The sequence below is a fragment of the Suncus etruscus genome, chromosome 7, assembly GCF_024139225.1.
Source record: "Suncus etruscus isolate mSunEtr1 chromosome 7, mSunEtr1.pri.cur, whole genome shotgun sequence".
Lineage (NCBI taxonomy): Eukaryota > Metazoa > Chordata > Mammalia > Eulipotyphla > Soricidae > Suncus > Suncus etruscus.
The window spans coordinates 7750346-7808997 of NC_064854.1; the positions used below are offsets into that span (position 1 = coordinate 7750346).

A 58652-nucleotide genomic window follows, 5' to 3' on the forward strand; every position below is an offset into this window, starting at 1 on the left:
TATATCTCCATATATATATATATATATATATATATATATATGGCTCAATTTGGAATTGGGGTCATAGCCCTTACTCAGTTCAGCACCCTCACGATCCCTCCATCTGCTGGTCCACTCAACCTCAAAGCACCTTGGAACTCCATTGAGTCTCCCCTGAGATTTCTCAAGACTCAACACTTCCCAACATGGGGACCTCACTCTACCCAACATTAGTGACCCTCAGAAATAGTGACCCCATTAAGTCTTGTTCCTTTTCTTCAGTGATTTCTCCAGTGGGTTGATGGAGAGGCATGCAGGCACTATGAGCGGGTGACAGGGATCCCCAACTGGGACTCAAGGTGGCACATCTAGGAGGCAGAGGTGGTTTATGCCAAGCTGACTTAATTTGTGGAGGTAGGATGGCTGGACCAGCTCCCCTGTATGCCCTCCTCAACAGAGATAAAGGGGGTGGACAGATCCAGGGGGTCAAACCCTGAGATTTAGCCTCTGCTATCATGGGGGTACTGGGTAGGGGGATCCTGGCATGGTGAGGGTGGCTTGACACTGTTGTGATACTAGTACAAAGCCATCATGTTGGCAGAATGGTGAAAAGTAAAAAAATAACACAAGCATTAAAGTCTCCTGAGACCTGGTTGCACCCCACCAGAACCCAGACTCAGGACTAGTGGTAACAGGGCACCAGTTCCCCCATGCCCTGATTTCTGCCTAAACAAAGCACTCAAGAATGCCACAGTTGTCCTGATTTGTGAATCAATTCATTTGATTTATTATTATTATTATTATTATTATTATTATTATTATTTTGCCATTCCCAGTGATGGACAAGAGCAACTCAGGAGCAATAGCACAGCGGGGTGTTTGCCCAAGTTTGATCTACAACATCTCACAGGGTCCTCTGAGCCTGAGAGGAGCTGAGAGCACAGAGCCAGGAGTCTTCCCTGAGTTCTACTGGAAGTGGCCAAAAATAAAATAAAATAAAAAGGGAGGATATTGAAATGGTTCTATTCAAAGCTGCTTGATTTGGGACACTGGAGAGTGAAAACACTATTTCCCTTGAGAAGCAGCACAGCAGGGAGAAGAAACTTGGGGGAGAAGAAAAGGGAAACTGAGATGAATTGCATAGTTATGAGACAGCTCCAGATCCAGCTCGCTTTGCAACCCCTCAACTCTATGGCAAGAACATTTTCCTTCCCGGCGCTCCCTGAAAAAGATCCACATTCTGCCACAGCCCGCTGAGGTGGCAGTTGGGAGCCCCAATGTCTCTTGGGATCCCTGCAAAGCTAATTCCTTCGACTCAGGCCATGTAGCTCAGAATTTGACAAGTATGTTGGGTGGGTTAGCTGACTTGACTGACACCAGAGACATCCCCAAGTTCAATGAGCCACATCTGAACACCCATCTTTGTCTCCCAGTGCAGCAGCACAGAGTGCAGAAATCTGTGTGTGTGAATGCCCCCTCAATTTGATAAATAAAAGATGGCAGCTGATGAACCCCTTTTCCTGGAACCCCCAAACCTTCATCTTCCCATAGGCAACCAGAAAGGCAAATGGCCAAGGAGGGCAGAAGATGTTTGGGGAGCAGCTAAAGGAAGGGCAATTTTTGCAGGAAGAAGTGTGTTGAGAGGTCATATGAGCAGCTCCCAGAGCAGGGATCCTTCTGGATTAATCTGGGCATTTCTAGCCATCCAACGCCATGCAGGAGTGTCTGTGTCTCCTAGTGGGTTCCTTGCTTCTCCCTCTGTGCCAAGTTGCATTTGCTTCTGCAGCAGTGCTGCAAAAAAAGCCAGCTGCCTCAAGCTCACTTCCTTCCTTTCTGAGATCTGCTTGCCTGTTTGTGCACAGACAGTGGGCCTGGAGGTCCCTCGGGGTCCCTGCAAAGTCTTGCTCACAGCAGAGCCTATTGGCCTGGTAGTGGAATAGGTAGCCAGGAGGCACTGACTTCTCTGCAGAGGCAGGTCTGTCTCCCCAAACACCACTCACTCACTTGAGCCACTAGGTGGTCAAAACTGGAGGCGGTTGGATATTTTGATCTGTAGATTGAACTCATGTTGGTCCAGGGGGTGGTGGATGGTGGGGTTCTCGACAGCCAGACTCCATTTCATGTGCACTTATTTCATTCATACACACTATCCCTCTGTTCCCCCAAGCTGTATGAGTTGGGGGGGGGTTCCAATGTGTACTTCACAAACTGTAGAGAGCAGACTTGCTGAGTTGTTTAAGACAGTGCCTGTGCCATGGTGCAAAAAGGCACCAAGATGGGAAGGAAAGAAATCAAATTCTTTACTTTGCAGGGGTGGAATTTTTTATTCAGCATCAGGCCCCTAAGGGCTTCTGGGTACAAGAAGGAAAGGGACCCCCATACTTCTAGAGGACTCGATCTACTCTCCTGCCTGCATCCTCCAGCCCTCCAGCCAAGTCTGGTATGTAACAGGTGTTCTGCCAAGGTTGACATATAAACATGCTTGGAAGACTGTTTGCACACACACACACACACACACACACACACACACACTTACAAGCTGGTGCATAGAGATCTGTACACACAGAGTCGCATGCAGGAAAGGCACCTGCACCCCGGTAAATCCCAGAGTGCAACAACTGCATCATCACCTGGGGTTTTAGGTGACTTTCCCTAGCAGCTTCCCACCCTCCTCCTCTTCCCTCTCATCTCCTCAAGTTGGGTCTCTGTGACAAGGTGTGTAAAAGAACCATCTTGTTTTGCACTCCCAATTCAACCATTGCCTCACCCCATCAGCTCCCCCAAGACACAAACATCCTGCCCAAACATCTGCAAGCCGGGGGGGGGGTCCCCCCCATGGGTAATATTTCTCTGCCACCTGCTTTTTAATGCTGCCAGAAGCTCCACTTTGCACACTTGCCTTTCTGAGCAGCACAAGGCAAAGGCACACACAAAGTTTGTGGAATTGGGGTGCTCCAGTCCCAGCCATTTTCAGTATCTCTAGTCCCAAGTTCCAGCCGCGGGGGCTGCACTGAGCATTGCAGAAACTCATTGGGAATGTTGGCCGAGTCAGACCCGACAGCTCTGATGGATGACCAGGGCCCTCCTCCACCTGGCCCCAACTCATTGCATTCACCGGCTGCTGAAAAGAATCTCTTTTTCATTTGCCCTTTGCTAAATGCTGAGGCAAGAACAAAAGTCTACTCCTGTGCCAGGTACCTCATTTTTATTAATAATGCCTCCCTTCTATCAATCATTGTTAACAAACGGGAACATTGGAAGGAATTAATTTGAACGCCGTTCTTGAAGCCTCTACAGGGCTGGCCACGTCCCAAACCCTGACTCAGGCTGGCCGGAAGGGGCCTCCCTGCCAGAGGACACTGTCTCCTTCAAGGTCCTCTCCTGCCCTCAGGCTAAGCCAGCAGAAACAGCCCTAACTGTCCCCCGTATCCTACTTTATCCCCCCCCCCAAATCTTCCACCCAGTTGAGAATGTAGGTGGCTGGGCCAAGGGTCCTGTCCTCCCCCCAGCAAGTGGCACAGATGAAAAGTACTTTGAGGGATAGTACAAGTCCATCTGAGTCCCTCCTGTGTCTGCCCCCAAGTCCTTCTACCTCACCACAACTTGGAGACTGCCAGGAGAAATGTCAGCATCACACCCCTCTCAACGAGGCTCCTGGGATGGTGGGGTTCACAAGGATGGTCTTTTGAGGCCTTGTGTTCATATCTCTTTGGCAAACAACCACTCAAAGAATTGGAAGAACTGCCATGGGATCTGTCTGCTAACACACACAGCAGTAGGGAACATCACAGGCTAGAGAACATCCTCTGGGCCAAATGGTCTCTCACATCTGAGGTCCTGTCAAGGGCCTTCTTGCTGGGGGCCTCCGTCTCTACCCGAGTGTGTGAATTCTCTCAGGGATGTCCTAAATAAAGTTTTGGGGATTTTGTAATTCTGGTTGGTCGGTCTTTGCCCATGGGAGCAGAATGAGCCCCGTCCCCATTGGCAGAGTCCTAAGTGGGCATTTTGCAGGTGACCCTCCCCACCCAGAAAGTGTGTGATTTAGTCACTAGAAATTCTCAGAGGGAAACTTCTGAAACTGACCTGGGAGCCCTTTTTCCCAGTCAAGCCTGAGGCTTGCTGGCTGTCACAGTGCAAGGGACCTTGCTGGCATCTTCACACAAGCCTGGTACACCAGATAAAGCCCTGGAAAGGGGGTGTTTCTGCATACTTTTGGGGTACCTGGCTCTTCAAACAAGGGTGCAAGTGAGCAGCTCTTTGCTTCTGAAGATGGGTGAGGCTCAGCCTCACTTTAAAGAACAGCAGCAAAGTTCTGCATCTTGCTGCCAACTAAGAAATATCTGGCAGATGACAGCTGAAAAGCTCTGGTGTGGGTAATGACAGCTCAGAATATACTTAACAATAGTTTGCTCCTCCCAGCTCTTTACAGATCTAATTGTCCCAGAGAGTATTGAAGAAGAAGAAGAAGAAGAAGAAGAAGAAGAAGAAGAAGAAGAAGAAGAAAGGGGGAGGAGGAAGAGAAGGAGAAGAAGAAGGAGGAGGAGAAGGAGAAGAAGGAGGAGGAGAAGAAGAAGGAGAAGAAGAGGAGGAGGAGGAGAAGGAGGAGGAGGAGAGGAGGAGGAGGAGAAGAAGAAGAAGAAGAAGAAGAAGAAGAAGAAGAAGAAAGAAGAAGAAGGAGGAGGAAGAGGAGGAGGAGAAGGAGAAGAAGAAGAAGAAGAAGAAGAAGAAGAAGAAGAAGAAAGAAGAAGAAGGAGGAGGAGGAAGAGGAGAAGGAGGAGGAGAAAGAGAAGAAGGAGGAGGAGGAGAAGAAGAAGAGGAAGAAGAAGAAGAAGAAGAAGAAGAAGAAGAAAGGGGGAGGAGGAAGAGAAGGAGAAGAAGAAGGAGAAGGAGAAGAAGGAGGAGGAGAAGAAGAAGGAGAAGAAGAGGAGGAGGAGGAGAAGGAGGAGGAGGAGAAGGAGGAGGAGGAGAAGAAGAAGAAGAAGAAGAAGAAGAAGAAGAAGAAGAAGAAGAAGAAAGAAGAAGGAGGAGGAAGAGGAGGAGGAGAAGGAGAAGAAGAAGAAGAAGAAGAAGAAGAAGAAGAAGAAGAAGAAAGAAGAAGAAGGAGGAGGAGGAAGAGGAGGAGGAGGAGGAGAAAGAGAAGAAGGAGGAGGAGGAGAAGAAGAAGAGGAAGAAGAAGAAGAAGAAGAAGAAGAAGAAGAAGAAGAAGAAGAAGAAGAAGAAGAAGAAGAAGAAGAGTTATTACAGGAGATAAATGTTTTTTCACCAAAAACAAAAAAATAAAAGTCAAGTAGAAGGTGAATTCTAAGTCTCTGGGAAAACTTAGGCTAGAATGCATGCAAACATGTGCCCATTATGTGCCTATTCTGTGCCCATGGCCCATCCTTGCTACTCAGCAGCTGGGCACACACTTACCCACAGTGCCCTGCAGCCACTACCGGGGGACTGGTGGGATGGGTGCCTTCCATTGGCTGAGCCCACTCTTAGACCCAGGAGCCCTGATGTGACCCTCATTTCCCTTTGCTCCCACCTCACCTGGCACCTGCCTAGATCTCCATGCTCTGCTCTAACTTTCTTGCTCTGCACCTACTGCAGCCCCCCAAAATCCCTCCAGTCCAGGTCCTCAGATATCGGGTCTTAGGACTTGAGAAGTCAGATCACCACTATCTGGGCAAATCCCTCTGATCCTCCTAGAAGGCAATCTGGGAGTCTTACTTAGCTCCCTAGCTTTGCCACCAACCACCCTTGTAGGCCTGAGTTTCTCCGAGACTCAGTGGTGGTAGTGGGATGTTTGCATAAGGCACTTTCACTCTGGCTCCTCCTGAGATCACCAGATTGTATTGGCATGAGAATTCCACAGAGATGATGAAAACGTAGAGAAGGAAAGTAGAAATGAGAGCACGAAGGACAGATTTAGAAGGAGCAGGAGTGGGATGGGGTGGGTTGGCACTCAGGGTCACCCCTGCAGTTCAGCATTGATTGCAGTGCTTATCCCCATGTGCAACAATGGTGCCCTTTCTCATCTTTCTTCACTTTTGTTTTGTTTGGGGGGGGTCACTCCTGGCAGTGCTCTGAGGACACTGCGGTAGCTAGGATTTGAACCTGGGTCTCTAGCAAGTGAAGCCTGAGTTCCAGTCCTGTGAACCACTGCCCTTGCTGGTGGGGTTCATTTCTGTGTTTGACACATCCATCAATCATTTCTCTCGCATGCTACGTGTTTCCAGAACCATAAAAGCCAACAACAACTCTTAGGGGTTAGCAAGGAGACGTTGGTAGGGGTACAGGGGCTAGAGAGGGGTTTTCGTTTGGTTTTCATCTGGAAGCATTCCTTCAGTTCCCTTCTCCAAATGCCCGCTGAGCTCCCAAACACACACTGCTTTCTCTGGCCATTGCTAATTAATTTATTCATTTATTCATTAAACCTTTCAGGGTCGTCTGCCAACTGAAAAGAGAGCTGATGGCAAAAATTCAGACTTATTGCAGAAAGACTCCCAGATAAGCACGAATGAGCTACTTTAGAAAACATTGAAAAGTTTTGCAATCGTGAGGGAATAAAAATTAAGGTGGGGGAAGGTGGGAAACGGAGCCACCTTCGTGGTGACAAATTATAATATGATAATGCACTAGAAGCATAAGAAACGCGCTGGCATATTCATCATACGCGGTGAAAAGGTTTTCATGATCGAGTGGTATAAAAACAATAGGATCGTTATAAAATAATAGGAAATCTATCTTACCTTTGGTTGCATTGTGATATAAGAGAATTGCACTCAGAAAACAAATTAAGTCCCATATTATCTTCCTGCGGTATTGGCTCAGCCTGAATTGTTTTTTAGAAACTTCTGTGGCTTACTAAATGCTTCTTGTAGGGAAGCTTCTGTTAGGTGGGGTATCTGCTTGGGATCAGGGGTTCCAGAGACCCCGTGGGTGGTGGGATGGGGGGTCTGAGTGCCAACCCTGGAGCTGCTCCTTTATTCTGGGGCCATAGTATGGTGAGAAATAGAAAGAACCTTCTAGAAAGAGCTAGAAAGCCTCACTGACAGGGACTTCTGGGGCTAGAACTCAGGCTTGGTGAGGGAAAAAGTTTCTGAAGACCCCAGGTTGAGCCTCCTGTCCCGATATACTTCTGCAGCTGGGGTCTCCCAGTACCCCCAGACCAGCCAGCTCTGGGAGGGGTGGAGTTTGGTGTTTATTGTGCAATTTGTTCCCAAGATACCAAGCTTGGCAGGGCAGGTGGTGTTTGGTGTTAGGCCTTGCAGGGGTTCTTGCCAACAGATGCCAAAAACAAAATGTTCAGAATTGGCCCTTTAAGGGGACCTTTATGAGGAGGCCTAGACCTCTGGTTTACTGGGGATCCAGTAACCCCCCTGAAGATTCCTCCCTGAGGTTGGACACCCTATGGACCCTCACCCTTTCAAGGGTTCTGGTAGGTTATGGTGTGGATATGCAGATCTCAGCACCCCTTACTTCAACAGAAACTGGAAGTAGCTTCACAAGATGGCTGAGCTGCCTACCTCATGGGATTGGGCTTAACCTCCATTAGCACCCCCAAAGCAACCCTGAAAACTTGGGCACCTGTGATTCCTTTGCCCTGCATAGCTTAAAAGTCTCCAGAACACCACTCACCGCCCCCCCAGACTGTCTGATCATGTTTCCAAAAGAAAGTATACTTATAATTTGTCTGGTTCCTTCACAGCTCCTGAGACAAAGCGCAGCCTCCCCCGGGCGCCCCCTCTGTTGCCTTTCATCCTTCCTGCCTTTGTTTTCGCTCGCGCCCACTCTTGTCTGGGGCTCAGAACGCTCCCCCCACACTCCACCGTCATCTCCCCATTAGCCTGGCTGTCTGCAGGGCAGCCCACAAGCATTCATCTTATTACTTGGCTTTCTCCCGGATGCTGGTGACTCATTCCTAACCTTTTCAGGCGGCAACAGGCCTTGTTTCCTCCCTCCCCAGCCTCCTCCCGGCCCCCAAACTTTTCAGGGGCGCTCTCAGCACCCCCAAGGTCCTTGGGGCAGCCGAGTGTCAGAGGTAGATTCCTGCTGACCAGAAAGATAGATGTGGTCCAAGGCAGGCAGAGTGGGGTGTTTACCAGGCTGAGAGATAAACAGGAGTCAAGAAGGAAAATAAGGTGATAAGTTGGTCCCTGAGCTGAGGTTGGACCCAAGACAAAAGACCAGACACTCCTCCTGTGAACCTGAACTTGGTGGCTTTTCACCCCAACTGCGGGGCGCTCTTGTGCAACCGGCCTGGTTACGTAAAGGCCGGACAAGGGTCGCCTCTGAGACGGTCCACTGGGGACCTGGATCTGCCCGGTATTCTCGGGGACAGGGTCAGGAGGAAAAGATAGTCTGGGGGAAATGGGAACATGACACTGGAGGAAGGAAGGAAGGAAGGAAGGAAGGAAGGAAGGAAGGAAGGAAGGAAGGAAGGAAGGAAGGAAGGAAGGAAGGAAGGAAGGAAGGAAGGAAGGAAGGAAGGAAGGAAGGAAGGAAGGAAGGAAGGAAAGGAGGGAGGGAGGGAGGGAGGGGAAGGAAGTGGAAAGAAGGAAGGAGGGAGATGAAAGGAAAGAAAGAAGGAAGGACAGAGATGGGATGAAGGAGGGAGGGAAGAAAGAAGGAAGGTGATGGAAGGAAGGGGGTGGAAGGAGGAAGGGGAAGGAAGGAAAGAAGGAAGGATAAAAAGGAAGGAAGGAAGAAGGAGATGAAAGGAAAGAGGGAGGGAAGAAAGTAGGAAGGGGAAGGAAGGAGGGAAGGAAGGAAGGAAGGAAGGAAGCCTTATTTTAAGGGTAGAGACAAAGTTCACAGGTCGTGTTTCCCAAGAACATCTGGCCTAGTCCCTTCCTTCTCCTTCTCTCACTTGGTAGCCCCATGGGGCTTGACATTTCTCTCACTTTCTCTCTCCCTCCCAGGATTGCTAGCCTGTAATCCCCACACCTGAGAACCCTTGCGTGAAAAATATCCACATCAAGGACCCAAGAGATAGTACAGTGAGTAATGCACTTGTCTGGCACACAACGACTCGAGTTCGGTCCCCATCACTGAGGATGGCCCCTAATCAGAAGTGAGCACAGTTGAGCATGGGCCAAACACCCCCCACCCCAAAAAACCAGAAGTCATAGTTTTAGCCTTTTTACTCTCCAATCACTTCTAGAGCATTCAACCCTCTGAGACCCTCTTATTTACAAGCTTCCAGAATCAATCTGCAGAACTAAAAGAGAGAGAGAGACAAAGACAGAGAGGCAGAGAGAGACAGAGATAGAGATAGAGTTACAGAGACAGAGAGATACAGAAAGACAGAGACAGAGAAAGACAAAGATACAGAGACAGAGAGACAGAGAGATACAGAGAGACAGAGACAGAAAGCAAAGATGATTTCAACAACTGAAGCTGCATATCAGTGAGACGAGCCTGAATCCAGCCAGGGCCTGAGCACCCCTGGCCTGGCCCGGGGCCTCCCACTGGCCCGATGACAAGGAAGAGCCTTGTGAGTCACAGTGTGTGTGAGAGGCTTAGGCAGGCGACATAGGTCAGTCAGTAGGTGACCCCTCCCTATTTTCCTTCCCAATATGACTTAGTGTCCAGTGAAAGTGTCCCTGAGTAATTCTGGGAGCAAGCCAAAACAGGGGTCCCGGAGACCTCGCATGATGCCTCCATGCAGCTCAGTCGTGATGGGGGCAAGGTGGGCTCGGAGGTGACCCACTCAGGCCCAGGCCCAGCCCAGCCCAGCCAACTCAGCATGGCCTCAGAGGCACCGGGGACTTGGGCTCGCTGTGCCCAGTGGCTGAGTTAAAGTTTACCTCAGAAGATCTCTCAAGAAAGGCTTGGCTAAGCAGATGCAGAGGAGCAACAGGTTCTCTGGTGGCCCCAGAATATTCCTCAAGCACACAAGCTATTTCCAACCATCAGACTCAGCGGGAACCCGGGGTGAGGCAGGCACAGACATCTCAGGACACAGGAAAAGGCGCCACTGGTGTGGGGTTTGCAAAAACCAGTCCCCTCATCCTTCCTTGGCTCAATTTCGATTGCTCCAGAGGGTTTCCTTAAGTCATCGCTTCCGAGCCTGGTTCTTGTTGGCCTGGGTCAGTTGCCCAATCGCTTCTTCTCACTGGAATACAATTTGAACCTTTTCTGTCGCCAAAAATTCTGTAAGGCCCTTAAGTCACCTGTCCCTCCATTGGACAGTTAGCTATGCAGACAGAATGTCTGGTCCCCCAATTTGCACCATGTGAAGAGTGAGTGCAACTGGTGGATGGGAGCCTGACATAGTGGGCTGGCCCATGACACCCTTTCTGGACACCTCCACCCAGAGGGGTCCTGGCCCTACCGGTGGGGGGCTTTTGTGGCATCTGATTTCTCCCACCAGGGGCAGCTTAGACTGGCCACACCCTGCATCAGCCCTGATGTAGGGGCCTTGGGTCCATCTGAGATGGGGAAGCTGAACCCCAGATACCAAAGCAGCCCTCTACACAGGCTATACACACCTCAGGGGTCTTGCTGGGTCGAACCCATGCCTGGTGGTGCTCAGGGATTTTCCCAGGGCCATTCCTGACCCCATCAAAGCCAGGCAGGAGCCTGGCCACTTGACCTGTCTCCTCCCTGACCCTTACCTGCATTTTTTTTATTTGTTTGATTTAAATGCAGAAAATCCTTCTAAACTTTCTCTGACTCAAATCTCAGTGTAGCAAATAGAGTCTCATTCTACAAATGGGGGAACCAACACTTCGAAAGCCCCAGGCTTGTTGCTGGTCTTTGGTGGAGATGGACATTATCAGGGCACTTCTCCACCTGACTTGCCCCAGTGGGGCAAGACTGGGGCACTATGGAGTGAGGGGAAGAAAAAGGTCTCTGTCCCTAAGAAACTTTAATTATAACTTTAAAATTAGGGGGCTTTATATGATCCAGCTATACCATTCCTAGGGATATATCCTAGGCACACAAAAACACAACACAAAAATGCCTTCTGCACACCTCTATTCATTGTAGCACTATTTACAATAGCCAGAATCTGGAAACAAACCAGATGCTCAACAACAGATGTGGTACATATACACAATGGAATATTATGCAGCCATCAGGAGACATAAAGTCCTGAAATTTTCCTATATGTGGGTGTACATAGAATCTATTATGCTGAGTGAAATAAGTCAGAGGGAGAGAGATAGACCCAGAATGGTCTCCCATATCTATGGGATGTAAGGGGAAAAAAAAGACATTGTAATGACACCCAGAGACAAAAGAGATGAGGGCTGAAAGGTCCAGCTCACGATATGAAGCTCACTACAAAGAGTGGTGAGTGCAGTTAGAGAAATAACTACACTGACAACTAGCATGACAATGAGTGAGAGTAGAATGCATCTTTAATGTAGGGAGGGCTTGGGGGAATTCTAGAAACGGCATTGCTAGCTCTGACAGTTGGAAGGGTGACATCAGAAGGCCCCATCATATTAAGAAAACTGGGTCCTGCCCCCACCATAATCTATCAGAACTTGCAGCATGCCTCCCCTCATTCATTCCTGCTGGCCTCCTGAGGTCAGTTATTGGCCCAGCGTGGACCCACATTCATCTCGAAGATGCGACTCCCCTTGGCTGGGCCCATCACACCAAGACCAAAGTCCCGGGGTCTCCTGCCTCTGTTTACATGACAAATACTAGTAATTGAAAAGTCACCTTGAAACTCATCTTCTGCCAACAGCTGACGTCGGGCCTAATAACTGGAGGGGTCAGTGTGTCAATGGGATCCTGGCAGGGTGAGCAGACAGGCGGTGTGTGGGTGCAAACTCAGGGCAGCATATGGCACTCCCTAAGCCCTGGACCCACCACACCTCCCAGCCTCTGAGAACCACAACCTGGGGATGACTGAGGCCCAACCAGGGGTGCCAGGGGCAATATGGGAAAGGCCGGTGTCCCATATCCGGGCCCTGCTGGAGACCTGTCAGCCCTGACTCAGGGTCACCGAGCAGAGGAATGTGGAGCTGGTCAAGGTTCTGCAGCCTCTCAGGGATGGAGAGGGACAGGTCAGGGTGGGAGCAGGACATCCAGGTCCAGTGCAGTTCAGTAGGGAAAGCTTGGCTTCAGCTGGAAGGAGCAGGCCGTGTCTGAGGGAGGAGGCCATGCCTATGTCTGAGGGAAGAAGCCATAACTATGTCTGAGAGAGGAGGCCATGTCTATGTCTGAAGAAGGAGGCCATGCCTATGCCTGAGGGAGGAAGCCTCAGATAGTATGCCTATGGCTGAGATAAGTGGTCATGTTGATGCCTAAAGGAGAGAGGAGGCCATGTCTATGCCTGAGGGAAGAGACCATGTCTGTGTCTGAGGGAAGAGGTGGATATCAGCTTAGCATTTGTGCCAAGACTGAGGAGGAGTGTTCTAGGGACATGGCTCAAAACCCAGTACTGTAGGGATTGGGGTGACAGATGCTGAGATCTAGGGGTACCCTTTTCACCTTAAAAGCCCCACACTCCAGTGCTATAGCTCCAGGTATGGAGACGCCTCCTTCCCTGCTTCCTTCTTCCTTCTTCCATCTCTCTTTTTGGATTGTGGGCCTCGCATGACAATGCTCAGGCCTTACTCCTGGCTCAGAAATCACTTTTGGCAGTGCTCAGGGGACCATATGGAATGCCGAAAATCAAGCCCTCCATGCTGTGCTTCAGCTTCAAGCCCTCCCCCATCTTCCCACCTCCCTCCTTTTCTTTCAGAAACCCTGGTGGGTACCTCACAAGCCCAGTCCAGGACCCCCACTTCCAAAAATGATCACCAGACCACCCAGAAAATCTTGTCAGCAAGCTCTCCAAAAGACCCCAAAAGCAGCCATACAGGAAGGAGCCCCTTGGTCCCCCCCAAAGAACCCTTCCCCTTTCCCGTCGACCCCCTGACCCTCGCTTACAGCATGCAGTGACTCTGCCCTTTCGTGAACCTTGGAACATGACCTTAAGGGTCTTCTGGAGACAGAGACAAATAAAGTGGTTTTCAACAGTAGTTTGGGGCTCCAATTTTCTGTGGGCATCTTAGGGCAGAAACTGCAGAACATCCCCACTGCACCCCCAATGAAGCCGAGGCCCCCATCATTTCTGCCAGATACTCATCTCATGGGTGACAAGAACCAACCAGACATATGCCACAGTTTTGACACATGCCCAGTGCTGCAGAGCTGTGGGCTCTGCCCAGACTCAGAGCGCAGAAACACGGGGCCCAGAACATTCTATGGAAGGTTGGGGGGAGACAAGGTTACCCCCACCTCAGAGTCTCTCTTGCTGAGCCAAGGAATGAAAGGGACCGAAGACAGATGGACCATGTCTTGGAAGGAAGGAAACAGTGAGTTGCAGGGGCAAAGCAGAGCATAGTGTCAGCCGACCCATGCCAGGGGCTCTGAAAACAAGAGTACAACATGGGCTGCCCAGGCGAGCTGCTGTAGGCAAAGGCACGCTGCAAATTTCTCTGATCTGGATTCTGGGCATGAGAACTTTCTTCCCTCCTGGCCCAGGGAAAGTGGCACTAGCTCCTTTGGAGGCCCTTCTCCTGTGTTCACAAAGTCGGGGCCCAGCTTCTGGGGGTCTTTTTTATTTTTAAACTTTATTGATTGATTGGTTTTTAGGCCACACCTGGAGGTGTTCAAGAGTTACTTCTGGTTCTGCACTCAGAAATAGCTCCTGGCAGGCTGGGGGGACCAGATGGGATGCCGGGAATCAAACCAGGTCCCTCCTGGGTCGGTCACATGCAAGGCAAACGCCCTACAGCTGTGCCATCTCTCCAGCCCCTAGTTTCTGTGGGTCTTGAGGCTGTCTGCCCTTTGCCTTCAAGATGGTGTTTGCCGGCACATTTCTTCTTGCTCCATCAGCAGCTCTTCCTGACCTTGGGGACCTTTGAATAAACCCTTCAACATGCTTCTGTTTCATTCCAGGAGTGGATTCAAACCCAGACATAGATCTCAGGGGCAAGAGGGAGACATCTAGGGACCCTGATTCTGCAGACACTGCCCTCTCTGCAGTGAGGAGAGCACACAAGAGAAAATCAAGTTGCCAGAAGCAGCGAGTGTCCTTGGAAAATCAAGTCCAGCTTGAGCAGGGAGCTCGAAGCCATGAGTTTTCAGCTCCACTGACCAGACAGATGCCCCTCCCTGACCTCCAATATCCCTGGTTTTAAGAGGAGAATTACCTGCCTCTAAGTAACATCTAATTAGGTGCTAACCGGCCATACCAGCAAACTTAACTTTATTTTTTATGCTACACCAACTTGAGAAACTTTAAAGTGCAAAATAATCCATTTTATCTGTGCTGTGCCGGATCTCAGGATGTCATTTTTCCAAAGAAGTATTTAATTTTAGAACAGGCTAAAAGCACTCTTAAAAGTGAAGTTTGAACGCCTTGCAGCATTCGGTGACAGGAAGATTTGGGGAGGGGGAGCAGTTGCTCAAAAACAGGTAAGAACAATGCAATCACTCACATCTGTGTGGTTTTTTTTTTCTAGACCCAAGTTCTATGTTCCTTTTAAGTACTTGACAAAGATTAGCTTCTTCTTCTTTTTTTTTTTTACTGTGCAGAAATAAAAGTAAGATGGTCTGATGATGAAGTTTTAGTTATTGAGGAGAAATAGAGACTCAGATGAAACTAGATAAAGGTCACACAAGTGGCCGTGCTGTGTCTGGTAGTATGTTAGGTGGGCCTGGTGAATGCAGTTAAATATTTGGGGTGTCCTAGAGGCCAAAGGAGCACAGTCCAGCAACTCTTGGAATTTATTTTATTTTGTTTTATTTTTTTAGTGGGCAGAGCTATTTATTTTAGAATCTGACAAATAAAGAACAACGATTCCAGTTAAAACAAACAAACAAAGCAGAAAATTCACTTTTGAAAACTAGGGTGATGGTTCATGTTACACTTTGGAATTTATTTTTAGAGTTGTCATTCCTAAGATTTTTTTCCCCAAACAACATAAAACAGATTCATTGTTGGTATTTTCATCCGTGATGATGAAGTAAAGAACTCATGTTGAAGACAGACACAAATCCTTCCCTTTGGTTCTTTCCTTCAGCTTTAGTTACAAACTAATACCAGCCAGCCAGGCATGAAGAGAAAGAGTATTTCCAGCATTTTCCAAGATGCTTATTCCCAGGCTCCCTTTAAATCAGGCAGGAAAGCAAGTGGTCAGTCATTTTTCATTTCAACTTGTCAAAGAAGGCAGAAGTTCAGAGGGACCAATTTCTGGAACTCCAGCTACAATTTCCCGGCTGTTTCCAGGCTTCGTCCCTTCTCCAGAACATTCCATATGGTTGGAAAGGTTCTCTCCTGGGTCTTGTTTGTGCCCAAACTCCTGAGCCCCATGGCCAAGCAGAGCTGCATTGCTCACGAAATCAAGTACATTTTCCCTGTGTCCATAGCAAAGTTCAAAGTAGAATGATCCGTATAAAAACAATTTACCCAACAGGCTCCCTGGCCTGTCAGAACAGACACTCCTTTGTGGCCATTGGCTGGAGTCAGTTTTGGGTGTTTATGTACCTTTTGGGGACAAATGGCCTTTATGACACCTGCAAGGGCAAACACCTCTGTTTGAGAAGGAGAGTTAGGCGCTAGAGGGGAAATAAAGCAAATGAATGCAAATAATAATAATAAAGCAAGGGATATTTCCCCAAATTTTAGACTTGCCTCAGCTGACAAAATATCTGGGTTCCACCCCTCAGCCAAGTCCCAGCCATGCTGCCAGCAGGCAGAACTGTCCCCAGAACACATGGCCCAATCTCTCCATGGCCTCATTGACAGCCAAGAAAGAAATGTGGGGGTCAGAGGGCTGGAGAGATTGCACAGCAGATAGGGTGTTTGCCTCGCTTTTGCCTAACCCAGGTTTGATCCCCGGCATCCCATATGGTCCCTTGAGCCTGCCAGGAATGATTGCTGAGAGCAGAGTCAGGAGTAACCCCTGAGCACTTTAGGGTGTGTCCCAAAAACCAAAAGAAAAGAAATTTGGGAGTCCAAGTTTCCAAGAGACCCTCCTAGGCCAGTCCTGGTACTCTGAGTGCGTTACAAATACCTACAGCATGAATGAACAAGAAATTTCCAGAAAGATTTCCCCGAAGGAAGAAGTTAGTGGAGTGATTTGTTTGCTTCAGTAAAAGGCACAGTTTAGGAATATCATTATGGGTTGAGGCCAGTTGCAAGGATGGGAAATCCGGGTTCGGCTTCGTTCCCCATGGTGGAAGCAGTGAGCAGACATGGGTATTGTTGTTGGGGGGAGAGGAGGGGAGGAAGCACTGAACTCCGTCCCATCCACCTGCTCCCAAGAACAGCTCCAAGTCTGTCTGTCTGTCCCAGACACTCTGCAGCCAAGGTTAGCAAAACTGACCACGATCCCAGCCCTGTACCTTTCCTGCTATAGACCAAGGGGTGGGTGGGCTAGGAGCCCGATTATGAACATATGATGTATCATGGCTCAGAACACAGACAATTGGACAATGAGTTATGGATCGATCATAGATGGATGAGCAGGAAGACCAATCCATAGCTCCAGATAGGCAGTGAGACGTTAATAAATGTTCCACCAAATGGATCAATTGATTAATTAGAATTAGAAACAGAGCATGAGGGAGACCAGGCAGGAGGGCCTGTCAGCACACAGGAAACCATACTTGCGCTGTCCAGAGCCCTCTGATAACTTACTAGCCAGCCCAGCAGGGGGGCTGAGGGCCCCAAGGCCTAAGTGTCTAGTAGACCATGGAAGGTGGTCACAATCTTAGAGAGACCTCCACACCCTGGGGGTGAAGAGACTCTGAGGAGCACCCCTTATTTTCCAGGCATCTCTGGGTGCAGCCTGGGGTGAGTTGCTTGGGCATCTTCAAGGAACTGGGCCTACACGAGGACCACCATTACGTCCATCAAGCCCGACCCCTTCTTCACTGCATCCTGGCAGAGAATGGTTTCTGGGAGCCCTTAGCCTCTATTTCCATTGCCTGAGAGGTACCTCATGTCATGTCTCTCAAGAAGGTCCCCAAGATTGGCCCAAAGCCAAGCAAAGAAAGCCAAAGTGTATGCCTGTGTACCCAAGCACTCTCAGAATCTGGGTCTGAAAACTGGCTGCACCCATCCCCTCATCCTCCCCACCCCGTATCCCCCGGCCCAGCACCTTTTCAGCTCTCCCCCCTCCTTACAGCCACCCTTTTGGGATCAGTTGTTGAAATTTCCAAGCACACATTCATAATATAAATACTGGCAAAACTGTCTGTGGTACAAACACTAAAGCAATAATGCAAAATTGCCTGAGAAGGTATTAAGTACGTGGAGCGTGTTCAACCAGAAAAACTCATTTAAATGATCTAAAAGAACTTATTAGAACTCGCTATTTTCCCAGCGACCTTCAAGTATTTACCTCCCTTCAGCGTGCACAGCCCAAATCGACCCTGTCAGAGTCCTATGGCACTTAACATAACCAACAAGCACACTGGGGCAGGGACACAAGGGAATTAGCTCCTAACCTCAACACTAGTAGAAATGGGAGGACAACTTCAAGTTATTGAGTGTCTCACCAGTCATTGTGGGACAAACGCGTTTGGAGATGAGTCTTGCTCCAGCACCCCCTTCTGGCATTTCTGTTCCCCAACCTTATCCTCACTCCAAGTCCCTGAGTCCTCTTTAGGCCTTTCTGCTCCTCCTCTTTCGTTGACCCCCAAGTCAAGTCCTTGGTTCCCCTTTGGGCCTCTCTGCTCCCCTCTTCATCCACTGCCCAAGTCCCTGACTGCGCCCTCTTCTTTTCCTCTCCATGGCCCTGCATTCTCTGCAGAACCCCTTTTCCTCTATCTGCAATCAATCCATAAATCTCACCCCCAGTGCAGCCCTCCACACCCCCAAGTCTAAGTCTTCCTGAAAGACACATACCACAAACCCGCACACCCAGGCAAATCTGTACAAACACATGCAAACACACACACACACACACACACACACACACACACACACACACACATGTCCTCCCTTCTTCCTTTCCTGGGACACTCTCCTTTCTCTTTGTGCTTGTCCCTGTTTCGCTTCTGTCTTTGGGCTTCGAACCATCCAACCAAACATTTGGGACGGAACCTTCCATTCAACTCTTCCTTTCGAAAAGAAGGTATGGAGCAAACAGTCCTGCTCCAGGTTTGCAGGTCCCTCATATCCCTCAACGTCTCCCCCCCCCAAAACAACACAGAGCCTTTCCTGGTGCTGCAAGCAGACCTTCAAGCTGGCCAGAAGAAGCTGCTATTGGGGACAGAGTGAGACACAAAGCAGCATCTTCTGAAGCAAGGGCAGAAGTCCAGGAATTTAATTTCAAGATAGTTAATGTAGTTATTTCCCTAACTGCACGCATCACTCTTTGTGGTAAGCTTCATATCATAGACAGGTCCTTCCAGCCTTCATCTCTATTGTCTCTGGGTATTATCACAGTAATGTCTTTATTTTTTTTTAAATCCCACAGATGAGTGAGACTATTTATTCTATGTCTATCTCTCTCCCTCTGACTCATTTCCCTCACCATCGTAGTTTCCATGTCTATCCATGTATAGGAAAATTCCATGACTTCATCTTTCCTGATGGCTCCATAGTATTCCAGTGTGTGGATGTACCACAGTTTCTTTAACCATTCGTCTGTTGAAGGGCATCTGGGTTGTTTCCAGATTCTGACTATTGTAAATAGTGCTGCAATGAATATAGATGTGGGGAGGAGGGAGATGGGAGGGGGGGCACTGGTGGTGGGAAGGTTGCACAGGTGAAGGGGAATGTTTTTTTTTTTTTTATCACTGAAACCCAACTACAAACATATTTGTAATCATGGTGCTTAAATAAAGATATTTAAAAAAAAGCCCAGGAACCCCTGACTGAACAGACCTTTGGGGGCGACAAGGGCTCTAAGGTGCATCCCCTCATATCTGTGTCCTGGTCTAGAGCCCCCTGCAGGAACTTCACATATCTGTGTCCTGTTCTCATCATCTCCTGCAAGAACCCCATCTGTGTCCTGGTCTTGTGACCCAAAAAAAAAAAATCTGTGTCCTATTTTCAGTCCCCCTTGCAGGAATTCTGCATTTTTGTCCAACCCCTCTTTGCCCTCATTCCCATCAGGCTTTGCAGGTATCTCTCTTTGACTTCAATCTCAGCATGCTTTGCACCTCCCTCTCTATGCAGAGTCCCAGTTTCAGCCCCCCATCTTCATATAGCCCCATCCTCTTTAGCGCCCCCTCAGGACCCCAAATCTGTTTCCTGACCTCGGCATCCCTGCAGGACGACCCCATCTGTGTTCTGCTCTAGCTCCCCTGCAGAAATCCCTCATCTGTGTCCTACCCTTCTGTGCCCCCATTCCCAGCAAACTTTGCAGGAACCCCTCTTTGATCTCAAATCCCAGCATGCTTTGCAGCCTTCCTCTATGCAAAGTTCCAGCCCCCCCCCATCTTCTTATAGCCCCGTCCTCTTTAGCGCCCCCTGCAGAACCCCTCATATCTGTGTCCTACCCCTCTTTGCGCCATTCCCAGTAGGCTTTGCAGAAACCCTCTCTTTGACCTCAATCCCAGCATGCGTTGCAAGCCCCCCTTATGCCACGTCCCAGCCCCAAGCCCCCATCTCTTTATATCCCCATCCTCTGCAGGACCCCAAATCTGGGTCCTGGCCTCAGCAACCCCTACAAAAGACCCCTCATATCTGTGTCCTGGTCTCAGCACCCTCTGCAGGGACTCCCCCATCTGTGCCAATCCCTCTTTGCACCCCCATTCCCAGCAGGCTTTGCAAGAAAAACCTCTTTGACCTCAATCCCAGCATGCAATTGCAACCCCCCTTATGCCAAGTCCCAGCCCCAACCCCCCATCTCTTTATATCCCCATCCTCTGCAGGACCCCAAATCTGGCTCCTGGCCTCAGCAACCCCTTCAGGAGACCCCACATATCTGTGTCCTGGTCTCAGCACCCTCTGCAGGGACTCCCCCATCTGTGCCCAACCCCTCTTTGCACCCCCATTCCCAGCAGGCTTTGCAAGAAAAACCTCTTTGACCTCAATCCCAGCATGCAATTGCAACCCCCCTTATGCCAAGTCCCAGCCCCAACCCCCCATCTCTTTATATCCCCATCCTCTGCAGGACCCCAAATCTGGCTCCTGGCCTCAGCAACCCCTTCAGGAGACCCCACATATCTGTGTCCTGGTCTCAGCACCCTCTGCAGGGACTCCCCCATCTGTGCCCAACCCCTCTTTGCACCCCCATTCCCAGCAGGCTTTGCAGGAGAAACCTCCTCTTTGACCTCAAAATCCCAGCATGCAATTGCAACCCCCCCTTATGCCAAGTTCCAGCCCCCCAACTCCTTACATCCCCCCATTCCCTCCAGCACCCCCTGTGGACCTCATGTCCCTTCCCCACTCTCACCCCAGACCCCCCACACTCCCTGCAGACCCCTCCCCATCTCCTCCAGGACACCCCCAAAACAAGCCCCGCCCCCAGCTCCTCCCCCTGGCCCCGCCCCTGCACGAGCCAAGCCCGCGCATGCGCCTTGCTCCTCGCACCCTGCCAGCGTCCATCGGCTTGGCGCGAGCAGCAACACGAAGCGCCTGCAGAGCCCTGCCCGGGGGTGCTGGGCAGTGCGGTGGGCAGCGCAAAGTCACGCCTGGAGGTGAGGGGCGCCGGCTGGGTTGCCCGGGTGCAAGCTGGAGAGGGTTGCAAGGGCCTGGTGCAAGAGGGAGGGAGGAGAAGCCTGCCAAGCAACCCACCCACCATGAGGCCCAGCGGTGCCCATTTGCAGCTCAGGTGTGCCAAGGTGGGAATGCCACCCCGGCATTGGCTTGGAACGTGCATGCACGAGGGGGTAGTGTTCTAGAATCTTCTGAGCCAAAAATCTGGGCCCTCTGGGTGGGGAAGCCACCTCTCATGCCCACCCCCACCCCACAAGGCCCAGAGGCCTTTGCAAACCAGAGCCCCATGAGGTTGTCTGCAAGGTGGGTAGCATGCATGCACCATCCTGGGTCAGGGTCCGAGCTGCCTGGCCTGCTTTTCCCTCCCACAGGTCAGCCAGTCTTAATGGCCACCCCCGGGCACTTCACCCAAATCAAGAAGATGGAAATGCAAGGGGCATTTCCAGAGCAACCTGCAGTGAAAGAAGAGGAGGAGGAGGAGAAAACAGCATGCAGCCAGTACCCAGGTTCCTGGGATCTGGGCCTTGAAGGCCCTGAAGGCCTCCAAGTCCCCGAGGTGGCCCAGGAGGTGGTGCTGAGCAGGACCAGCGACCAGGAGCCAGACCTCACGTTGCAGCTTACCAACGAGAGGGCCGAGCTCCTGGCCCTGGGCTGCCTGATGCCCGGCTTTCAGGAGGCCCCAGTGATGCAGCCACAGGCCGCCGGCAATGCTGCGACAGTGATGCAGCAGGAAGGAGGCGCCACTGCAGAGATGATGCAGCAGTGGGCAGGGGGCCCCCTGCTGAGTCTGCAGCCACCCTCAGTCTGCTTCACCATCAACCTGCAGGAGGGGGTCTTCGAGCTGCAGCAGATTCTAGGGTTGCTGGTGGGCAATGCCCAGGGAGAACCAAAGTTTGCCGACGTGCTAGAGGTATAGATGGGTTGGGTTAGCAAACCCCTGAGGGGGGACTCAACGCGATGCGTATGGGTGTGTGCTGAGTGAACCCCAAGCCAGAAAAATCAGGGGAGATTGACTGCAAGTTCCTTTTCAGCAGTTTAGAAAGGGAAGTTAAGGGGCCGGAGAGATAGCATGGAGGTAAGGCGTTTGCCTTCCATGCAGAAGGATGGTGGTTCAAATCCCAGCATCCCATATGGTCCCCCGAACATGCCAGGAGCGATTTCTGAGCCTAGAGCCAGGAGTGACCCCTGAGCACTGCCGGGTGTGACCCAAAAACCAAGAAAAAAAAGGGGGGGAGTTAAGTAGAATCCTGTAAAGTGCATCTTGTGTTAGAAAAAGGGGTGTGGAGGCCGAACTGATAGTGGCCTACACAGGACAGACCTGGGTTGTTCGAGTTCCAGCATCCCATATGGTCCCCCAAGTCTGCCAGGAGCAATTTCCGAGCTTAGAGCCAGGAGTAACCCCTGAGCTCCGCCAAGTGTGGCCCCAAACCCCAAATAAATGAAAAAAAAATAGGTAAAGGGAATGTATCTCTGGTATTCTGGGAGCATCTAACAGCAGAGTTGTGAGCTAGCAGACAAGCTTCTCAAGTACCTGAAATTTGGGGGGGGGTCAAAGCCTGAGATATTCGGGGATCACTCCTGGTGGGCTCAGAGACCATGAGGTGCTGAGGATGGAAACCCAGGTTGGCAGAGTGCAAAGTAAGTGTACTGTGTATTGCTCAGGCTCCCTTCTGTGTCTGTTGATGTTCTTCTGGCCTCCGTGAAAGTTGAATCAAACTGTCATTCCCCCTGATACCCTCATTTTTTTTCCATTTATTTTATATTTTTATTTAAACAGCTTGATTACAAATATGATTGTAGTAGGGTTTCTGTCATGTAAAGAGCACCCCCCTTCACCAGTGCAACATTCCCACCACCAATGCCCCAAATCTTCCTCCATCCCACCCCACCCCACTCCCACCTGTACTCTAGACAGGCTTTCCAGTTCCCTCATTCACTCACATGGTTATGGTAGTTCTCAGTGTAGTTATTTCTCTAACTGCACGTATCACTCTTTGTGGTGAGCTTCATGTCGTGAGCTGGACCTTCCAGCCCTCCTCTCTTTTGTCTCTTAGGATTATTGCAAAAATGTCTTTTATTTTTCTTAAAACCCACAGATGAGTGAGACTATTCTGCGTCTACCTCTCTCCCTCAGACTTATTTCACTCAGCCTGATAGATTCCATGTACATCCATGTATAGGAAAATTTCATGACTTCATCTCTCCTGTTGGCTGCGTAATATTTCGTTGTGTATATGCACCACCGTTTCTTTAGCCATTTGATACCCTCCTTTGGATTCTAGCTGGAAAGGAGTGAGCAGCAGTCGGCTGAGGAATTGACCATCCAACCTCCTGTACCACTCTTTCTTCTGGAAGTCATGCCTAGAGAGGAGAGGAGAGATAAGATTACCTTCACAACTTCTAACCTGACGGTGGAAGAACCAGGAGATAAGCCGGTTGCAGCCGCTGCACTCAACGATCCAACAAAGGCTGCAGGTAGGCGGCTTTGCTGAGAGATGGTGAGAAGAAGCTCCCCGATATTTCAGCTGGCCAACGTTTTAGGGGATCACAGAGTCACTCCTGATTTTGCACGCAGGAATTACTCTCGTCGGGTTCAAGGAACATATGGGATATTGAGGATCAAATTTGGGTCTGCTGCATACAAGGAAAACGCCCTCCTTGCTGTGTTGTCTCTCAGGCCCCTGGATTAATTTTTTTCATCAGAATTTGGGGATGTACCAGGCTGGAGAGACAGCAGAGCAGTAGAGCATTTGCCTTGCATGAGATGGAGCCAGGAAGGACCCAGGTTCCATCCCCAACATCCCATATGGTCTCCCGAGCCTGCCAGAGGCTATTTCTGAGCACAGAGCCAGGAGTAATCCCTGAGCACTGCCACATATGACACCCCCCCCCCCAAAAAAAATTTGAGGATGTACTCAACAGTCCTTTAAGTAATTCTCCTATCCCTTCCTGCCTTCCTGGCATATATGTGTCTGGTGAAGCCCCAGTTTCTTATGATTCCTTACTTGTCTTAGCCATTTTTTTTCTTTCAATAAAACTATCTCCACTGACCTGTCTTCAAGCTCACTAATACTTTCTTCTGGTGCATTTCTCCTTATCACTGTGCTTTGCAATCCAGGATTTCTGTGCAGTAAGGTCCCTGGGTTGGTCTCTACCATTTTTTTAATGGTGAAACATCATTTTCACTGGTTCCTAGAAAAGTTTGTGTATGACTGTTAATTCAAGGTCTTTTTCTACTATTTCCAAGCCTGAGATTTCTTGGAGATAATTTTTTTTTGTTTTTGTTTTTGGGTTACACACGGCAGTGCTCAGGGGTTACTCCTGGCTCTACACTCCGAAATGCTACTGGCAGGCTCGGAGGACAATATGGAATGCCAGTATTCGAACCAATGACCTTCTGCATGCAAGGCAAATGCCTTACCTCCATGCTATCTCTCCGGCCCGAGAAGATTTTATAAATAGTTGCCACTCATGCCTGAAATGAACCATGACCTTTGATTAATCTCTTTTTTTGTTGTTGTTGTTGTTGTTGTTGTTGTTGTTTTGGTTTATGGGCCACACCTAGACTCCTGGCTCTGTGCTCAAAGGCCACTCCTAGCAGGCTAGTGGGAGGACACATGGGATGGGACAGATTGAATCCAGATAGGCTTTGTGCAGAGCAACTCCCCTACATGCCCAACACACCAAGTGGTACTTAGTTTGAAACTCAGATCCTGTGGACATCCTGAGCCCCTAAGTGTCAGGCTATCTCCAGGACCCCCATCCTCATGGTCTTTGTCAGGCTTTCCACTGCATGTACCGAAGCTGGGCTTTTAGACTTTACCATATCATTGCCTCCCACAGCTAAGCTCCAAATCGGGGCACTTGGTGCCAGAAGTGGGTTCAGGTGGAGTTCCACTATCTTGTCTCTCACTGTGGCACCTTATTTGCTTGTCAGGAACTTTTACAGAAGGTCCTCAGTGGCTGTTCCTCAAATCCTTGGTAAAAATGTGTTTATGAAAGCTGAGTTCATTGGTAATATCCACCTATCCACACCTATAACACAGATGCTGCTAGTTTCCCTGGTCATCTGGGATTGTCCAAATTGTCTGAGCCTTGAAGCGTATCAGGACTCACTGCCCTGGATACAGGGAGGGCTGGGGGCCTCCTCGGGCACTTGTTTGCACCTCAGTCCTGGGTAGCAGGATCTGATCTAATGCAGGGATGGGAACAGGCTACCCTGGCAGCTCAGGATGGTGCCCAGGTGCTCCACAGACTGGTGGTGGCTGCAAAACAGATTTTGGGGTATAATATGGTATGGTCTTTCCTGGCCCTTTTCAGCCTAATGGAAGAGCAAGACATAGCTCGAGCTGTGGTTGGGGACAGCAGCCTTGTGGCCGATTTTTGTGGCCCCTCCAGTGGGGATGGAAAAACTGGGGAAGTTGCTTCATTTTCCCGTCAAGAAGGGAGGTTTGGGGGTCCCATTTCCTCTTGGGCCTGCACTTGAAAAGCCCAGGAGACCCCAGTGTGGCACCCTGTTCCTCTCTAGCACGCCTGGTTTTGTTATGGCTTACAACTGAGCAGGCACACACACACACACACACACACACACACACACACACACACACACACACACATCAAGTGGGCAACAGACCTGTGGGTTTCTCATACTTTGGGTTTGTCTGTCCTGAGCAGCAATGGCTGCATCTCCAGAGATGCGTGAGACAAACTGGGCTGGAGCTGTGTTTAAAGGGTCACAGGGGTCCCTGTAGCTCCCCCTTTCCTATCCCACATCTCGCTTAGGAATGAAGCGAACCTTCCAGTGCAAACTCTGTGACTTCACCACATCCCGAGCAAGCAGCCTCACCCGGCACATGAAGACGCACACGGATGAGAAGACGCAAGCCTGTCACCTGTGTCCCAAGACCTTCCGCACCATCTCCCTGCTACGGAACCACATCAATACACACACAGGTGAGACTTGGCCCCACGTCCTGAGACTCTCCCCTGTACTCCGTAGCCCCGAAATTCAGGTATGAGTTTAGTTCACGATGTTTACTCCCCCTCCATGTCAAGGCCGCTGTGACTCACACATTCACCCACTCAGCTACGGTGCCTGCATCAAGCGTGGCACATGGACAGGGGCAGGGATCAAACTCGGAGCCTCGCATCTGTATGGCTGGTGTTTGGCCACCTTGATGTCTCTCTCGATCTTTGATGTTGACGGGAAATACTGCACCAGGCCAAGATTTTTCCTGTGTCTCCTGGAGCTCTGAAAGTTTAAAGCTCACCCCAATCGCTGAAGCCCCACTGGGAGATGGTGGGGGTGGAACCAGCATCAGTTGTTCAGAAACAGGGTCTGCTGCACCTTCCAAGGACACCCGGTGATTTTGCAGGGACCAAGCCGTACAAGTGTGGAGACTGTGACATGGCTTTTGTCACCAGCGGCGAGCTCATTCGGCATCAACGCTACAAGCACACCCATGAGAAACCCTTCAAGTGCTCCCAGTGCGGATACGAGAGTGTAGAGGTGAGTCCCACCAGCTTCCAAGCGCCCGGAAGCTGCCAGCAAACGGGGATAACTGCAAGGGCAAAGGGGCGCGTCCTGGCACCTCTAACCACTGCAGCTCCCGACCAGGTTTGGCCCATGCTGGGGTCGCACAAAACAGCCAAGCCGCTGGTGCTTCCTCTCAGGCTCCTGGTAAGGGGCGGCAGGGTGAGAGCCCTTTCCCCAGCATCTCGGTGACCTGAGCGGACCCACCGCACAGGGTCCCCCAAACACTGCCAGGAGTAGATTACAGAGCCCAGGGTGACCCCTGATGTTGCAGGGTGTATGCTCAGGCACCCCAAATAAAGGCTTCTTACTGCCTGGCCGCTCACAGCTGGGGCTGCCAGCAAGGAATGTCTGGGTACCCATTGTTGCCCAGCTCTGGGATGAAAGGAAAGCGGGACTCCAGAGACAGTGCTCTCCTGCTCCCTGTTGTCCCTGGCTTAGAACAGGGAAACCTTCCAACTCCCCCGGTGCTCCCGGCGGTGCGGGTAGGCATGTTGGCGGAGGAGGCCTGGTCTCCCTGCATGGGCCTGAGTATGCACTGTCCATTGTGCCACTGGGGTCTGTCTGTCTGTCTGTCTGTCCAGGCGAGCAAGCTGAAGCGCCATGTCCGCACCCACACGGATGAGAGGCCCTTCAGCTGCTGCCAGTGCAGCTATGCCAGCAGGGACGCCTACAAGCTCAAGCGTCACATGAGGACACACACGGGTACGAGCTGGGTCCAGGTCCGCTTGGGGCACTGGGTGGGGAGCGTGCGTGAAAGCCCCGGCGTACCCCAGAGGGGTCCGGACTTTCCAACTCAGGCCTGGGGGCTCGTCTGAGACTTCAGCATCTGGGGACACACAGACCCCCGTGGTGTGTCCACTCCGGCCGCCTCGAGTGCTTCCCCAGTCCCACAGGACTGACCACAGGGTTCTTCAGCCCCAACTCTGCCTATAGGTCAGACTCCTGCACCTCCTGTGGGTGACTTGGGACCGGTGGGACAGTCACCGGTGCAGCCAAGCTGACATCTTGCCAGCACCGGGGTCCCTGGGGGTCCATGCGGGAGTCTCTCGGCCATGGGGCAGTCACCTGTGTGTCCCTGCTTTAGGTGAGAAGCCCTACGAGTGCTCCGTCTGCCACTCGCGCTTCACGCAGAGTGGCTCCTTGAAGTCCCACATGCTGCAGAAACACAGTGACAACGCCCCCAAGTATGAGTGTCCCCACTGCGCCACCAAAATCGCCCGGAAGAGCGACTTGAGTGAGTGAAACCAGGATGCCGGTCTGGGCGTGTTCCCCGGTCCTGCGGTGCCATCTGGTGGCCACAGTGTGGGAGTGCGTGTCCTTGTGGCCATCCTTCCGAGGGGCATCCTCACTGTGGGGCTCTGCTTCCTCAGGGTCCCAGGGCCCCCAGAGTCCCATGGTCTGCGGAAGAAGGCTCTGCTTATGAATCCAGGGACACTCAACAAGCTTGGTCACCATGAATACACACACACCTGGGACACCAGGGGACAGATGTCAGAGCCAAGACAGGGGACATGAGTGAGGATGGCCCATGATGGCTGGTTCATCTCCCTGTGAGAACCCCAAAGTCTGCTCCCCTTCCAAGTTCAGGATTTGCCCCACCTGGGGTAACCTCAGAGGTGGAGGTGTGGGAGGGTCTCTCCTCATTTCTGGGTACTTCTCCCAAACACCCCCTTAGCACCCACCACATGGAAGGGAGCCCTCAGGATGCCTTAATCATGCTTGTAAACAACAACAACAACAGCAACAAAGTTATTGGCTTGCCCAGAGCTGAGACACAGGGATTGGAAAGCATTTCTGAAAGGGTGAGGGCATATTACAGCAGTCTTCCTTCTTCTGGTATTATTATCTGGAACATTTTCTATATGTTCCATGCCTGGTACAACTGGGAAGATGAATCGCAGACACACGTCAGCAATAGAGACATCAAACAAGTCAAGCTGAGGGGTTCATAGCTGACTTCAGGGTTTTTCTCTGCACGAGGCCGAAGCCCTTACACCTCACAGCTGCTGCCTGGCCCCATTTTCTTGAGATCATGGTGGGAGTGGCAGAGGGTCTGGGGGGCCTGGACTCTGGCAGGCCGGGCTGGAACCCAGGCGGTGCTGGACCTCTGGCTTTCAGCCTTACAAGGTCCCTCCTGAAAAATACAGGCCCCTCCATGCTGATGCCTCCCACCTGGCAGCTGGTACTGGGGTACTCGAGGCCTGGGAGGGCTGGAGTTCAACTGGGGCCTAGCACCTCCTAGGAATGTGCTGACCATTGGGCCCCATGGCCCAGCCCTCTGGGCCTCTTTCTAGCTTACAAATAAAAGTTTACTTGAGGCTACACGATGTTGCCAGGGGTCCTCCTCCTACAGCAGGCAGTCTGTCCAGGTCCAGGCCTATCCAACGAGGCGCCCACTCTGTCCCTGGCCCTCCCACAGGCGTCCATGTGCGCAACCTGCACAGCCACTTGTCTGTCGCTGTTAAGTGTCGCTTCTGCCCGGCCACATTCCACGAGCGTTACGCCCTCCTGCAGCACCAGAAGACACACCAAAATGAGAAGCGTTTCAAGTGCACGTATTGCAACTACGCTTGTAAACAGGTACAGGGACAAGGGGAAGGGGAGACAGTCATTGCCCTCCCCATTGGTCGGAGGGGGGAAGGGGGACAGGTACCACCGGGAAACACGGGCAAGTGGAGACTCAAAGCACTGTCAGCCACTGACGGTCACCAGCTTGGGTGCCATTCGACTTCGTGACCCAGCTGTGCACCCCAGCACACTGAGGCCTCCTCCCCATGTGTCTGGTCGAAGGGAATCTGAGGAGTCCGGGCCTTTTGGGGTTCTCTGCTCCTGGTACTTGCACCACAAGAAGGGATTCTGTCTGTCCCCGAACCTTCATCTGGTCTCTGTTCTGGGTCAGGAACTGGGGGAGGGGGTGACCAGGTTCTGCCTATTCCTTTGCACCCCAAATTGAGTCATCTCTTCTCCCGCCTCCAGCACCTTAATTTGAGCTGGCCATACTGGGTGGGTCCTGGACTGAGGCTTTGCACCCAAGTCAGTCCTGGCCTGGCTCTTCTGGGAAAAAGAGGATCAGGGGGGTCCGAGTTGGGGGACATTCATGCTGTAGCCCAGCCCGAGTGAGTCTGTCTTGGGAGGATGGAGGGGGCCAGCATGTGTGGTGCCCTGGACCCCGGGACAGGGCAGACAAACTCCTGCCCCCCGGAGATTAGGCGCTGATGTGGGGTAGACATGACCTTTGACACCATCTCGGATTCCAGATGTGCTTTTGGGGTACACCAGCAGAGTTGGTGTTTGCCGTGTCTGCTCAAGGGCCCCAGAGGCTCCCCAAAGAGGGAGGAAGCAGGAAGATGTGTCTGGCTGTGTGAATCCGGGTGTCACATACACCATAGGACATTTGGACAATTAATGTCCCAAATAGCAAGTCTTTTTTTGTTGGTTTTGCTTTTTGTTTTGTTTTTCTTTAAGTGGGGCCACACTAGATGATGCTCAGGGGTTACACCTGGCTTTGCACTCAGAAATCGCTCCTGGCACAGGGGGCCATATGGGATGCCGGGGATCGAACCCAAGTTCATCCTGGGTCAGCCTCGTGCAAGGCAAACACCCTACTGCTGTGTTATCGCTCTGGCCCCTAAATAGTGAGTCTTGATTTTCCACCGTCGTTTGTTGAATCGGAGCTTAATTCGTTTGAAAATCAAGTGCTTACTTGAAGGGCCAGATTGCTGGCTCAGGAGCGATCCCTAAGTGCAAAGCCACATGCAGCCTCAGGTGGGGCCCCAAAATATAAAACAGTACATAGAAATGGGAGCACTGGGTGTCTTTATGTTACTTGCTTGGGTGAGGTTTGGGTTACTCTTGGCTCTGAGCTCAGAAATCGCTCCTGGCTGGCCTGGGGACCATAAAAGATGCTGGGAATCGAACCCGGGTCCATCCTTGTCAGCCGTATGCAAGGCAAACGCCCTAATACTGTGCTATCTCTCCGGCCCCGATTTTCATATTTTTTAAAAAAATAATTCATGGGCCCAGAGAGATAGCACAGCGGCGTTTGCCTTGCAAGCAGCCGATCCAGGACCAAAGGTGGTTGGTTGGAATCCCGGTGTCCCATATGGTCCCCCGTGCCTGCCAGGAGCTATTTCTGAGCAGGAGTAACCCCTGAGCACTGCCGGGTGTGGCCCAAAAAACAAAAAACAAACAAAAAAAAAATTTTCATTTCACTGATCTCAGCTGAATCCACCAAAGTCCTTCCCCACCCTCAGGAATTGATGTTTTAGGCTATTGCTGTTTTGGTTGAGGTTGGGGGGGGGGGGGCACACCCAGTAGTGCTCAGGGGTTATACCCGCCTCTGAGCCTCCCTGCTGGAGGGAGGGGTACTATGAGGTGCTGGTGATTGAACCTGGGTCAGTTATGTGTAAGGTAAGTGCCTTCCGCGCTGTGCTCTGGCTCAGACCATCAAGAATTGTTTTGGGGGTGACAGGCTTTGAAATCCTTCACTCTGGGGCTCTGTTGTTCTCAGCATCGCCACCTGCTGTTGCTAAAACCCCATACAGTTGGTGAAAACTTTTTTTCTGCTGCCTTAACAGTCCCGTGCCAAGGAAAGGCTGTGAATAGCTGTGTGGGACTTACAAACAATGGTATGGGGGTGCCGGAGTGATAGCACAGTGATAGGGGTTTGCCTTGCACGTGGCCAATCCAGGATAGATGCATGTTCGATCCCTGGCATCCCGTATGGTCCCCCAAGCCTGCCAGGAGTGATTTCTGAGCGCAGAGCCAGAAGGAACCCTGATGTGGCCCCCAAACAAAAATAAAACCAAAAGTACACCACCCTTTACCAGTGCATATTTCCCACCACCAATGCCCCAGTTTGCCCCCTCCCACCTTGTCTCTGGGACAAGCATTTTCTCTCTCTCTCTCTCTCTCTCTCTCTCTCTCTCTCTCTCTCTCTCTCTCTCTCTCTCTCTCTCTCTCTCCCAGCCTCCCTTCCCCCCAGAACTGTACTTTGCAATATTATTACTTTATATTACTTTATCTCCTTTCAGCACCCAGTTCTTGCCCAGTGTGATCATTTCCATCTGTCATTGTCATAGTGGTCCCTCCTCTGCCCTAACACGCCCCCACTATTTGTGGCCAGCTTCCTGCCATGGACGGGTCCTCCTGACCCTGGATCTTCTGACTATACTCTCTTTTATCTTATATCCCACAGATGAGTGACATTATTCTAGTAGTCTATGCTTTCCCTCTCCCTCTACTGGCAGACTTTTAAGTATGGGAGACACCGGCCTGGGCGCTTTTGGGGAGGGGGGAGCAGGCATGACCCCCGTGTCCCTCACACACTGTGTCCAAGTTTCAGAGAGGGGGTGCCGCTGTCTCTCCTGCCCCAGGAATACCACCTCATCGTGCATATACGCACCCACACCGGGGAGAAGCCCTTCTCCTGCACGATCTGCAGCAAGAACTTCCTGAAGAAGCAGCTGCTCACGCACCACAACCAGAAATACCACGACCCCAGCTTCGTGCCCACCGTGTTCCAGTGCCCACACTGTGCCAAAGGATTCTCCCGCTGGGTGAGCGCCCCCCACACAGCCCTACAACCGGCAGTCCCTGACCCAGACAGTACCCAAGACTTATTAGGGTGGACATAAATGACCCCCCACCCCGGGCCAGTTCCTGGAAAAGTGTCAAAATGTCCACCCCTTTCGTGAGCAGAGGAACCCACTGTCTCGGGTGCAGACGGGGACTTGTGTTCCTGTGTGCGCGTTTTGACCTGGTCCTGTGCCCTACACTTGTTTTCCTCCTGTGCTTTTGGTGGTTGTGGTGGCAGGGGGGCCACACTTTTGTGCAGACGTTCCCCACCTCCACTTCTCCCCACCCCTGTGCCACTGGGGGTCAGCGAGGCTCAAACTCAGATCCTGGGAGCACTTGGGGCTCAGCCCCTGGGCTGCGTCCAGGCCTCACCATGGAGCTGAGTGAGGCGGGAGTTGGCAGGAACAGTAGGCAAACCTTGCCTAGTTCTTACAAGCATGGTGCGTGCGAGCATGCGTTCCATGTTGGTGCATACAGGCTCTATATGTGTGTTCCATGTCAGTGTGTGTATGTTCTAGGTGTGTTCTGTGTCTGTATGTACATATCCGCAGCCTGTGCCACATGTGTGTTCTTGTTCTCTGCATGTTCCATGTATGCATGCAATGTATTGTTCTGTGTGTTGGTGCATGCAGGTTCTTCTGCGTTCCATGTATGTCTGCTTGTTCTGTGTCTGCCCCATTTGTGTCCATGTTCTCTGCATGTTCCATGTACGCATGTGGCATGTATGTGTGTATGTGTTCCATGGTAATGCCTGAAGGTTCTGTGTGAGTTCCTTGTCGGTGTGTGTATGTCCTAGGTGTGTTCCATGCCTATGTGTACATGTTCTGTGTCTTTTCCACGTGTGTTAATGTTCTTTGGTCCATGTATTCACGTAATAGGCATGTGCATGTCTGTGTCCCCTGTCTCTGTGTGTATGTGATGAGGCTTTTTCATAGTAACTTTTTCCAAGTGGCCCATAGTTCTCAGAACAGTAATGTGTTTGTGTGTTTTCTATGTGTGTGTTTGTGAGTTGGCTGTGCGTGCTCTGCTGTATATGTGTCTATACGGGAGCATATCTGTGAGGTGGTATGTGTGTTTTCTTTTTGTTTGTTTATTTGTTTGTTTTTGTTTTGAGGCCACACCCCGCATTGCTCAGGGGTTACTCCTGGCTGTCTGCTCAGAAATAGCTCCTGGCAGGCACAGGGGACCATATGGGACACCGGGATTCGAACCAACCACCTTTGGTCCTGGATCGGCTGCTTGCAAGGCAAATGCCGCTGTGCTATCTCTCCGGGCCCTCTGCGTGTGTTTTCTATGTTGGTGCTCTGTGTGTGCTTTTGTAGTCTGTGTGCGTGTGTGTATGTTCTCTTCCTGTGTGGATGTACAGCTCTTTTCTCAGAACATTCTAGATTCTAGAAGAACAGATATCCTTAGCTGACTTCTGGGAGTGAGAAATTGGCCAGTCAGCCCATTTTGGGGTGGCCGCTCCCATCCCTGCAGAAAAGAACCCTCCTTCAGAGGGTCCCTGAGTACCAAACCAAGAATGCCAGAGGACCCCTGGCTGCAGGTGTGTCTCCAAAACCAAACCAAAAAGCCGCAGAGTGATTGTGCTTCCAGGATCGTCGAATGTCCCCCACCTGCGTTGTTGTTTAGGGGGCAAGGCTGTTGCTGAGAATCGAGGCTCAGCTGACCTGTGGGTCTGCTTGGGCCCAACCTGGGGGCTACCAAGGTCACCCCAGCAGTGCCTGGGGCATTCAGGGCTCCATGCCAAGGCCGAGCTGTGGCCGTGTGTGGTGCTGACCGCCTTTTGCCGTGTTTCCACAGGACAACATGCAGAAGCACTCAAAGAAGTGCTCTCTGTTGGAGAAGGGGAGAGAGGCGAAGGCGGCCCAGCCGAGCAGTGCAGACAGTGCCTCCGGTATGTACCAGAGGACTTGGGGACAACCCCCCCAATAGTGGTTCTGTTGTCCCCACTTTACTGGGGCTCTGAGAGGTGCAGGTGTTGTTTGTAAAGGGAGGCCATGCCCACCTTGACCCCCAACATTCAGTGGATGTGGGGAAGTGGAATGGAGGGGTGGGAGTTAGACCCTCCAGGTGACCCCCATTACTCATGGATGAGGGTCCCCTCCATGATCCCTCTTGCACCCTGGGACTCCTTCTGCCTCTCCCAGCTCTGGGAATCCCCAACATTGTGACCCCTTTGAGCTGCCCCGGGACAGTCACTGGCCACCACAGCTGGGCCAGACTTTTCGTAAAGAGCTCGGGGTTCTTTAACTAACTCGCTGCCTTTCCCCACTCCAAGTCTCCACTGCCCCAGAGGCTGAGAGCACACAGGAAGAGCCAATGCCAGGAGGCTCAAGTGACAGCCCTGCCGAGGCTCAAGGAGGTCTGACCCCCAAGGAGGCTGTGAGCTGTGAAATGATGCTGCGTATGATGGAGCACTGAGGAACCAGAGCCCTGCAGGGCCCCAGAGTTTGGTTGTTTGGCCCATTTCTGCCTTAGATGTTCCCCCATGCTCCCCAATTTCCTTTGAGGGGCTCCAATCTCAAAGGCTCTGGTCTCAGACCGGCAAGCAAAGTCCCAACTTATGAATTCACACACTTGGCCTTGGGTCCCAGAAGTAGCCCTCACTGGGAATAAATATTGTCTACACTGTGTAGGTAGATCAGAGCTCAGCATTTGCCAAACATGGCTGGTAAACTTGGTCTTGTGTCACTCACAGCCAGCAGAGTCCTGATTTTCCAGCACCCAAGACTCGTTTTAGATTGACATTTTATTTTAAATTTTATTTTCATTTGGGGCCGGAGAGATAGCATGGAGGTAAGGCATTTGCCTTTCATGCAGAAGGTCAGTGGTTCAAATCCCGGCATCCCATATGGTTCCCAGAGCCTGCCAGGGGTGATTTCTGAGCATAGAGCCAGGAGGAACCCTGAGCGCTGCTAGGTGTGACCCAAAAACCAAAAAAAAATTTTTTATTTTAATTTAATTCGACTTTATTTCTTTTATTAAGCTGCAATTTTAGATGCCAATGAACTTCCCATAACTTTTAAAACGACCCTAACACTTTGAATTAATTCTGAGGAGGGGGAAGAGTTGTATTTATAAACATGACCATGAAAACGATGATCTCTAAGTACTAATACTTAGTGCTCTCTCTCTGCCTCTTCTAAGGTTCCAAGCCTTCCTCCCTGTCCACAAGGGTTGTGTGTGGGGGGACCCTCTCCCAGTGCACCCCTTGTGCCTCAGTGCCTAATGTTTGCAATCATTGGCAGAGTTGAGCAGCGACGTAAAAAAAAAACATACTCAAGAAAACATGCTTAGAAGGAATTGGCCTTTAAAAATAAGAACACACACACAAAAAATTAAATACATAAAAATAAAAACACAAACCTCCTTCCCCATAATTAGTGATGAGTTCTCACTGGCCAATCAGAGTGTCTGGAATGAATTCCTCCTGGATCTTTCCAATGAACTAATCTCACCTGAGTTTTTTAGACCTCCTTTATTTTTGTTCTTCCCTTTTTTATGCACAGTTACTTTTAATGAGTTTTTTTTTCCTCCCAGTGTTTTGAAAGCATTAGAAATCCTAAAATCAGATTCTTCTCATTTTCTGAAAAACATAATTGACCGAGAAACTGAGAAGCTTTTTAAGGCTATCTTTTAATGATCTGACACCCATTTTACATGAGAAACAAACTCCCCAGTTCAGAGTTTTAAATGCTTGTCTCTGTTTAAAGGATCCCCAAAGCCCGAAGGAGGAGATAAATAAATTAAGCCCCCCAACTTGAGACATATTACCTTATCTTCATGTCCACAGGTTAATTGAATCCCTAGACTAAAAAGTCTGTGGTCAGTGGTGTGCTATCCTTGGGCCCATTTTGAGTTGACATCTTGTCAACTCAACTAGTTTCTTATTCTGACTGTGTTTACAGATGTTTTGTAGAGAAGAGTTATTTAAAAGATGTTTTTTCAAGACTCAATAAAAGCAAATGAGTTTTATCTCTGTGTGTGGCATAAGAGGGTGTGGAGAAATGGGGAGGGGGGGGCAGTGGCCTGCACTGGAAAACTCTGCTCCAAATTCAAGTGAATTTTTTGAGCCAGGACAATGGGTCACCCCTACGTGTCCACCATTTCTGCCAGTGTTCCTTGCCTCAATGCCCAAGTGTCTGTCCTTCACAGGAGCAGCTGGACAGCCCAGAGTTCACCTTAAAAGGCAAAATTCTGGGACCAGAGTGATAGCATGGCGGAGAAGTTACTTGCCTTGAGCAAAGTTGTCCCAGGTTCAGTCCTTGGTACCCCACAAGGTCCCCTGAGCGTAGCCAGGAATGATCCCTGAGCACAGAGCCAGGAGTTAGCCCTGAACTCCGGGTGTGGCCAAAAACAACAAAAGCAGCAAACCCTAAGCACAACCAGGATGCCCCCCCCCAAAAAAAAGAACAACCCATAATTAAAAAAAATTAAGGAAAAGTTTCTGATGCCTCAAAGGGCAAGGGGACCCATGGCAGCTCAGGCCAGCAGCAGTAGCATCCAGGAGGACTTTCTTTGGTTCCCAAGATGCACCACACCCACACTGACCACATGGGTGAGTCCCAGGGGGTTGAAGGGGACCAGAGCTGTCCTTTCTGGGGCACAGCTGATGTATTTGAAGAAGAGGAGCTGGCCAGAGAGAGAGCACAACGCTAGGATGTTTGTCTTGCACACAGCCAACCCAGGACAGGTTTGGAGTCAATCCCCGGCATCCCATATAGTCCCCCAAGCCTGCTAGGAGCGATTTCTGAGCGCAGAGCCAGGAGTAACTCCTGAGCACTGTGGGTGTGCCCCCCAAAAAAAATAAAAACAAAAAATAAAATCAATGAAGAGAAGTCTGAATTCCACTGACCCACAAAGTAGACCAGCTGAATCCCAGGAGTAACCTTGGTGCCCGTGAGAAATTTATAAGATTTTTTGGTACAATGAAAAATTGGGGACTTGGGGCCAGAGAGGTAGCATGGAGGTAGGGTGTTTGCCTTGCATGCAGAAGGTCAGTGGTTCAAATCCCAGCATCCCATATGGTCCCCCAAGCCTGTCAGGAGCGATTTCTAAGCATAGAGCTAGGAGTAACCCCTGAGGGCTGCTGGGTGTGACCCAAAAGCCAAAAAAAAAAAATAGGGGCTTAGACACCAGAGAGAATCATGGCCTTGGACATAAAATGCACATCCCTCTTGTATGACTCTTGCTAACCCCCCCCCAAATCTGCTTTTCTTCTTTTTGCTTTTATGATATTTGGAGCCAGACTCAGCAATGCTCAGTGCTTACTCTTGGTTCTGGGCTCAGGGATCCCTCCTGGTGGGGCCTGGGGAGTCAGAACAAGTGCAAAGCAAGAGCCCTGCTCACTGTGCTATTTCTCTGGCCTCCTAAGACATTTATTAAAAAAAAAAAAAAAAAGAACAGATCAGGGGCTGGAGACACAGTTAAATGAGCTGGAGCACAGGATTTGTACTCGATTTAGTCCCTGGAACTGCACCCTGATTCCCTAAACACTGCCACGTTCACCTCTTCCCCCCCCCCAAATCCAATCAATAGAATAAATAACAGAGCACAAGTGAAGATGCAACCCTTCCGAAAACCTCACATATAAGCAGATCTTGGACGGTCTGAGATAAAATAAAGGGGTCGGCTTTGGCACTGCGGTGCCAGCTCTGCAAGCATCAAAGCTTCAAAAACTTGTCCCCGAAGCACCCCTAAAGAAGAGTGAGTTCTTGGGAAGGTGTGATGACCACAGTGCCCACAAGAGGGCAGTCGCCGCCTCCTTTCATACCCTGCAAGCACCCACATTGTCTCCATTAGTTTTTAACTAAGTTGGTTCCAGAGGGAAGGATGACTTCTAAGGGGCCCGGGGTCTCCCCATGCCCCACAGAGAGGGGAAGAGCAACCCCAGCTCTGGATCCAGATGCCTCCTCCTTCGCTTTAATCTAAAGTAGCCTCGTAGGGGCTGGAGAGATATCACAGAGCTAGGATGTTTGCCTTTGCACTTGGCCGACCCAGGAAGAACTTGGGTTCGATCCCTGGCGTCCCAGATGGTCCCCCGAGCCTGCCAGGAGCTATTTCTGAGTGCAGAGCCAAGAACCCTGAATACCCTGAGTGTGGCCCAAAAGCAAAAACAAAACAAATCTTTCGTGCTGTGGCATCAGTTTTACAAAGCAATGTTGATGGGACCGGAGTGATAGCATAGCAGTAGGGTGTTTGCCTTGCATACTGCCTATCCGGGACAGATCTGAGTTCGATCCTCAGTGTCCCATATGGTCCCCCAGAGCCTGCCAGGGGAGATTTCTGAGCACAGAGCCAGGAGGAACCCCTTAGCACCACCTGGTATACCCCCAAAACCCCAAAACAAACAAATAAATAAAACAGGCTCTCAGTCCTGCAGGAAGTGAGAGAACTGCAAAGTCTTGCACAATTCCAGAACCCAGGAGGAAGGGACACTGAGGGGGAGGGAAGCCGGGAAAGGACTTCCCACCAGCTATGAGGAGGGACCAGGTATAGGCTCAGTCTGACCCTTCCCTTGACCAGCCACCCACCACCTGCCTAGGGAAACGGGCAAGAACGAAGTCGCCGTTGGAGCTGGCAGAGTCACTGCAGGTCTTTCTGAACCTCCCAGCCTACACGCAGGACTTGGGCCTATCAACAACTCTGGGCAGCTGCTTATCAAACTGCCCAAGTGTTGGCAGTTGCCCTTCGAGGGAGCATGTCTCAGCTCTGGGGGCTGGTGCTACGTCAGGGATTCAGCGTGAGTTTGGAGGCAAAGCAAGCCCCATTGCTAAACCTCCGGGTCTTTTCTGGAGCAAACCTCACTAGCTCACTTTCCAAACACACAAAGATGTTTTCAGGGGTATGGCTGGGAGTCTGGCCAAGTGTGGGGACTCACAGATCACTGGGACACCAAGGCGGGGCACAGGGTGGGTCTCTGAGTGAAGAGATAGCACGCCTAGGAGAGGGCTCATCCCTCCAGTGTCTTAAGGACTGAAACCACCACACAGCATGGAACCAGCAGTTGCTGTGGTCTGGGGGTGCAGGGGGGTGGCCAGAGAGAAATTGGGGAGTCTGGCCACTGGACACGCTCTCCGCCCTGACCATAACATGCAAACACTTGGGGGCTGGAGAGAGAGAATAGCAGTAAGGCATTTGCTTTGTATGCAGCTGATGGGGGAGAGGGGGATTTGATTCCCAGCATCCCATATGGTTCCTCGAGCCTGCCAGGCAAGATTTCTGAGTGCAGAGTCAGGAGTAACCCCTGAATGACGCTGGGTTTGGCCCAAAAACCAATCAATTAATCAATCAATAAAGAACATGCAAACACTTGATCAACAGTGAGGAGTCAAACAGGGGGGATTTCTCCTGTAGGTCTGTGACATGTAGACTTACAAAAAGCTGAAGACGGGGCTGGAGAGCTAGCATGGAGGTAAGCCATTTGCCTTGCATGCAGAAGGATAGTGGTTCGAATCCCGGCATTCCAGATGGTCCCCAGAACCTGCCAGGAGCAATTTTTGAGTGTGGATTTAGGAGTAACCCCTGAGCACTGCTGAGTGTGGCCCAAAACAAAACCAACTACAACAACAAACAAAACAAAACAAGAAGCTGAAGACACATTTTGGGAATAGCTCTGCGAAGTGCCGAGTGTCCATCCCCGACATGGACAGCAGGGACCAATTGGAGCTCATCCACTGCAGCATACCGAGAGTTTTTTAGTTGGTTTTTTTTTTGGGGGGGGGGGGTGCAGGCATATCTTACAGTGCTCAGAGCTGACCCCTGGCTCTGTGCTCAGGGATCCCTCCTGGTGGGATTGGGGAGACCCTTGTAGTGCTGAGGCTCAAACCAGGTTGGCTTCGTGCAACCGAAGTCTCTCTCTAGCCATTGTACTATCTCCCAGGCCCCTCAGTCTGAAAACCTCTGCTGCATTTTCCTCCTCCCTGCTTCCTGCTCCAAGACCAGGCTTGTGCTCACAGATCCTTGGGCTTAAAAAGAACCAGAAGTCAGGACTCTAAGTATCCTCTGGGTCCCTCCATGGAGACCCCAGCACAGAGTTGACTGCTTTGCCTGATGGACCAGTGCCACCTGCTAGACCTCTATGAGAGCACAAGACCCGTCTTGGGTGGGTTGTGTGCAAATGCCCTACCAAGACATAGTATAGCACTAGGGCATTTGCCTTGCACGTGGCCCACCTGAGAGGGACCCAGTTTGATTCCCGGCATCCCATGTGGTCCCCCATCCTGCCAGGGGGATTTCTGAGTGCAGAGCCAGGAGTAACTCCTGATTGGCCTAGAAACCAATCAATCAAGTTTTTAAATAAAAAAAGTAAAAAGAACCCAGAGCTGATGCAGGGTGGAATCTCAACTGAGGGACATCTGCCTGGCCCAGGGAAAGAAGAAGGAGGCCAGCAACTGTCCCATCTGGGGAGAAGAATATGGATGCAATGCACAAGGCGAGACTTGTGAGTTTCTAAGGTGGGACCAGCCTTCCCCACGAAAGGTCAGTCTGTGTCCTGCCGCCTGGTGACACTTCGTCTCACCTCCATGGTACCTCATTCTCACCTCAGGCTCTCCCTGTTGTCATTTCCACTCATGCTCACCTGCTTAGACTTCCAGCAGACTGGTCCCTCCTCACTCTGGGCCATTCTCACCTCCGGCCCCTTCTCACCTCCAGGCCCCTTGTCACCTGAGTCACTCTCACTTCTGGCCCCCTCTCACCTCTCTTCTGCTCTCACTGCCTGGCTCAGACCTGCTGCAGGCCCTGGTCTGGTCTCAGAGCCTCATTGGCAGTGCTGGGTGGAAACTGGTTTTATTCTGGGCTTCAGTGACAACCTCAGGCCCTGAACCTCTCCCAGGCTCACTGCTGCAGCCTGGTTCTCTGTGGAGGTGATGACTGGCAGGCTCAGGGATCATGTGAAGTGCCAGGGGTCAACCTGGATCAGCCTCAAGCAAGGCAAATGCCCTACCCACTGAGCTAGCTATCACTCTGGACCCAGAATTAGGGATTATCTGTTTAATGGAAGCATTTCCCTGTGAAATCCTGGGCCCAGAATTTCCTTTGCTAGAACAATTTGACCTATGATTCTTTTACATTGGTGGGGCCTTTCCGGTGATCAAGTGCTGCTGGGGGACTGGAGCATTCACATCTTGAGCTTCTTTGCCTTCCCCTGACAGTCACACTGGAAGACAGATGGCTGTCAGCATGTCCCTCTGTTGCCTGAGTCCTGACTGCAGGATCTGCGCTCTTTTCCCTTTTCGTTCCTTACTTTTCTCATCCTCCCCCACCCAAACCTCCAAATACTGGCTCCTTGTTTCCTTCATTTCTCTCTTCTGTTCCTCTTGGTTGGTTTCTTTTCTTTTCTTTTCTTTTTTTATAATTATCTTTATTTAAACACCGTGATTACAAATATGATTATAGTTGTATGATTACAGTCATGTAAAGAACACTCCCCTTCACCAGTGCAATATTCCCACCACCAATTTCCCAGATCTCCCTCCTCCCCACCCCCCCACACCTGTACTCGAGACAGGCTTTCTACTTCCCTCATTCATTCACATTGTTATGATAGTTTTCAGTGTAGTCATCTCTCCAACTGCACTCATCACTCTATGTGTTGAGCTTCATGTCATGAGCTGCCCCTACCAGCCCTCATCTCTCTTGTCTCTGAGATGCTGTTAAAAATGTCTTTCATTTTTCTTAAAGCCCATAGATGACTGAAACCATTCTGCATCTTTCTCTCTCCCTCTGACTTACTTCACTCAGCATAATAGATTCCATGTACATCCCTGTATAGGAAAATTTCATGACTTCATCTCTCTTGACTCCTGGTTGGTTTCATTGATTCCTGCTCTGAACTTTACAATGTCACTCCGGCCTAGTGTGTGTAAAATTCTTTTACTAGCTTGTTTGCGTTTGGGGGTCACTCCTGGCAGTGCTCAGGTCACCCCTGACTCTTCACTCAAGGATCACTCTTGGCAGGGCTGGAGGTCCAAAGAAGATGCCGGGGATTGAATCTGGATCTGCCACGTGCAACCTAAGTGCCCTCCCCTTTTGACCTCTTGCTCAATCTTCTTTTGTTTTGTTTTGTTTTGTTTTGTTTTGTTTTGGGGTCACAGCCGGCGGCGCTCAGGGGTTACTCCAGGCTCTGTGCTCAGAAATCACTTCCGGTAGACTCGGAAGACCATATGGGATGCTGGGAATTGAACCCAGCTCCGTCCCGGGTTGGCCTCATGCAAGGCAAACACCCTACTACTATACTACCACTCCAGCCCCTTGTGCATTTTTTAAGGCAGAAACTTGCTTCATCCGGAGTTGTTTTCTTCTCTCCTGTCACAGTGCCTGGGCAGGTCAAGCTCTCCTTTAATACTGGCTGCTTAAGTTGCTTTTTCCAGATCTTGATTTCTTGCATTTGTATTTTTAGTTCACCTTTTTTTTTCCCCTTATCCCCCAGAGATTTGACCCTTCAGTTATTCAAAACCGTGTATCCTTTGCAAATATCTGGGAACCTTCTGGAGTGCACGGTGTGCTTTCTGCATTTATTGCATTATGGTCTGGGAACAGAACACAGCGCCTTTCCCTTAAATGGATCGGGGCCTGTTTGCTTGGGTGCATCAAGAGAATCACTGTAGGGGCCAGAGAGATAACACAGCAGTAGGGTGTTTGCCTTGCATGCAGCCAACCCAGGATGTACAGTGGTTCGAATCCCAGCATCCCAGCATCCCATATGATCCCCAGAGCCTGCCAGGAGTGACTTCTGAGTGCAGAGCCAGGAGTAACCCCTGAGCGATGCTAGGTGTGACCCTCCCCAAAACAAAACAAACAAACAAAAAAGAGAACCACTGTTGAGTGAAGCATTGGGACATGTCGTAGAGATCAGATGTCCACAGGTTGTAGACTGGCTACAGATTGAAAAGTTCTGCCTGTCCAAAATTAGGGCTCTTGGTGGTGGAAGGCTGAGCTCTTGCACTTGCTAAAAAGGCATCCTGCTTTTTTAGTTACAAGCTACAGAGAAATGGGTACTCAGTGGAGAGATCTACAGGAGGGCCCAGCAGGGTTTGTCTGCCTTGCAAGTGTGAGGCCCCCCCAGAAAGAGACCATGAGTTTAGTCTCTGAACCTCCAATCTGAGTGTGATTCCAAAATTCTCTGCTGTCTGGGATTGAAACACTAAGTGTGGGTGGCCCACAAAGACCCTAGTGTTGTTCTCGGTCTCCTATTCAGAAGTTCTGAGTGGGGAGCACTCTTTGAAGGTCTTGGGGTATAATAACTTGCACACGCAAAGTTTGGGATGCCGGCTGCCTGGCTGAGGGCTCCAGTAACCCCACATAGGGAAATGGCTAGAAGCGATTTGTCCGCTGACCATTCAGCCTTATTTTCAGCCTCATTCATTTCATTGTAAGTGAACTCCTAAGTGGCCGTGTTTAACAGCCACTATGGCAAATTCCTGGTCATTCAGATAGCAGGTTTTTGTGGGTGTGTGAGTGGGTGGGTGTGGGTTCATGGGGGAGCCAGCGGACAAAGCATTATGCTTGTCGAAGCACTATTTACAACAGCCAGAATCTGGAAACAACCCAAGTGCCCCAGAACAGATGAGTGGATACTTTGGAAACTGTGATATATCTATACATTCAATGTGTATGTATACTGAAAACTATGCAGCTATTAGTAAAAATGAAATCATAAAATTTGCTTATACATGGATGGATATGTAGTGAAGTGAGTCAGAGGGAGAGAGATAGACATAGAATAATCTCACTCATTTGTGGGATATAAGAAACATAAAAGACCATAGGGTAATAATATCCAGAGATAATAGAGATAAGGACCAGGAGGATGGGTCCACGGTAGAAAGCTTGCCACAAAGAGTGGTGAATGCAGTTAATTAGGGTAGAAAAGGGTCCATTATGACAATGAGATTTGGAACTGGTCACTCTGGACAAGAACTGGGTGCTGAAAGGGGATAAGGCAATAGGCATGATACCCCTTCATTCACAATAGTGCAAACAACAGTGTCAAATAGGAGAGAGAGAGAGAGAGAGAGAGAGAGAGAGAGAGAGAGAGAGAGAGAGAGAGAGAGAGAGAGGCAGGTGTGGGAAGGTGGCAGGGAGGGAAATTGAGGACATTGGTGGCAGAGAACATGCCGCCATCCTGGTGAAGGATGATGTGCATTCTATGGCAGAAACTCAATCATGAACCATTTTATAACCACAGTGCTTAAAGAAAGTAATTATTTTTTAAAACAAAAAGCAGTGATGTTCCCTGATTGGCTGATTTAGGCCACACCCCTCCCTTGGGTAGGGGCGGAGTCAGCAGTTAGCATATATCTACTGTCTAAATGTAGAATGCCTGCTATATCTAATATAGAATAGCAGAGAATATGAATTCTATAAAAGCAGAGCTTCCCAACTCTTCCGACTCCTCCAACAGCCCACTGTACCCCTCCATTCCAATAAGTAGCTTTTGAGGGTCCCTCTATAGGCTGTGTGGTGACTCGCATATCTATGGGGAGAGAAAAGGGGGAAGCGTTTGGCCTTTTCAAAAGAAAACCTGGTACCTGATTTTTCTCATTGGCTTTTTCTCACTACTGACTGGCTGGGGCTGGCAGGCGGCTGTGGGACTTTTCATTCATCGCTTCAACTCGGCTTGTGGAAGTGCAAAGGCCTCTTGAGATTTCTAAATTTGGTATGAGCATACTGGCTGTGCGGGGGGCCTGTGAGTCCTGTGCAAACACCAGCTGGGGCCCAGGGCTGGCAGCTGCAGGCTCTCTGGCCCAGGGTGCTTTACAAAGTCTTTGTGCCCCTGACCCCAAAGAATCCAGCCCTTCCTGTACCAGGTCCATGCTACCTACAGAGAGGACTCTGGGTCTGTCTGTAGAATAACAGGGACAGGAGCTGGAGAGATAGCACAATGGTAGGGCGTTTGCCTTGCACGCAGCCGGTCCAGGACAGATGGTGGTTCGAATCCCAGCATCCCATGAGTTTCCTCGAACATGCCAGGAGCGATTTCTGAGCACAGAGCCAGGAGTAACCCCTGAGTGCCACCGGGTGTGACCAACACCCCCCCCAAATGAATAACAGGGACAGAACCTGCCCAGTGTGGCAGTGATGGCCCCGGGATACAGGGTCTTGCCTTGCATGCGGCTGACCTGGTTCAATCTCCAGCTCTGCGTGGTTCATCTGGAGTGACCTTCCTCCCCTCCAAGCCCAGAGCTAGGGGTAGCCCCTGAGCACCACCTGAGCACCCCTGAGGCAGGCTTCAAACTTCCTCCTCCAACAAGAAAAAGGAATCGTCCCTAAAATGAGGCAGCTCGGTCTCTGTGGATCTGAACTTTCTGGATTTGATATGGACACCACCAGATTGATAGTTACTTATTTTCTGTTTTTTGGGGGGGATCACACCTGGCTTTGCTCAGGGGTTCCTCCTGGCTCTGTGCTCAGAAATTGCTCCTGGCAGACTTGGGGGACCATAGGTATGCCGAGATTCGAACCACCGTCCTTCTGCATGCAAGGCAAACACCTTACTTCCATGCTATCTCTCCGGCCCCGTTTGTAAACTTTTAAGATGAAGGGAAGTTAGGTGGAAGAGGGGAGAGGAAAACAGTGGCTCAGTTGTATTAACAAGGTGGGTTCAAGTAGGTTTCGGGACCTAGAGAACAGTACAGATACAGAGAGAAGCACATGGCTGTGAGTTCAAATCCCTGGCATTGTGCATGCGCTTAGCATAGTCCAGGCAGCTCAACCGTGTGCTCCTAGCTGTGGCATGGAGCTGTAGCTATAGTCCAGAGAGTAGGGTACTTGCTTTGCATGCCTACTGGCAGTGATACCTGAGTGCAGAGCCAGGAAGGAGTAAGCCCTGGGCACCTCTGGGTGTGGCGCCAAAACCAAACCAAACCAAATCCCCTAAATTTGGAAGCTAGGGAGACGTCATAATGCTTAGGACACATTGCTTGTTCTGTGTTCAGGATCCACTCCTGTGGTGTTCAAGGGACCATACATTTCGGCAGGAATTGAAACTGGGTTAGCCATGTGCGAGACAAGCTTATCTGCTGTACTTTCTCGCTCAGAATTATATACTTTAAATGTTTTTAAAAATACAGTATAGGGGGCTAGAGTGATAGTACAGTGGTAGAACATTTGCCTTGCAAGCAGCTGACCCAAGATGAATGAAGGTTTTAGCCTCAGCTTCCCATATGGTCGCCTGAGCCTGCCAGGAGTGATTTCTGAGCACAGAGCTAGGAGGAACCCCTGAGTGCTGCTGGATATAGTCCAAAACACAAACAACCAAAAAAAACTCCAGTGTAGGTCTGAGACAGGGGTGAGGGGTCGGGCACAGACATGCTTATGTTACTGGTTCAAGTCCCCTGGCACCTCCTATGGCTTCCTGAGCTCTGCCAGGATTACTCCTGAGCCCAGAACTGGGATTAACCCCTGAGCATGGCCAATATCACCCTGGGCCCCCAAAATACAAGACTGAGCCCCTGTTTGGACCCCTAGATTCACAGTGTCTCCCAGAACCACTCCCCCCAATAAATAGACATAATCCTCATCTTAAAAGTTAAGGAAAAACAGGCAGTGGTAGGGCGTTTGCCTTGCAAGTGGCCGACCCAGGATCAATGGTGGTTCGAATCCCAGCATCCCATATGGTTCCATGAGCATGCCAGGAGCAATTTCTGAGCAGAGAGTCAGGAGTAACCTCTGAGAGCCACTGGGCATGACCCAAAAACACTTTTTGTGGTACACAGTCCGTGCAAACCTGAAAGAAACTGTCTCCCCATTCCCAAGCACCCTCGCCCCTATAATTAAGTCTAAATGATTTCCCAGAACCTCTCTAACTGGGTCTGAACCTAGGACCCCCCCACAAAAAAATAAAAGAGAAATCACAAGCATAGGTCTAGCCATGCACCCCAACACCCTCGCTGACCTGGGGCAGCCACTGCCCTTACCGGTCTGCAGCTGAGGGAAAACAGAGACGGGAAGAGACGCCCCAGAGTCTCACTGCTCTGGGGTGAAACTAGATCTTAAGTGGGGACTGAGCCTACTTCCTCAGCTGCCTTCAGAGCTGTGGGGGAAAGGGGGTCCCCAGGGGCAATTGCATCCAGGACTCAATGAGCCATGCCACCTGTTGCTCTGCCACCTGGTGGGTCATGCCACCGGCATCGGTGCTGCTCCCTGCAGACCACGCCAGGAGAGTCGCAGGGCAACTGGCCACACATACTAAGGAAGGCACTTGGTGGCCGGAGAGATAGCACAGCGGTAGGGCATTGGCCGTGCATGCAGCTGATCCAGGACAGAAAGTGGTTCAAATCCCGGCATCCCATATGGTCTCCTGTGTCTACCAGGAGCGACTTTTGAGTGCAGAGCCAGGAGTAACCCCTGAGCATCTCAGTCAGATGTGATCCAAAAACAAAACAAACAAAAAACAAAAACAAAAAAAGTGCTTGGGTGGGGGAAGAAAGTGGAGATGGGGCAGGCAGGAGCAGGTTGGGGCATCCAGAAGCTTCTTAGCACTTGGCTTCTACATGACCCAGCTCTGGGTTGTTCCCTTCTTCAGGCACCACTAACCAACCATGCAGGGCTGTAGCAGCAGGCAACAGCCACAGACCTGGGGGCGGAGGGTGTTGGGATGGGAGATGGGGCGACAGCCAGACTGACCCTTTGCAAAAGGGGGTCAGAGGATTTGAAGAGGAAAATGGGCCCCTGACAGGCAGCTGTGCCCGGCTGGGCAGGGACAGGGGGCCATGGGGACTAGGCACCCATCGTGCCTGCAGACCCTGGGCAGACCCACTCACCCCACTTTTGGCAGAACCAGTACCCCACTTCCGGTGAGGAGCTTCAGGGTTGCGGGTATCCCAGAGGAGGAGCTGCCATGCCTATCCCAGGCTTGCTTTGTACCCCAGAACCTTTCACTCCCATCCAGCTATCTTCTGGGTCAGGCCTCCATTCTTATGCTGCTTGGGGAGTTGAGGTGTGGGACTGAAAGTGAAGTGAGCTGTTCCCACTGACGTCAGAATCCTGAGTATCTGCCAATCCCTCTGTGCTTCTAAATCTGGGGGAGGTGGTGTGTGTGACCCCAAGAGGCCAGTGGTGGCTCCAGCTTATTTGTTAAGGAAATAGGGCGCGACCTGCCCCACCTTGCCAGCCATGCCTGGCCCAGCGTGGGCTGCAGTGTCCATGGTCAGAAGAGCAGAAGGCATCTCCCCCAAGGCCTTCCAGGGCACCCAGCCAACTAGTGCTCAGGGGAGACATCAGTAGAGGAGAGAGAGGGCCCATGTCTCCCCACCCACAGGGTCAATCTCCCCCTTGCAAGGGGTCCCTAACTCAATCCCTTAGAAAAGCCAGCAGCAGATGGAGGTCAAGTCTGTGGCACCACGGATATGGCCAGGCCATGCTGTGGCCATCAGGTCTGGGGGTGCTCAGGACACTGTCAGGCTTCACCCCAAAGCCAGGCTTGCCCCCCAAACACTGAGATGGCCAAGCTGCAGAAAAGTAGGAAGATGTGGGGTCCTAGGGATGATGCCTATAGTAGGTTCTGTCCCCTAACCGGGGACACCAAGACTCAGAGGGGACTGTGCTGGCCCAGGAGTGGAGCTAACACCCCAAGAAAGAGTCCATCTCAGGCCAAGGACAGAGGATAAGGGATAACCCCCAGATTCTGAACCCCACGCTTGATTCTTCTTCCTGCTGAGTTTTCTCAACTCAAAGGTGGTGCACTTCCACAGATATGGGGCAGGTGGGAAGGGCCCCCCTCCTGTCACCCCAGCTCCTCTCTCCCTTCCTGTCCCCTTTCAGGTCTGCTTAGACCCCACCCCACCCCACCCCGGGCAGGCCCAGCTCTTCCTGACCCTGTGCCAATCCACTGTTTCCCTTTCAGGGTGCCCCTGAGATTCTCAAGAAGCCTCTGTCTGACTGACAGTCTTGGGCATTGTTCTAGTGTCAAAAGTTATGCGAGTGCCACAGACTCCCCCAGCTCTTCCTTGCAGCCCCCAAACCCTTGCATGTGGGACTACCTACCCCCAGGCCCATTTCCCTGACATTTTCATGGCAGGTGCACTGCCCTCAGTCAAAATGCCCCAATGCAAATCTGGGATCTGGGTCTTCTGTAAGTCCTGTGGTCATAGGTCTCACCCTGTTCTCTGCCTGTAGAGCCCACAGTGCAGGCAGCGTCCTCAAAGAAGTCTCACCCCTTCACACACGAACACATATAGATACACACACCTCACAAACACACCACCAATTTCCACATCTGCCTGGTCTCACCAGAATTCGCTTCTGGCAAATTCTGGCTGAGCTGAGCTGAGCTGGTCTGGCTGGTTGAGTTTGGAGAATGTTCTTCCAGGATTATAGCAAGAATGAGCCCCCCAAACTACAGCAGGAAGCAGGAGGGCACATAAAGACTACATGTAGCAGGGAGGGCATAGGGAGCAGGGAGGCATCTGCCAGCAGCACCCAACCTGGAGGAACATCTGCTGGACCAGATGGGATCATGGACACCAAACCGGCCATGCCAAAGACAGAGACCCAACATTTGGGACTTTTCTAGGATGCAGCAGATGGGGTGAGGCTAGACCTCTCCAACTTGGGCTCAGCCCTGTGGGCACCTGCACCCCGCATCCACCTGTCCCTTTCCTGGCACCCCTGGCACCCCTTCCTCTGCTGGATCCTGAGATCCTGAAGGATCTGCTGAGTTGAAGGGACTCCGTGTCGTGAAAAGGGGACAGACTGAAATGCAGTGGGGGTGAGTGGTCACAGGAGCTGGGAGGAGAGAAGCATCCCAGGGCTCCTGGCTCAGACCAGACATCTTGGGTGCAGGACCCCAGAGATAGTTTTCTAGTGTGTGGAGTTGGGGACTGATGACGGGGGCACATTTGGGGCTTTCCCCCAGGTAAAATGGGCATGTCACCAGGGCCAGCAGGCTTCACCCCAAAGTGGGTCTGCAGTGAGTCCAGCCCTTGGAGCCAAGCTCAGATCCAGAGCCTTGTCCTTGTGCCTCCCAGAGATTTCAGTCTGGAGGTTGAAAGACTCCACAACTATGTGGGAGCAGGGCGAGGGTCTTCTAGAAGGTGCAGGCAATAGGGAGCCCAGCCCAGCCACTCTCGGCTCCCTGTGTCCCCAAGCAGAGAGAGAGCCACACACAGGTTGTCCCAGGCTGTAGCAGCTGTGGTTCTCTCTGCAGTCCTGCACCCCTTACCCAGTACCCCAGCTCTGTGCTCTCTGAGCATGGACGAAGAAGTGAGTGCACCTGGGCAGTTGTAAAATAACCCCACACGAATATCTCCAAGCCCATGTGAACGAATCTGAATCAGGGTCACGCATGAAATAATCCAGACCAAGATAAGGGTGAAACACGTGTAGTCTGGCCGTCTTCAACCTTGTATCTCCACCCAGCTGCCTGCCAGAACTGCCATTTTTATTGAGTCCAGAGACCACCCCTGGATGGGACAGTAGACAGTAGGATCAGAGTAAGGGCAGATAGCTCAGGCCATCCTGATAATCTCTGTTTTGGGGTCAATCTAAGTTGTAAACAAACATACAAAGGAACCAGGGGTGATATTTGTTTTGGGAAAAATAAGGTGGAACCCAAGTGACCTGGGACTCTCTGTGGCCCCAGTCTTGAGCAGGGCCCTTTTGTGCTTGCTCTGGGGTCTCTGCTGGGAGAGAGGCTGTCCCTTGCTGGCCACTCCAGGAGTAGCCTCCTGGCTGCCCACACACTGAGCAAAGGACTGGTCCAAGACCAGACCATCAGGGAGGGTCCGATGCAGATGCCCGTTAGGTCTGATTCAGAAACGTCACCTGACTTTGTAGTTGTTTCTGTGGTGATCAGGGCTCACAACTTTGGGGGTCCTCTTTTTGGCCCCACCTATGGGTGCTCCCATTCTGTACTCAAGAACACGGGGTGTTGGGAGTGGAGTCCAGACCTCCTGCATGCACAGCCCCTGCTCCGGTGGGTGGCAGGGGCAACAGGCTTCCTCCTAGCAGCCTCCCTGGCTGCCAGCCCATGGCTGAGGGATTCCCCGAGCTTGTGCCTATATATGGCCGAGCATGGCAGCAGCGTTGGCCGAGGGCCGCAGACCCCGGGCATTGTCTTAAGAGGGTGTTTGGCACTGGGGTGCAGTGGCTCCTTGTAAAATCTGCTAGGGAAGCTGATAGGGCTGGGAAGGCTGACAGAGGCGCCAGTGGGACCTCCCGGCAGGATTGGGCCAGCGTACTGAGCTGGACAGGCACATGGGACTTGCCAGAAGGGGGGACCTCCTGGAGGGCCCAGCCTCCACACACCAGGGTGGATGGGGGAGGAGAAAAGAAGAGGAGGCCGATGTGGTGAGGTGCAGATGGGAGGAAGGGGAGGAGGAAGTGATGGAGGGGGAGGAGACGGAAATGGGGTCCCCAGAGCAATCTGCATCTCTGGTCACTGAAAACACATGTACTCGAACCCCCAACTTTGTTCTGCTCTGGGTGGATGGAGCCCCTCGGGACGGCCCCTCTGGGATCCTCATGCCCCTGCCCCCACTCCCTTGGATGGGGGTGTCCTCCTCCCAGAGGCCACCCTGACTTCTCCCTGGGGAACCCTCCTCCCCACACTTGCCTCTTCTCAGCAATGTGCTGGGCCTGGAATACATGGGCCTTTCCTTGTGGGGTGTCCCTGAACATTTTGGGGTGCTGATATCCCTCCAGAAGCTCCAGAGTCTTCAGGGGGACAGGAAACACCCCCAATGCCTCTCTCTCCTCCCCTAGAGGACTGTGGCCTTTCCAGAGCTTTTGCACCCAGCGGGGCCCTTGTCTATTCCTGACTGATTGATTGTACCCGGTCCTTCCCAGGTCCTGGGTCCCACCCATTAAGGTTTTCCCAGCTCCCGGACACAGCTGGAAAGGTTCTAGAAATGGACTGTGTGCACCCACGGAGGGGGAAGGAAGAGGCCCTGGGCCCTGAGCACTCTGCAGTGTCTTGGGGTGCCAGAGAAAAGGCTGGAACAGCAGTAGTTCTACCCTTGCTCTGGGCCAACACAGGCTAGGGGGTGCCCAAGGCTAAATATAGATGCAAGGGGAGGCCCGGATGTGCCAGAACCAAACCGGGGTTTGCTCACCCGCTGAGACGCTCCCCACTGCGGGGAGAGGAAATGCAGCAAAGCCACCAGGCAGGCACCGTGGACACACCGAGCCCCCGAGAAGCTGCACCCCCAGACCTCAAGTTCTCAGCCCCTTAGCTGCGAGGCATGTTTGATGCTCCCAGTGGAATCTGGCAGAGGTCCCAGAGCTGAGTGCCTGAGCCTCAGTTTCCCTTGTGCTGATGGGGCAGGGAGAGTTCTGCCTTCAGGTTGGCATGGGACTGGACAAGGCTATGAGGGTAGGAGCAGGCAGCACAGCATGAGGCTGAGGCCTGTCAGGTCACACCTGAGTGGGGAACATGCAGGGGAGGAGAATGGGGGTCCCTCCATATGCTGGGGTGACACCAGCCCCACAAGGAATCACACAACGTGTCCCCAGAGAGCTAAGTCAGGTATGAAACTGATTTCTCAGGAAGAAAAGGAAGATCAGCCCATCTCATCAGCGCTTCCTTCTGCCATGGACTATGCAGAAGGAGGCTGACGCTGGCAGGGGTCAGGGTGCGGGGTAGGGTCTTGTGGGGTCCACCTTGTACCCCAGAGGCCCAGACATCAGTGCTTGACAGAATGTGCGAGCCAGCAGCTTTCTATGTGGTACAGTGGTTAACTAAGCATCTACTGTGTGCTTGGGGTCAAGAAGTGAAAGTGGATTTTTCCTTTTGGGAGGGTGCAGGCCTCTGGGAATGAGCAGGGGACAGGAGGCCTGGGCTGGGCCCCCCACAGTGACCCTAAAGTGAATGAGTAAAGTGGTTTGTTTGACTGTTCCCAGGTCCTGGGCCTCTGTTCCCTCCTGCAGAACTGTGGTGCGAGGAAGAGGGCAGCTGTTCAGTGGAAGGAGCCCTCGGAGGAGCAGGATCAACTTTCCCAGGGCCCTGCAGCCTTGTGGCCACAGGAGGCAAGTGCCCGATGCCAGCATCAGACAGTGTCTTCCCAGCCACCTGGCCATCTACTGTCCAGCACTGACTCTGCAGGGCCCCTCAGACAGTGCCTACAATCAGAAGCATCCCTTGAGCTTGGAATCATTGAAACCAAGATCTGTAACAGACTGATTATTCCTGACATTCAGGAATCTTCTGGGTCCCTTGAAAGGTGGGTGCAACAGTTCGGCGGTGGGAGACAGAGATCGAGGAGTCAGGTTGGGTTCAAGAGCTGTTTCGTTTATTCAAAGCAAAAAGTGGAATATTTATACTCAATTTCTTGACAAGTCATAATTTTCAGACAAAGCTAATTTACCAAAAAAAAAAAAAAAAGGCACGGAGGGTGAATTGTTCAAGGCATATTCCGACACAGAGGACTTTGGTCTTAGAAGCTGGGTTTATTTTATTTATTTATTTTGCTATCAGAAGTTTCTCAGTTAGCAAGGTCAGTTGAGAATTGTTTTGGTTTTATGCACACTCAGCTGGGGCCTGAAATGTTAACTCTTACTATGGCTGCATGTAGGCTAAGAGCAAAGCTAGATTTGAAGGTGAGTAATTGTTCTGTAAGACTAAATAAAAATACTTGAATCTATGCAAATGTTCCTCATAAGGTGTGTTTATATATTTGAGTAATCTTTAAGAGAGGCTCTGGGGCCGGAGAGATAGCATGGAGGTAGGGCGTTTGCCTTGCGTGCAGAAGGACGGTGGTTCGAATCCCAGCATCCCATATGGTCCCCCGAGCCTGCCAGGAGCGATTTCTGAATGTAGAGCCAAGAGTAACCCCTGAGTGCTGCCGGGTGTGACCCCCCAAACAAACAAACAAACAAACAAACAAAAAGCAGTAAATACAAAGTCTCTGGCGGCAAGAAGGATCCAGCTGGCAGCCTGAAACCAACTCACAGGATGAGTCAGGGCTGAACTTAACCAGATGTTTCCATACCTCTTCCCAGAGCCAAGCCACATGTCTGGAACCTGGGTCCCTGTGCCAGACACCTGCCCCCATGGATGCTTTGACCGAGAAGATGCAGAGCCCAGTGCAGGGAATGCCGGTGACAGGCAGATCCTGGTTGGCGGCAGAAACTCCCGCAGACATCCTAGCTAGGTTGCATGGAGAGGCAGTGGTGAGGAATTTCATCATGGTCAGCCCTGGCTGCTGTTGTGGAGGGCCAGGACCAAGACCTGAGGGGCTGGTCCACATTCACACACCTCCTGCCTGGATGACATTTTACTTGTTCAGCCCTCTGTCATGGTGGTGCTAGGCTGGATGGTACACAGGGAAGTGAGAGGTCTGAGATGGGTCCCAACAAGTGAGCTCCCGGGCTCTGTCAACTGGGGTCTACTGCCCTGTTTTTAAGAGGAATAGTCAGCTACTATCAGTTAGTCATTCATTCATTCTTCAACTACTTCCTAGGGTCATTCACTCATTCCCCTAGTACTTCCTGAGGTCATTCATTTAAACATTCCTTAAGTACTTCCTAAGGTCATTTGTTCATTTTCCAAAGTACTTCCTGGGTCACTGACTCATTTCCCAACTACTCCCTAAATTCATTTACTCTCCAAGAGCTTCCAAGTAGTTGCTGCTCTAGAAACTGGGCCTTGAGCCTGAACCACATAGATGGAAGTACTGGTCCTGATGAGTCTTCTTAGATGAGTAAAGATTCTCATGCAGCAACTAGGCTCTGGGGCTAGGGTGCTGCGAGGAGACCAAAGTTTGCATAGACGAGGTGAAAGGCAAGCCCTGTGGTTTCCTGCATGAGGAACCCCATTCACACCCCACCCATGCCTCTAAGGGACGGACATTCTCAAGAGTATATATAAAATGAAAGAATTCTCCCAGGTTCCCACACTTTCTCCTGAGGAGAGGTAGAAAGACAGGTGCCGTCGTTGGGCCTGAGTGATAGCACAGCAGTAGGGCATTTGCCTTGCACGCAGTCAACCAGGGACGAACCCGGGTTCAATCCTGGCATCCCAAACAATCCCCCGAGCCTTCCTGGAGCCATTTCTGAGTGTAGAGCCAAGAGTAATACCTGAGTGCTGCCGGGTGAGGCCCCAAACCAAAACCAAATAAAAAAACAAAAAAAGTCACAAAAGAAAGACAGGTGACGTGTTTACTTGCCAAGTACCCCAATCTCTGAGCAGACCCTTTCCTGCTGGTATAGATCAGCAGTCACCACACCCAACCTGCACCATATTAACGGGTCTGTGCCACGGGTCCTTGAAGCATGCAGCCATATAAGCAACAGAGCAGTGAATCTACTCAGGAAATCTCACACTGCTCACATTTATACTTCTTGTCTTTTGAGGTAAAGACAAAGGGCAGAAAAAAGAGTCACGCCAGCCTCAGAGAATCCCAGGCGGGGTCTAACTCCAGACACTCACCCTCTGCACAGCAAGAATACCAGGGGAGTCTTGTTACGGAAGCCCATCAAGCTAAACGAGCAAAGAACAGTAGCATGGAAAGCTTCTCCAGTGCCAACATTCTCTGCAAACCCTCAGCATAGACTGTTCAATGAGCTCAAAACAACGAGTGCACAGTAGTGGGCGAAGCACAAGGAAGTCTGAGAGGAGACCTGAGACACCCACGTCAGAGATGACAGGAATGAAGAACGTGGCAGCTGATATAAAAAAGGGAGATGGGGGCATCGGTGGTGGGCATGTTGCACTGGTGAATGGGGGGTGTTTTTTTTTTATGACTGAAACCCAACTACAATCATGTATGTAATCATGGTGCTTACTCTGGATAGTGGAGTAACAGGAGCTGAGCGAATGATCGAGCTCCCAGATGATGATGATGAAACAGCACAAGGTTGGACACATCTCTTGACAAGAAATGAACAGCATGCCAGAGAACTAGAGATGAGTTCAAAATTCATTAGTAAGAATTTCCCAGAGATGGGTCCGGAGAGATAGCACAGCGGCATTTGCCTTGCAAGCAGCCGATCCAGGACCAAAGGTGGTTGGTTAGAATCCCGGTGTCCCATATGGTCCCCGTGCCTGCCAGGAGCTATTTCTGAGCAGACAGCCAGGAGTAACCCCTGAGCACCGCCGGGTGTGGCCCAAAAAAAAAAAGAATTTCCCAGAGTTGCAGAATACAGGTGACTAAATACAAGAGGCCCAAAGGCTTCCAGGAAAACAGACTTAGCTAGGGAAACTCCAGGACAGAATGCGCCAAACCCAGACCCAGGAGGTTGAAAGCAGCAAGATAAAAAAAAAGGAACTTACGGGGCCGGAGAGATAGCATGGAGGTAAGGCATTTGCCTTTCATGCAGGAGGTCATCGGTTCGAATCCCTGCGCCCATATGGTCCTCCGTGCCTGCCAGGAGCAATTTCTGAGCCTGGAGCCAGGAATAACCCCTGAGCGCTGCCAGTTGTGACCCAAAAACAAACAAAACAAAAAACAAAAAAAAAGGAACTTACATACAAAGGGAAACCCAGAAGATTCACCGCAGACAGATCAAATGAGACTCAATAAACCAGAGAGAGTGCAGGGATATAGTCCAGAAATTCAAGACGAGCACCTCATGGAGAGTATTCTAGCCAGCTGGATGATTGTTCAGATTTGAAGGAACAATCCAGAGCTTCGGGAAAAGGCAACAGCTGAGGAAATTCAGAGCCTTGAAACCAGTTTTACAGGAAGTGTCCAAGGTACCAACTTGGAAAGACAAATGCACGGCACAAAGCATTGAGTATGACCTTCACCATGGGGCATATACATGGGCTCCTTACGAGATGAAAAACAGGAAATTGGCTGTATTCATCTCTGCATGTAGGTGTCACCACCACAGAGAGACAAGAGACAGAGAGCCCAAGAGAAAGAGAGAGAATAAAGAAAATAAAGAAAAGACTTAACAAAATAAAGAAAAAATAAAATGGAAGAGAAGAAAAAGAAGGAAGGAAAAAAAGAAAAAGTACAGTAGCAAGCACATTTGTGGATATTGTCACTGCAAGGAAGTCATTAAAACAATTGCAGAAGAGTTAGTAGGTCTATGTCAGCTGTCCATTCTTTTAAATTGGAATGTTCTTATAGGGTTGAGAGCATCAAACAAATAAAGTTGTCCAAAAATTCAAAGTCCTTTCCTGATATTGTAACTTTTAGGAGCATGTACTCAGCTGCCTGGATTCCTGGAAGAAGGAAGATACAGGGGGGTGGGGAGGGTGCCTGCACTGATTCCCAAAAGCCCTGGTGTACCAGCCCCAAACCAGCGTACCTCCAGTATGGTTAGATTACATAGGAGGAAAACGAAGTTCCCACAGGGCCAGTGAAGTGGAGAAACAAAGGCAGAAAATGGCTAATGATCCACAGTGGCCAGGCCCCTTCTGTGTCCAGGAAAAGGCTTACAGGGGTCATGCAGGCAAGGAGGTGCTCAGGGACCCCAGATACCAGCTACATCCAGGTAGGTGGTATTCCTGATGACCCCATGGTGTTTGGACATGGTGGCCTGCAGTGACAGAGGACTGGGAAGAGGTCAACCCCAGAGTGTGCCCACCAGACCCCAGCAGACATCGGTGCTAATAAACTCAAGCTGGGTGGGGACTTGCCAGGAATCTTTGAGTTGCATTTCCAGAATACCAGTGCCAGTTCAGTGGTTCGGGTGCCTGTCTTGCTGGCTTGAGGTCATGAGTTCGATCCCCAAGGCTGCCACATACACCCAATAGCTCCACTATTTATGCCTCATGACTCTGTCTGGGATCCTGACACTGAGAGTGATGCCTGGGCCCCCCACACCCAGCCAGGTGTGTGAGAGCACCATAAGTATGGAACACTCCACAAGCGCCTACATCACTCCTAAGAGCACCACACTTAGAGTCAGCACCAACAGGGAAAGAAGGCTCTGTGAGGTGAAGTGACAGCTTATGGCTAGGAGATGGGGAGGCAGGGAGTAGGGGTCGACCCCTCACAGAGACCCCGTGTCCTCTCTGAGACAGTCCACAGGAAATAGCGTGTCCCACCTCACTGGCCCAAAGTTGTGCGGACAGAGGAAAGTTGTGTAAATGGTGGGTCACCAGATCCCCTGCCAGGCTGGTGCAGCGGTGGCTGGACTGTCCTCTCGTGACCCCACAGGGGTTTGAGTCTTCAGGGACGAGCACTTCAGGCCTAGGCGTCGAATCTGCAAGGGCCCCAGCAAAGTCACTTGGAACATCCAGAGAATTCCTGCCAGCCTGTTGGCTGCCTCCGGTGGGCCCTGGGGCCCGACCTGGCATTCCCAGAGCCGGTGTTACTGGGACACGGGGTCAACGCTGATATTTATACCTCGGCCCCACAGGATGGCCGCTTGGCTGGGAGGCAAATATGGTCAAAAGTGAGTCCGGTGGCCAGAAAATGAGGCGGCCCCAAGCGCCCATTCTGCTCTCCACCACCAGACTGGGAGGAGAGGCCTCCCCGACAGTCCCTCATTCAGGCCTGCCTGCCTGGGTGAACTCACAGCCCTGGCTCCTTGGGGCTGCCCAGCAAAACTGAAGCCCAGACATGGCCCTTGAAGATTTGGGACCCCAGACTCATCCCACCACCTCGGGACCCCCAGCACTACCAGGTGTGGCTTGGAAACACAGGTGGAGGAGGAAGAAGAAAGGAAGAGGAGGAGGAAGAGAAGAGGTAGATGAGGAGGAAGAGGAAGAGGAGGAGGAAGAGGAAGAGGAGGAAGAGGAAAAGGAGAAGAGGAAGAGGAGAAGGTATAGAAGGAAGAGGAAGAAAAGGAGGAAGAGGAGGATGAGAAGAGGAAGAAGATGAGGTAAAGGCAGAGGAGGAAGAAAAGAGGAGGAAAAGGAGGAAAAAGAGGAAGAGAAAAGAGGAAGAGGAAGAAGAGGAGGAAAAGTGGAGGAAGAAGAGGAAGAAAAGAAAGAGAAGAAGGAATAGAAGAAAGTGGAAGAAGAGGAAGAGAAGAGGAGAAGGTATAGAAAGAAGAGGAAGAGGAAGAAAAGGAGGAGGAAGAGGAGGAGGAAGAGGAAGAGAA

At 51.1% G+C, this 58652-nt stretch overlaps 1 protein-coding gene across 1 annotated transcript; it reads left to right on the plus strand.

Annotated features, from left to right (window-relative positions):
* The first annotated feature begins 13359 nt into the window (after positions 1-13359).
* On the plus strand, positions 13360-34130 carry CTCFL (CCCTC-binding factor like). Its single transcript, XM_049777038.1, has 12 exons — positions 13360-13382; positions 20336-20574; positions 20965-21503; positions 22876-23068; positions 25376-25546; positions 25969-26102; positions 26711-26831; positions 27214-27363; positions 28549-28709; positions 31505-31687; positions 33510-33603; positions 33988-34130. Exons 1-12 carry the CDS (start codon positions 13360-13362, stop codon positions 34128-34130), a joined length of 2151 nt encoding a protein of 716 aa, XP_049632995.1.
* Positions 34131-58652: the final 24522 nt, after the last annotated feature.

What these genes read in the sequence shown, in the direction of transcription:
- CTCFL (XM_049777038.1), top strand. Translation starts at nt 13,360, where the DNA reads ATGGGCTGCCCAGGCGAGCTGCT. An exon ending in AGTTTGCCGACGTGCTAGAG is followed by an intron (nt 21,504 to 22,875) that starts GTATAGATGGGT and finishes TTTGGATTCTAG; the next exon opens with CTGGAAAGGAGTGAGCAGCA. An exon ending in GCGGATACGAGAGTGTAGAG is followed by an intron (nt 26,103 to 26,710) that starts GTGAGTCCCACC and finishes CTGTCTGTCCAG; the next exon opens with GCGAGCAAGCTGAAGCGCCA.